Source organism: Mustela erminea, chromosome 6 (assembly GCF_009829155.1).
Source record: "Mustela erminea isolate mMusErm1 chromosome 6, mMusErm1.Pri, whole genome shotgun sequence".
NCBI classification, from domain to species: Eukaryota; Metazoa; Chordata; class Mammalia; order Carnivora; family Mustelidae; genus Mustela; species Mustela erminea.
The window spans coordinates 12,024,754-12,085,701 of NC_045619.1; the positions used below are offsets into that span (position 1 = coordinate 12,024,754).

Consider the following 60,948-nt stretch of genomic DNA (forward strand, 5'->3'; position numbering starts at 1 on the left):
ATCTCCCCACACTGAGACCCACGAGGAAATTCGACTTAAATATTCAGTTGCCGTGGCAACCTTCTCCACTGGTCCTCCCCATGTCATTCTCCAGCGTGGCAAACCGTGGTTGGAACTTTTTGCTTCAACTGGAAACTTATGGTTGCCAAGGCAACCCCCTTAAAGCACCCCAAGGAGGCAGGTGGGCTGCGGGTGGGGGCGGGGACCTGTCTTGGGGGTGGGGGTGGGGTTCAAGATGGCTGCCTGGTGGGCAGAGGAGGGGTCCGGGGCAACGGGGCTGGGGCTGAGGTAAGTTTGGGGTAGAACATGGTAGAGAAGGGGGTTCCAGAAAAAAAGGACAATGGACCTCCACAAAGGCACTCATTCATTCCCTCATAAGTCATTCATTCATTCACTCGCTCACCCACACACTCTACCCCAGGAGCGTCTGTTCTGTTTTCTGGCTCTTTTGTTTCCTGCAGGCTTGGGGGGGTGGAGGGATGGGCAGGACCCTCCCCCCGCCAACACACACACGCATACTCGTGCACTCAGCCCATGTGGAAAAGCAGGAACAGAGAGCACCGGCTTTGGAGTCAGACAGACATGGAGGTCATTCAGATTCCCGACTCCTCTCATTTATCCGGGAGAATGTCAGGCTTGAACCAGCTTTGGAAGGTGCTGGGAGCAGCAAACAACCCAAGCTCCCATAATGACCTGAGACAGGTCCTCTGCCCCTGAGGAGAGTTTGGGCAGCAGTCATGGGCCCAGCTCCGGGCTCCAGGCTGCTCCTCCTGTGGGGGAAGCGCCACTCCCAAGGGGAAGCTGGGGGGACGGTGCAGAAACAGGGGCCAGGCCAGGCTGGGAAGGTCCTCACCTGCTGCCTCCCCTGAGGTCCCTCCAAGAAGAAAGTCCAGGGACGGAAGGAGAAGGAAGCAGGTGACATCCAGGAGGCCTCCCTGCCAGGGCTTCTAGGCACCGTCTCCCCGTATCCCAGCAACCCCATGAGGCTGTTTTCTTTCCCTCTGTTTGGCAGATTAGGAAACTGAGGTTCAGAGAGGTGGAGTGAGGTCACCCCGAGAGTGAGCAGGTTGATCCAGAATTCACCCGTGGGCTGCGTTCCTTCCAAAACCCCTCAGAAAATCCTCACACTGTCCTAGGAGGCGGATTCCATTATCCTGCTCGCTGACGCAGAACGGGGAGCTAAGCGAGGTTGGGCAGCTCACCTGACATCAGAGAGCTCCTCTCTGCCCCCCTCCCCCCTCCACCCAAACGTCCGCACCGGGGGCCAGGGTCTGCGCCCAGCAGTCTCCTGCAGAGTCACCCCTGGAGAGCGGGACGGAGGGAACCAACAGACACCCATTATTTCTGCTCTGCCCTCAATCTCCAACACTGTTATTCGAGGACCTGGGCGTGGCCACGGGTCAGGGTGCAGTATTAGGGGCAGGGGTTAGGGACCCACTGAGGTCCTGTGGCCACGTGGAGTTGGACAATTGCTGGCAGACCAGGCAAGTGGTCTGGGACAGGACAGCTCCGTTTCTTACTCTGTCACTAGCATTGTCAATACCGGACACCCCTTCAAAGTGTGAGGACCGTAGATGGGGGGAAGGGGGAAGGAACAGGTGACCCCGGGAGGTGGGGAGTTATGTCTCCCTGCTTCCAGAGGAGGAAACCAAAGTTCAGAAACCTTTAGGGATGGACCCAAGGCTCACAATGACGGGAGGACCAGCAGATCTGAGCCCCAGACCAGACCTGTGGACCCATGTCCGGGGCTCCTCTGGCTGCCGCGGGGCCCCTTCTGTTTCTGACCCTTCTCCTCTCCCCCTATGCAGCTGGGCAGCCCCAGGCCACAGACCTTCAGCTGCACGTCCCCCCCACCAGTTCTTCATTCTCCCTCCCTCTCCCCGGGAACTTGGTCCCTGACCCCCCCCACCCCCCCTCCAATTCTTCATTCTCCATCCCCTTCCCCCAGGAACTCTGTCCCTGCCCCGCCCACCCAGAACATTCCTCCCCAGATACCTGCTCACACTCTGTGCAGCACTTTGCTTTAACATCCCCTCCACGGAGAGGGCTCCTCTGACCATCTCCGAAACAGGCACCCCCTCTACTTAAAATAATTAGCTGTGAAGCAAGCAGGCGCTGACAAATGAGACAAGACAGCCATGCTGGGGGGTGGGCACCTCGGGGTTCATTGCTCAACTGTCTCTATCTTTTTATATGTTTGAAATTTCCCATAGTCAAGTTTTTTAAAATAATAAATTACATACTTTTTATTTTTTTATAAGAACGTATCACGCCAGGGTTAGAGACAAGGCAGAGCGATAACTCCTTAGTGACAGAGCTCAAGCAGGAGAAGCCCACAGAGCAAAGCCACCACTGGCAAGAGGCTCCCCAAATACTGAATTATAAAATCAACACTCCTGGGGGGCCTGGGGGGCTCAGGGGGTTAAGCGTCCGACTTTTGATTTCAGCTCAGGTCCTGATCTCAGGGGCGTGAGAGTGAGTCCCGCCTCAGGCTCTGCTCCCAGAGTCAGCTGGTCTCCCTGGGCCCCTCCCCCACTCGCACACTCTCGCTCTCTCTCAAATAAATAAATAAATGAAGCCTTTAAAGAGAGAGAAATCAATATTCCTTCTGCCTGTCTCTATCCCATCACCCTGGCTTCTCTTCCTTCCTGGTATTTTTTTTTTTTTAAGATTTTATTTATTTGAGAGAAAGAGAGAACAAGCAGGGAGAGGGGCAGTAGGAGAGGGAGCAGCACAGTCCCCGCCGAGCAGGGAGCCCGATGCTGAACTTGATCCCAGGACCTCGGGATCATGACCTGAGCCGAAGGCAGACGCTTAACTGTCTGAGCCCCTCCAGGTGCCCCCTCCCTTCCTAGTATTTAACTCCACCTGGCATCACACGATGCACCTGTTGGGGACAGGACTGCTGTATTCCGGTGCAGCTCAGGCAGAGGGCCTGAGGGGGGCGCTCAGCGTGGACCAGAGCATGGGGGCCTCAGTGGACAAGCAGGGGAGCCTGGGCCTTGACCAGGGCATGGAGACAGAGAGCACACATGGCCCCTGTCCCACCGGCCTCACCCAGCTCCTGTCTGTTCCAACGACACAGCCACTCGTTTCCACTTCTGAGTTTTTACACTTATTTCCTCTGGCTAGAAAGCTCTTCCCTGGCTCTCCTCCTTGTTCTGGTCTAAGCATGAATGTGGGCTGTGCAGGGAGGCTGACCCTGAGCAACCCTCAGGAACAGATGCTCCGCTCAGGGATTAGCCTCATCAGCATCCCTGTTTCCCAGCTTTGATGCTCCTAGTTGGCCCCCTGCCCCCTGCACGCACACCTTCCATCTGTGGCTTTGCAGGATGTCCCCCTAGAGGCAGGGCATATTTTCCCAGCACACGGACGGACGGTGGACTTGACCACGAGTCGAGCTCGGCCAATGGGATGTGGGCAGAAGTGGGAGCGTCCCAGCTCTGATCCTCCAGAAGCACGACAGCGTTCTCTTTGCACGCTGCCCCCTGCCATCCCCCTGGGACACACACGTCCCCGGAAGGCCAAGGATGAATGGCCTGTTGGGCTGCCCAGCCAGACCCACGGATCCCCAGCCGATCTGCAGACTTGTTGCGCGAGAACCAAGGACTGTTGCGGAAGCCCCGCGTTTGGGCTTGTTAGGTGGCGAAGGGGGACGACGGATGACTGGTCTGCACAACTTAACACGCCCTCACCTATGTCCCTGTGTAGTCGCTGTGGTCTCAGCCCACGCGCACCCACAGGCTCTGTGAGGCCGGGCCCTCCCGGTCTGCTCTAGTGTCAGTACCCAGTACGGGGTGGGGTCCGAGGGCAGGAGAACATCGAATGTGTGCATCAAGCCAGGGAGTGAGTGGTTACAGGGTCTTAAAGGGTCGGAATCAGGGGAGGGGAATCACATGTGGGTGAGGGAGATGGCTGATTGCTGCAGGAGGAAACAGACTCCGTGGCGGGGGCGGGGGGGGGGGTGCGGTTTGCAGGAGATCCAGTGAGGAAGCTTGCGCTGTGGTCCAGAAGGAGATGCCGGTGTCCAGGACTCTGGACAGAACAGAGAAGCCAACAGACTTGGGATGAGTAACCACAAACCTGAGGCCGATTCAGCCCGTCCTGCAGGCCAGGGTCTCCCTACGCCCCACTTCGTTAAATCCTCAAACCGCCCTCTGGGCTGGGCGCTGTGATCATCCCCGTTTTCGAGGAGAATAAATCGAGGCACGGAGAGGCTCCTCATCTTCCCAGGTCATACAGCGAGTGAGCAGCGGCTGCCCATGGAGGCAGCCCAGCCCGGGGGTCCTCCCGCCGACCCCCTCCCCCACACCCTTGCGTTCTAGTCTCACGTTTCAGAGCAACATCAGGGGTCCGGAGAAGGGCAGAGAAGGTCACCCCCCGCAGCTGTCAGAGGAGGGGATGCCCCTCCACTGGCGGATTCCAGGGCAAGTGTTTCTGCTTTGTACCCTTTGATTCAAGCCACTGGGTCAAGCCTCGGATGGCATATTGGGACCCTTTTCACGGGGACTGGAGGGAGGCAGGACCTGTGAACACGGAGAGGGGGGCTCCACCAGACTCTGGACTTTCTCCGCTCCCTCCCCCTTCCTCACCCCACCCCAGGAGGATGAGGTGGAAGCTTCGTCCCAGAGTCAGTGACCCATGTGTGGACCACCTCCACCCTTCCGCCGGGGTTAGAGACAAAGCAGAGCGAGAGCTCCTAGTGACCGAAGTTCAGGCATCGGGGAGGGGCCCGCCGAGCAGAGCCAGGAGGAGGGAGTCTCTGTGCAGGCCCCCAGTACTCCTCGGGGTGGAACCCCCCAGCTGGTGGGAGGAGGTGTGGAAGGGATCCCTCCCATCTGCTTACTCTTTACAGTTTACCGAGCACTTTCCCACACGTCTCCGAGTCTAATCCCCGCGGCAGCCTGGCTGAGTTCCCTGCACACACACACCTGGAAGGACAGACCTGGATGGGACCCCGGGCTGAAGGCCGCCCCATTTGCTCTGCGCGCCGAGGGATGCAGGGGTCGTGTCCAGGCATTGGAGGCAAGGACCGGGCTGACATCACAAGGGTGTGGGGTCTGCCCACGCAGGGGCCTGGGGACTCGCCGGGGGTGGGGGATCCGGGCCCCCACGGAGTTGTCTCTCTCCATGGAGGGAGCCAGAATCCTTAGAAGGAACCTCACATGTGGCAAGGCTCTCAGGAAGAATGTGGCCCCCGGTGATGCTCAGCGAAGTGGGGGGGGCGGGGACTGAGGCCATGCTGTTCCATGGAGCAGCTCAGACTGGGACTGGAGGAGAAGCCAGTCTGGAAAATTCTGTGGGCAGAGCCCACAGAAGCCTCTGGCTCCTGACTTCTTCCTCCTCCCTCAGACCAGCAGCCACTCCTGCCTCAGACCCTCCTCGGCACACACTGCTGTGCCCGGGGGTTCTAGATGTTGCGGGTCCAGCGACGGGAGGAGGGACAAGGTTTCACACACGGCTGGTGGGTGAGACAGAACGACGGTCAGGAGGGAGGGCTCTCCTCCAGCCCCACACGGGACCCCTGGCTTTCTCGGCGGGGAGTCCAGGTTCTAGAATGTTCCAGCCAAGAACGTGCTTCCATGGCCCACCCCCTCTCCTGCAGCAACCAGGACTCCTTTTGCTCCGAGATGCTGCTCCCTGTTAAATTCCGATCCACCCCCAAAGGTGAACACACGGTCCTCGTGCAACAGTGATGCCAGTTTGTCCTTGGTCTTATCTGTTTCCGTGCCTCGGCAGGAACCCCGGGGAATGGCTGCTCTGTGCCAGGCGCTGGGCCGGGTCCCCAGGAGATGAAGACAGGCCCGGACGGGCCTGGCCACACCAGGCGAAGAAGAACCACCTGCAGTGTGGTCACTCCAATTTTCCAAGTAGCAGGAATCTGTTACAAGAATCTGCCGAACTGTGGGCCCCTGGGTGACGCAGCGGTTTGAGCAGCGGATTCCTGGTTTCAGCTCAGGTCATGATCTCAGGGGCGTGAGATCGAGCCCCGCGGCGGGCTCCGCGCTCAGCAGAAGACAACTTAAGATTCTCTCTCTCCCTCTCCCTCCGCCCCGATGCTGTCCCTGCTCTCTCTGTCTCTCTCAAATAAATTAATAAATCTTTAAAAAAAGAAAAAAAATACCTGCCAACCTAGACGGGACCAAATGCACAAAACACATCCAGCTCGTGGTGAAATGCATCAACATCAGTATTCCTTGTCGTCTGGTGGCCCAGGCCTGTGAGACACAGCAGGGTCTCGGCCCTGATCACTCTCTCTTCTTCCCATTTCCCAGCTGAGACGACTGAGGCCGAAGAAGGTCATGCAGCCGGGCGATGGCACAGCTGGGACGCAAACTCCGACCGTGCCGGGCAAGCGTCCGTGTCCTTGCAGCAGCCTGGCCGCTCCCGGCCTGGGCTTCTCGGCCTGGTGCGCAGCCGGAGAGAAGGAGTCCTGGCCTGCTGGGGCGGGTCTGTGTGCAGCGGGAGCGAAGGAGTTAGCACAGAGATGCCCCAGGAAGGGAGAACACGACAGCCTTCTCAGGGCCCCTCCTTTCGGACTCGCCTTGTGTCTCCGTGGCCAGAGGTGGGTGCCCTGGTGGGTCTAGCGGCAAGAGAGTCTGGGAGGTGGGTGCGTCCCCTGGTCCGCCCCCAGCACCCTTGGGTCCTTGCAAGAGGAAGAAGAGGGACCAGCATGGGTGCGCAACTTCGCCGTGTCTGCCTCATTTTTTATGATGAGGATGAGGACCACTTTAATGAGTATCATCATCAGTCTGGCCATTCCCCGCCCGTCGCCCGCACAGCCTCCGGCTCCGACCCCAGGCCGCCAGACACACACAGACCCGCAGGATGGACCTCTGAGGCCCAGCCGCAGCCCCTCAACGCACAGGACGCAGAGGCTTCTCGTCAGCCTGGAGATCGCAGGAGCCACGTGCCCTGTGCCCCGGCAGGACGCTGGTCCGGACGAGCCTCCCCGCCCCGCCCTCCGCCCGCGTGGCCCCAGCAGGGACAGCTATTTTGAGAACAGCTGGCTGGCAGGTGGCTCCTCGTGGCGGAGCCGTTCTCACTTGAGCCAGACAGACCCTGGCTGATGCCCTCTGCTCTCCCCGCCTCCCCGCTTCACCCCGCGGCCTCCTCTCACCCGAGGCCCTCCCCAACCTTCTCCCCTTCGCTCTTCCCTCTCCCTCTCCTTCCCCTCCCCCTCCCTCCGACCCCCCTCCTCCCTCCCTCTTCTTCCCCCCCCCCCTCTCCCTCCCCCCTCCTGTCCCCTCCCCCGCCTTCTCTCTCCTTCCCTCTGTCTCTCCCTCATCTTCTGTCTCCCCTCCCCCTCTCCCTCCCTCTCTGGCCCTCTCCCCTCCCTCCTGTGTCCAGCCAACATCCCCTGGGCCTCCAGCAATGAGCGGGCCACTGATGCGACCTCCCACGGATCCTTCACCACAGGCCTTCTGCCAGCAGATCTGGGATTCAAGCCCCAGTGTGCTGGATCCCCCACCTCCCTGTCTGTGGCCTGGCGCTCTCCCAGGGAGCCTGCGCTGAGCTCCAGGGTCCCCCAGGAGAGAGCTCCCCGTCCAACAGGGTAGCAGCAAGGGCTCTGTCGTCTGGAGGGACAGGGCACCCCCTCTGGCCATCGCTGGGCTGGTGGCTGCGGGACCAGAAGGGAAAGGTCCACTAACGGGGGTGGGGGAGCTGGAGAGGCCTTGACACGTCAGAGAAGGGGTAGAGCTGGGACTTCGTGCTCAGGCAGTGGGGAGCCATGGGGGTTCCTGCACAGGGAGCAGCTTGGTCAGGCTGAGGTTGGATCAGATTGCTGAGGGACTGGGCAGCGGTGGGGAGGCCAGAAGGACATCGGAGCAATGCTAGCTAGTCAAGATGCCTTGTGATCCGCTGGCCGGCCAACCACACGGGGCCTCCGGACACCAGCAAAGGGCCTGGCGTGTAGCTCTGGGTCTGCTTTGGACAGTCCTGGCCACGCCCAGGGGCCCCCTGCCCGCCTCCACACGCTTGCTCCTCCTCTCCAGTGAGCCGGTTCCAGGACACCTCTTCCTGAGAGCCCTCCCTGATGAGCCTCATGCAGCTGTGGTGGCCTCGGGAGCCGCCTTACCCAGCCCCTGCCCTGCTCCCTTCCAACCCTCTTTACCTCTGCTCACCGGGCCCCACTGCCAGGGACCCCACCGTCTGAGTTCATATCTCACTCCCTCCACTTCCTGGCACGTGACTTACCCTCTGCGTACCTCGATGTCCCCATCTGGAATCTGAGGGCTGTGGCATCACCTACTTGGCAGGGTAGTTATAGGAAATGAGCAGATATGCTCAGAGCTCACTTGGCACGGGGGGGCTGTGACGCAGCAGGCGTCACCCGTCAGTGCCGTCCAGGCTCCCAAACCCAGGGCTCAGGGCTGCCAGGCCTCCTCCCTCCTCCCCCAACCCCCTTGCCCCGGGCCAGCCCTGCCCCCAGGGCCACCAGCACACATCCAGCCCCTCACCCACATACACCTCTGACTCTCTGAAGGCAGGGGTCTGTCCTCTGAGCTTTCCTGCCCCCTGACCCAACAGCTCAGTCCCCCACCCCCCCACAGTGAAGGTCCCAGGCCCTCCAGCAAGTGCAGCCCTTTCCCCAGCACATTCCAGGGCAGAGCTCGCTCAGATCCAAGGTCCTTTGTAGGTGCTCACTGGACCCCTGCTTCGTGCTGGGGCCATCCCTCCCTCCAGGGCAGCTCTTGCCTTCCTCGGAGCCTCTGGAAGCAGGAGTCCTGTTGCTGCCACCTGGGACAAGATCAAATTCAAGTGCAGTTGTTTGTATTGAAAAGTCTATACTTCTCTTTTGGATAATTCTTGAACAATGGTTCTTTTTTTTTTTTTAAGTTTTTTTGTGTTTTGTTTTGTTTTGTTTTTTATTCACTGGAGACAGAGACAGAGAGAGAGAGAGAGAGAGAGCGTAAGCAGGGGGAGAGGCAGAGGGAGAGGGAGAAGCAGACTCCCTGCCAAGCAGAGAGCCCGACATGGGGCTCAATCCCAGGACCCTGGGATCATGACCTGAGCCAAAGGCAGAGCATTAACCACCTGAGCCACCCAGGTGGCCCTTGAACGATGGTTCTTGAGTTAGGTTTTTGGGGCCTGGTTTTGTGCCTCCAACTGGACCATAAGGTCGCTGAGGGCAGGATCCATGCTTCCTCCTTAAATGGGGAGGGAGTGGAGAGTCAAGGAAGGTAGGACTAAGGGGGGCGGAGGAGGGGAGAGAGAGGAAAGAGAGGAATGACGGAGGGGAGGGAGAGGGGGAAGGGGGGTGACATGGAGGAAAGGCATAACCTGTGGAGGCTACGTTGACTGGTTTGTCCTGGGCACACAGAGTGCTTAGTACTTGGTGAATGGATAGATGGATGGACAGATGGACAAATGGCTGGACATCAGGCAAGCAACAGTTCCAGGACCAACAGCACGGTCATTTCTGTACACTTGCTCAGCTTCTGACTGAGAGGTCGGGGAGCAGGACAATAGTCTGAGCCTGGGTCCCTCTGCGGAGGGTCTTAAACCTTCCTTCCTTGCCCTCACTCCTGGAGCCAGGAACAGGAAGACAGGAAAGGGAGAAAGAACAAATGGGGAGTTACCACAACTTGCTGTGTGCTTCTCCCTCTGGCTTCAGTTTCCCTAATGACAGAGTGAGGGTATAGCACAAGGTCAACAGTTTCCCACCTGGCTGATACCAGAATTCCCTGGGAAGCTTCTGGAATTGGAGGTTCCCAGGTCCCCAGCCTAGTGAACCAGCATGCACTTCAACAGTCTGCCAGATGATCTCACAATAGGCAATATTTGGGGAGGAGGGACTAAATGGTCTCTGTGGTCCCAGTTGGGACACCCTCTGACCCATGGCCTTTCCTGTAAGCTCCCTCTTTATCTCCCTTTCTGATAGTCACGATCCTTTCAATTACATTGTCAAAAGCAACCCAGAGCAGCAGAAGGGAATTTATTTGCTGACATTCTGAAAATTCAGAAGTGGGGCTGCCTTCAGGCCCAGCTGGATCCAGGAACTCAAACATCCTCAAGTCTCATCACCTCATCTTTCAGAAGTTCTTATTCCCTTGGTGTGTTGGTTTCTTTTCTGGTAGGCTCTGTCTCCATGGGGCGTGGCAATGGCTCCTGGCCATCCCAACCCCATTCATGCCATCCTACATGCCAGTAGAAGGCAAGGGACCCACAGTCTTTGATGTCCATGTATCAAATCTCAGGGAAGACTCTGATTGGCTTTGCCTGAGTCACGTGGCCACCACAAGCCAATCTTTCTGCTAAGGGATGAGCTTTCTGATTAGTCAGTCAGGGTCATGTGACCCATGCAAGTCCCTCAGGACAGGAAACCAGTGTGCCTGCTGGGCTCCCCCATTTCCTAGGCATATGACCCTGGTCAAAGCCCAGCCACAGAGACTTCATGGGAGGGGGCAGGATAGTCCAGCATCCTCCAGGGGTTGACCTGGAGGTCAGAACCGTTGTCCCTCAGCAATCTCCTGTCTGGGGGCCGGGGGCTGTGGCAGCTTCCAGGAAACTTCCAGTGGATCCAAGCTGACCACCTCTATACATACTCAAAAGGAGATGGTCCCAGTGACACCTGGCCCAGTGCCAAGTCTTGGGGTCCCTCCCTTCTGGCTGTGGAATATGCCCACAGTGCTTGCAGAAGGACCCTCTCCAGCGGGCAGAGCTTAGATGGCTAGGTCCCAGAGACCAGAGTCTTCCCTGCACCCCGCAATCCGCAGGCAGTTCCCCAGAACTCCTCTTTTGTTTGTGAAGATTGCGGGAAGGGGGGTACGGTGATGGGACCTGGATAGGCCTGTGCTTCTGTGCCCCTGGGCTGGGAGGGGGACAGGAGAGGGGTCGGGGGCCACAGTCAGGGCTGGCTCTGCGTGAGGGAGAGAAGGGGATCCTGCAGGCGTGGGGGAAAGTAAGCCTTTCCTGGGACAGGGTGGAAGGCCAGGCGCTTCCAGAGGGAACGGGAAGCTCTGGGTTCAGGGTCCGTGTAAACCCTGCCCCACGCCTGCCCTCCCCCATTCCATGCATTCCACTGCCCCCGTAGGAGACTGGGGTTTTGTGGAAACCGAGGAAGGGGCTGGATTCCACACCCGAGCTGGTGTCACCTGAGCTGGTGTCACACGGGGCAGAGGACCCACGTGGGAGGGAGGAGCAGCAGGAGCCTGAGGCCGGAGGACCACCGGGCCCTTCCAGAGCCGAGGCTGGAGGAGGTGGTATCGGGATTTGCAAGGGCAGGGGGCCCAGCCGACATCTGACCCACGTTTGGGGAAGCTGAGCCAAAACACAAGCCCCTCCTCACTCTCCAGGAGGAAGTAGAGGCCGAACTGGAACCCAGACCTCAGGCTTCCGACCAGAGAGGCCGAGTCCGGGCAGGGAGGCCGGCGGATGGCAGAGGGAGCAGGGAGGGCTGAGGGGGAGAGGCCTGGTGGGCTCCCCGTCCCCCTCAGCCTGCCCCCCGGCCCGGTGCCAGGGGACAGGCTCAGGGAACGGGGGCTGGGATACAGCCGCTGCTGCGTGGACCAGGTTCTGATGGAAGCCCAACTCCGCAGGAGTCTGTCACCACGGCAACAGGAATCAAGCTCTCTTGCCTGTCATCTGTCACCAGGTCACCAGGAGGTGCCTCCTGGGGCCAGGCCCAAGGGTAGGCACTTTCCCAACACCCATCCCACGGAGGCCTCCCATGGCCATTGGTCGTAGTCACTCTGCCCACGAGAGCCCTGTGGCCGAGGCAGAGGACCTGCCAGAGTGACGACCCCAGTCTGCGGACTTCAGGTCCCACAGCGGATGGGAATCAGGGGGCCTGAATCTGAAGCCCCATCTCCCCTGGGAGGTCTCCCAGCCTCCTAACCACCTCATCCCTTCTGAGCCTCCATCTCCCCCTCCCCACCTAAAGCACTGGCAGGAGAGGACGGGGTCGTTCTGCGTCCTCCGTGGTGCAGGGCTGGAGGACGCGATCACCCGTGAGCAGGGACTCTGGGACTCCTGTAATGACCCCTGCCCTCTGGGCTTCATTACCGCTCTGTCTCTTGTGGGGTTCGCTAACAGCGCTTCCCCGTGACAGGTGATGTCAGACCCCGTCATGTCCTTCGCTCACCATCTCTCTGGCAACTGCCAGGGGCTTAAGACAAGGACCGACACAGCAGAGCCCAGCGGCACCCTCCCCTGGGACCAATGTCTGGCCCCCTTGGGAGGAGGATGCCGAGTAGTGACCTCCTGGGACTCTGTCCCGAATGCTCTGGAGAAGGTATATCAGTCAGGCTTCAGTGACCGACAACAAAATCTACTCTAAGTCTTAATAAATACATAAAAAGATCTATTTATTTATTTTTTTAAAGTGTACTGAGCAGCGGAGTGTCCAGGAGCAACTTCCAAACTGGGCTGCCCCAGGGCCACGGCTCCTGCCTCCCATCAGAAAGCTGGGGAATCGGGAGGTCACGGCTCAGCAACTGGCTCCAGACCCCGATCCACACGGTGACATGAGTGCTCCGTGCCCGGGCTCTCTTCCCACAAAACCCGGTTCCAAATTCGCGCCTGCGAGAGTGCTCTTCGTGGGGGACTGACGTGGCCCGCGGATCGCCAGCCGCAGGCGAGTCCGGAAACAGAGCGGTTGTGTCCCCAGCTTCCACAGCGTGGGAGACGAGCTACAACGCCGGGTGTGGCCAGTGAGACACCAGCCACGGACAGTCTGACCCTCACTGTCCTCGCCGTCGTCCTGGACGATGCTCCAACGTCCCAGAAGGCCCTACATCAGTTCTGTCACTGGGGGACGTGGAGACCCGTCCCAAATACAACCCCGAGCAGATATGAAGGTCAAGGTGAGAGAACAGTGAGAAAGACCTGTGCGCCTCCGAAAGTGGCCTTAACCAAGAGGAAAAGGAACCCAGAGAGAGTGAAATGCCTCCCCCCAGGTCAGGTCTCAGAATGTGAAAGACTAGGTTGTAAGCCTGGGACTTCCCCCGTGGGTCTGGGGTGGGGGGTTCCAGAGGTGGTGGTGGTGGATTGTATTAAGTTGTCTGTGGCTGGGGGAGCCTGGGGGGGGGTGGGGCTCAGTCGTTAAGCGTCTGCCTTCAGCTCAGGTCACGATCCCAGCGTCCTGGGATCGAGCCCCGCATCAGGCTCCCTGCTTGGCAGGAAACTTGCTTCTCCCTCTCCCACTTCCCCTGCTTGTGTTCCCTCTCTCCCTGTGTCTCTCTCTGTCAAATAAATAAAAAGAATCTTTAAAAAAAATTTTTTTTTTTTTTCTGTGGCTGGAGAGCACACTTTCCCAAAACTCAGTGGCTTCAAACAACAGACATCCGTGATCTCAGTTCCAAGCACGCTCTGGCTCAGGTTCTGTCGTGAGGTTGCCGGTGGGGAGTTGGCCAGAGCTGTGGTCTGATCTAAAGCCTCACCTCGGGGGAGGGGGAGGATTTCCCCTCCCAAGCTCATGGTCATGACGGTTGGTCGGCTGCAGGTCCTGGCTGGCTGTGGGCCAGAGGCCAGCAGCTCACAACACGGCAGCTGGCTTTCGAGCAAGCAAAAGGGAGCAGAGAGAGGGAGCTCCCAGATCAGAGGACAAATCTCAGAAGGGACGTCCCATCACTACTGCTGTAGTCGAGTGACTAGACCCAAGTCTCGAAACCAGCCCACACTCAGAGGTGGGGTCATTTGTGTCCTCTGAGTGGCCGCCCGACACTGGCTCCCACCCCCAGGCTCTGAGAAGAGGGGGCGACTGTCCCCCAGCTCCTATGCACCCAACATACCCAGCCCTGGTCCTGCAGATGGAGAGGTGGCAATGAAGCCGCCCTCAGCCACGGCCCCTTCTCTAGCAAGGTCAGCACCCCCAGAAGGAAGAGAGGATGGAGTGTCACCCTCTCCCCTCTCTCCCTCTGTCCAGCACTTGATTCCCTGGTTTCCCTCCTGACCGGCCGTCTCTGTGCTCCTGCGGCCAGCCGGCCCCCAACCTCCAGCCCCTCCCCATACAGAGCCTAGGAGGCCGGACTGGGCATGAGGTTGAGGCTAGCAGATGGTGGGAGCCAGGGACTAGACAGTGGCCACAAGCCATTCACCTGCCCCCAGGTGCTGGCACTAGGGGCTGGCCCCTTGCCTTCCTCCCCAAGGAAGGTGAAGAAAGATGCTTCCAGACGTGGATCCGCTGCTCTCGGGGGACCCCCTCCACCCCCGCGCCCCATCTCTGCTGTGGAGGAACAGGTTCCTTGTAGGGGGCTGTGAACAGGGCTGTCAAAGCTGCGTCTGGCTCACAGGCTGGGGGCTCACGTAACTGATGGCTGGCGCCCCCACCCCAGGCACACCCCTGACTCCACCTTGAGGCACGAGGCCACCGGCTGCCCCCACACCAGGCCCGTGGAGTCCCTCCTCCTGGCAGGTGCCACAGCACCTGTGTCCTCACACAAGGTCCTTCCTGCTGCCTGGACATTGTTCTCTGGGCCTTTCTGCCCCAAAGCAGGAAGAAACAAGCTTTGTTCTCCATCTTCCTGGTGTCTAGGAAACGTAGTGGATGCCCGGGAAATGCAGTTGAATGAATTTTTTAACAAGTCACTAATGATAATAGAAACACGTCCATAGCACGTACCATGTGCCAAGGACTCGCCCAGGAACTCCACATACTCTAACGCCTCCGACCTCCTCCCAGCCCTACACTGAGGTATGAGAAGGTCTCCGTGACACGGGTGACAGGGAATGGCGTTCCTTCAGAAGGCGCTGACCCAGGACAGCCGACATCTTGGGGTGTGAAGCCTAAGAGGGTATGAGGGCGGTGATAACCGGTTCCTGATCAACCTCCGTCTCTTGATAGTCACACCCGCCCGGGAGGTAGAAAGAGCAGAAATTCTGCCACCATCTCCATTTCCCTGATCTGCCGTAGTCAGGATAGGAGAGACAAGGCCGAGTAACAAACAACCTCCGAATCTCGGGGGCCTTAATGCAGCAAAGGTTTCTTTCGAACTCACGTAACACAATTTGGGGGACAGGGCTCCGCTCCCGGGTGTCCCCACAGAGGAACCCCCAGCTACTGCTGAGGTTGAAAGTTGTTAAGAATCAGGTGACAGCCACGTAAGGTTCCCACCCACAACTGACCCGTGTCACCTGGGCTCCTGTGTCACTGGCCAGTGCATGCCACATGGCCAACTCTAGGGGCAGAGATGTGTTGGCTTTGGCGGGCCCAGAAGGAGGAGGAACTGTGGGTGTTGGGGGGAAATGTGGGGTTTCAGTGAGTCATTTACTGAGTGCTCTGGGCTGAGCACTGAGAAAGAAATAGGAAACGTGGCAGAAACTTGTCCTTCCAGAGCGCACCTTCTCGTGGGGGGAACAGGTGAACAGAACAAGAGCGCAATCCAGTGAGATCAGAGCTCCCCCAGGGGAGAGGGGTGCTCAGAGGACCTCTCGACCCGGCCTCGGAGAGCAGGAAAGGCTTCTGAAAAGGGAGATCTCGGGCTGAGGAAGGCTAGCCCTCAGACCCAGGGCTGGGGGTCCTTGACCTCCCAAGTGGAGAGAGGGGAAGCCTTCACCCTTGGTGGACCCACCAGCCACCACCCAATGCCCACCCCACCAGTGCGAACTTCCACTCTCCCCTTTCCAGGACAAGGGCCCCCAAAGGAGGGCATGCCCAGAGGAAACACAGGCCCCGCCCCCTGCCCTGAAAGGGACACCCTCTTAAGTGCCACCAAACCCCAGTGCAGAGACAGGTGGGCTTGAAGGTGGGGGACCCCACGAGCCAAGAAAGATCTGCAAACTCAGGCAGCCTGCAACAGTGACACCAGCAGGAGCCTGAGGGCGGGGAGCTAGAAGCAGCTGGGTCTCCCAGAATTCTCAAAAATTCTATTATTTGATGAGTCTCAATCTGGGGGAAACCAGAAACTGGTTGCCTCCCAGGAGGGGAAGGAGGAACTGATCCTTTTGTGTCTCAACCTAAGTGCAAGTAATAATAATAATAATAATAAATATATTATTAAAATAGATAAAATATTTGACAAACCAAAATTTGACTCCAGCCTTTTAAGCCTCTTAAGTTTGTAAGATCCTTCTAGCGCTAAGATTCTGCGGTTCTCAGAGGCTGTTGGCAAAGATTTGCGGGTCGGATGTCCCCGAGTTTGGATCCAGGCACTCCCCATTGCTGGTGATAACCCCGCACGCGGTGCCTCAGTTTTCCATCTGTGATCAGAGTCTCTGATGCAGGTGTCCCCCCAGGGTCTGGTATCCGCAAGGCCTCTGTCTAACCCAAGCGACGGGTGAGTATCCAGAGCCTACTGGATTCTCCGGGCTGAGTCTGAGCCAGGGAATTTCCAGATTCCCAGGGTTTGGCCGGGAGGCCCCTGGGAAGCCACCCGCGAAAGCCCACGGGGCGACCACGCAGCCCCAGGCCGCCGAGGGGAGGGAGATGGGGAGGGAGGCGGCGGAGTCCGCTGCCGTGGTCGGCGCTCTGGCGCCCCCTCGCGGACACTCTTCTCATCACACGCCCAGAAGAAGCGGGGCTCGTTTTTATTTTTAAAATCTTCCGACTGCTGGAGGTTATAGAAAAAGAACCAAGGCTCGGGACCAGGTAAGAGGCCCACTGGCTGCTTTGGGCCCCGTTGGTGTGCAGCACCTGGTTAACGTGGGGCAGCTCTTCCCACACCTTAATGACCCCGTCACTAACCACGGGCACACCTGTCCAGAGGGCAAGTGCTCTCTGAATGACACACTCTACCTGCATTATTTCACCTCGCCCTCCCCGTGCTGCTCTGGGCCTGCATGATTATTTAACCCTTTTGAAACCTGGGGAAACAAACGGATGCCAAGGGAGATGCATCTGGGCACACAGCCAGCAAGGGGGAGTTAGTGTTGGAAGTCAGACTCGGGCTCACTCGGTAAGAAGGGTCAGTAACTGCAACTTCCACTTCCCAGTTGTGGGCCCTGTGATGGGTCTGGAGCCGATGGCTTTTCACAGGTGTCCTCCGATTCTGGCCACAAGTTCTCAAGGTGGTTTGTATTCCCCTCCTTTTTAGGGTAACCAACTGTCCTGCTTTTCCCAGGACCGAGGGCGTCCCAGGACACAGGACTGACCGTTAACACCAGAAACGCTCTGCCCTTTTTACAGACCAGGAAACTGAGATTCCGAGGGAGTGACAGATCACACACCTGTCACGCGTGGAGCCTGGAAGTCTGGCTCCAGAATGGGGCAGGTCAGCTGGGGCAGAAATGCAACAGCTGAGCTCCTTGTGGAGTGTCCACAAGGAAGAACAGAGCAAAAGGCAGGAAGCAGAGGGAAGAAATGGTAGAAGAGGAGAAGCCAGGCTCTCTTGGAAATTCAAGAGTGCCTCCTGGTAAGACCACCCTGGGATGGTAACCTGATTCCTCCACTGTGGACTGAGATACTGTCTTTCCCTTAAAATCTCTGAGCCTCCATTTCTCATCTGTAAATTGGGACAGTAGCCTCATCCATTCAAGCAGCATTTACCGAATACCTACCATGGGCCTGGCGTTAAGAGACAGAAGATTAACATAAGAACATCCCTAATTAATGGGTGGCGGCAAGCCCTGAAGAGTAGCCAGGGAGATTCCTGGATGCCTCAGGTCTGGAAGACCAAGCCTGACAATGGAGCTTGATTGCCAACAGAGACAGGGAGCTTACTACCTCACAGGGCACATCTGTTTAGCATGGGCCAATGCGCACAGGTTCCCGTCTATAACTCGTCTATGTACAATTAGTAAGCCTCTTCTCTCTGGAGGGCACCGTCCTCAATGTTTTCTATGTATTAACTTGTTTATTCCTTGCTGTTACTGTCCACATCTGGACAGGATGGGCTGGAACACCCCGCCAGCACAGAAGGAAGCGTTCCAACCAATTTCAGATGTGGACCCCACCCTCCGTGCACCCCTGCTTTATCGGGCCTCCTCAATTCCTGATCTGCTTCCTCAGGGGGAGACTGCACTGGCTCACCAGCCCAGCGCCAGCAGCACCTCCCCGACCCCATGGCTCTCTGGCAGGTGGAGCCTGGCGTGAGCAGCCTTCCTCTTGGTACCTCCACTCCCAGCCCTCCCGCCCCTCCCCACACGGACCCGGGAGGCATTTTCCTTGAGAGCAAGCTGAGGTTCAAGCCTTCTGGGCAGGAGCGGCTCCAAGCCCCTCCAGTGTGAGGTTCTCCTGGGCCCAGGGGCCACACACCCTGCCTATACCTCCAAACAAAGCTGAAAGCCAGGACACAGTCTTCCCCAGAGTGCAGGGACCTGAGAACAGACCCCAGCAAAGGTCCCCGGTGGAGGGACAGGTGTGAACTTCAGACATGACGGCAGGCAGACGCACCACCAGACTCTCAACCCTCTGCCTGATGCATTTGCGCTCACCCCCTCCCAGAAGGCTCATTTGCTGCTGAGAGTCCGAGTCCTTTCCCTGACCCCACCCCACCATTCATTTGCTGTGTGACCTTGCGATGGTACTAAAGCCTCTGTGCTCAGTTTCCTCATCGCTAACATGACGGTAATAAACCACTAGCTCGGTCTTAGGGAAGGAGGAAATCGGAGGCTGTACTCCTGCCTCACACACCGTAGTGCTCAGTAAGGGTGGCCCGTTACCATCCATCTGTCTGTCTGCTGAGCACTGAGTGGGAACTCGACTCAATCTGCCAGTGAACTGGCAGCCCAGGGCAAAGAAAAGTCCTAGAAGGCCCTGGCACCTGCATGAAATCAGTTTCCAGCAAGCCCTTCATCCTGGTCTCTAAGGCCCCCTCCCTGAGTGCCTTGTGCTGTAATAGTTACAGGGGACTTGGCTCACCCTTGAATACAACGCCACTGAGCTCCCTCTGTCGGCAATCTCCTCTTCTCCCATCCCTCTCGAAGGAAGAAGGCTGGGGACCACCCAGGAGGCACCCCCCTGGCCCCATCCCACCGTGTCCCCCCCAGCATCCATAAGAGCGCACTGCCGGCGGAAGGGACCGTCCTCCTTTCCCTCCCCCAACTCACATCCCCTTTGTGGTGGGCGCACTGGTGACCCCCACCTGAGAAGCCTCAACCTCCAGGACCTCTGGACCTCAAAATTTCACTCTGTTTGGAGCAAACCCCGTATGTATGTATAAATATTTTATTTATTTAACAGAGAGATCACAAGTAGGCAGAGAGGCAGGCAGAGAGGGGGAAGCAGGCTCCCCGCTGAGCAGAGAGGCCAATGCTGGGCTCGATCCCAGGACCCTGAGATCATGACCTGAGCCGAACCCACGAAGCCACCCAGGCGCCCCTGGAGCAAGTCCTTTAGGGAAGATTACGTAGAGGATTATGTAGAGGACACCTGCGTGGCTCAGTGTGGGGGGGGGGGGGCGTCCCTGCTCAGCGGGAAGCCTGCTTCTCCCTCTCCCATTCCCCCTGCATATGTTCCCTCTCTCACTGTGTTTCTCTGTCAAATAAATAAATAAAATCTTGAAGGAAGGCAGGCAGGCAGGAAGGGAGGGAGACAAAGAGAGAGAGAAGACGAAAGGGTTTTGTTAGAATGAGGGCTGCTGGGACAGACCCTGATCCAGTATTTTGCTGTCCTTTCAAGGAGCGATCTGGACACACACAGAACAATGATGGTGTGAAGATCCTGGAAGAGAGGCCTGGGGCGGGGAGGGGGGAACCATCCAGAACTGTAAGGACAGGAAGGTCTGCTGCTGAAGCCCCCGAGTCCCGAGTACTTGGCTATGGCAGCCCGAGCAGGGGACGCCCCTCCCCAACCCAAAGGGCCCATGGCAGCCTCATCCAAACCGGCCTGTTGCTGAATTCTGGTAGGTATACCAGTTACTACTCCCAGCCAACTCCAGCTTCCCACTAAAACAGCTCTAATGACTCCGAAGATGGTGGTGGTGGGGGGGGGGTCATAAATTGCCTCTGGTGAAGTATTTGGTTTCCAAATACCTTTGCCCACTGACGCTCTGTGCCAGGGTATTGTAAATGCCCAGTCGAGGTAGCTGGTCCCCTGGTCCTGGGGCCCACCACACCCTGCACACGAGCCTGCGTTCCTGACACAACAGAAACAGGCACCCAGAGTTCCGAGCCCGCTCTGAAATGCCGACACAGCACTTCGGCATGAGCGCTCACTTGGAACACGGTGTACCCAGCACGGGCCCGTGTGCTTTATAAACATTAACCCATGTCCCCCCCTCGCATCCCTCCTGATGAGATGGGCCCTGGGATGCCCATTTTCCAGGGGAGGAAATGAAGCCGCAAAAGTGGAGGGAGCGGCCCCGGGGCCTGAGCTGGGAGAGTGGCCGGCTGGGACCTGAACCCAGGCCATCTGGCTCGGAGGGGATGCTCCTAACTACTGTGTTTGCCTGCCTCGTATTTCTAGTGAAAAGAGCTTATTTTTGAACTGCACATTCCCAAAAGCTGTATTCGAAATCATCATGACCTACCCTTTGGCCTTAACATACTAGTAGCTGGGAGACAAACGTCTACTTCTGCTCATCGAAACTCGAAGCTTCCATTGACATCAGTTGTTGTCAAATAAATCTACAACTTTTATATTCATGCTCAAATATATATGAAAAATAGTTGATACGACACCCCAACGTATAAAAACTTCCTCTTTAATGAGCTGACATTTGGAATGCTTGTCTTCTGCATCTTTTAAACTCAGGGTTTTTTGTGGTTTTGTTTCTTACACACAAGAGAATCGGGTCTGGACAGCTACCTGCAAGCACATCTCAGAGATAACCCGCTTCAAGTGTGGGCCATCTGTTTCCAATGAGTAAAAACCCAGACTGGCATCAGCCTCACAACACCTTCCTTTATAATACTGGCTTTTTAAATACATCGGTTCCAGGGCGCCTGGGTGGCTCAGTGGGTTAAAGCCTCTGCCTTCGGCTCGGGTCATGATCTCAGGGTCCTGGGATTGTGCCCCTCATCAGTCTCACTGCTCAGCAGAGAGCCTGCTTCCTCCTCTCTGTCTGCCTCTCTGCCTACCTGTGATCTCTGTCTGTCAAATAAATAAAATCTTAAAAAATAATAATAATTAATAAATAAAAAAATACACCGGTTCCTTAAGACTTCTGACCTAGGGGCACAAAGGATCAGGCCTGGTGAAGGCGGCCTCCGGTTCCCTCAGGTCTGCCCCCTCCTGTTGGAGCCCCCGGCGCACTGTGGATAGGAACCCAACCCCACACACCTGAAGACAACAAAAACGTGTTAAGTGTCCAAACCAACAGGCAGAAACAAGCCCATCTTATCTCCCCTCATGGAGATGGAGGCGACAGGGGAGCCCCCTTAGCAGGGACAGGAGATTCGAGGGCCACAGAAGCCAGGGGTGGGGTGGGGGGCAGGGGCGCCTGGAGAGGCCTGGAGTCACCTGGGCAGGAAAGGTGAACGGCAAGAAGGCAGAGGGAGACAAGCTCAGCCTTCCTAGAGCGGCTGCGCCCGGGGCTGAAGGGGCTGATGGGACATCTGCCACCTCCACTAAGTCTTGGGCCCTCCTGGGGGGGTTGGGGAGGACTACTGGCACCCCCTTTCCATGGATGAGAAAAGGGAAGCTAGACAGGGAGATGAAGGTGCCTGTCCCAGAGGACCGTGTCCACAGAGCAGTGTGCGGTGGGCTTGGGAGTGAGGGGCTCTCCTGTGAGAGCCAAGCAAGTGCCTCCCCGGGCCTGCCAACAGTACCAGCCACCCGGGGGATGGGGACAGGGCCAGGGCAGTCTTCCTGCTGGCTCAACACGTCCTCCCAGGCCAGATCCGCGTCCACCCAGCAGCCCGCTCAGCCAGAGCACAGCGCCTGCCTGGTGAGGGTGTCGTGCAAGAGGCACAGTGGCCTGGGGGTTCACAGCACAAGCGGGTTTGAATCCGGACCCTGCCTCCACTCGTGGTGACACATGCCTCTCCGAGCCTCAGTTTCCCCATCTGTAAAACGGAGGTGACCGCAGGACCCACACCTGCAACTGCAGGTTCAGTGCCACCCAGCTGACAAATGTGGGATGACAGAGCCACCATTCTGCAGTCTCCGCGGGTGGGGCACGGACCATCACAGGTGACATCCCAGGAGAACACACTCCCAGGACAAAGATCCCTCTCCACGGCCCAGAGACGCTAGCGCCCGCTGGGGGGTTAAAGCTTCCTCTCCCCGCAGCACCCCCGAACAGAGGAACAGAAGGCCGGGCTCTGCAGCGGGCACTGCTGCCACCCGCGTCGGCACCTGCGGGAGATGAAAGGGGCAGAGGGCCCGGAAGCGCCGGCAGCGCTCGAGGGAAGACGGCGACCAAGAGCTGCTCGGAAGTTCTCCAAATTACCGGAGAAGAAAGGGCTTTGAGCATATGAGTGCATCAGAGGAAAACTGATTTAGCTCCTCTCATCTCTCCGTTTCCTGGAACCGGGGAGTCGGAAAGAGCCTGAAGCAGATGGAAACTGCCGCGCACACACTCTTGTGACAACAATGACCGCACTCCTGCGTCCGGGTTTCAGGCTTGCGTTTGGAAGAGGATCACACAGCCGAGGCTGAGGTCACGGCTGGCTTCATTTTTACGTGGTGGTTATTTATAAATACTTCGTCTGCTCATAATTTATTAGAATAGAATTTTTAATACATTTGAATACTCTTGTTTTGCTTGAGGTTCTGTATTTCTAAATGCACCTTAAATATCAAGTGTTTCATTTCACTGACTTTAATTTTATGAATTCTACCCTCATATTGGTGTATCCTATTAGGTAAAATAGGGGCACCTGTGTGGCTCAGTCAGTTAAGCCTCTGCCTTTGGGTTAGGTCATGGTCCCTCGGTCCTGGGATCGAGCCCCATGTGGGCCTCCCTGCTCAGCGGGGAGCCTCCTTCTCCCTCTTGCTGACCCTCCCCCACTAAGCTCTCATTCTCTCAAATGAATAAATAAAATTTTTAAAAAATGAAATAGATCAGAGAAAGAAAAATACCATATAATCTCACTTACATATGGAATTTCTTTAAAAGGAAAGAAAAAGAAAAACCCCTCAACAGACACAGACAACACAAGGATGGCTGCCAGATGTGGGGTGGGGAGTGGGCGAAATGGGAGAAGGGGGTCAAAGGGGCACACTCGTAATGCCCCTTGTGGTGAGTATGGTTCATGGTACCCTACTAAATACTGGAAAGCTGCTAAGAGAAATTTAGAAGTTCCCATCACAAGAGAAAAAAAAAACATGTGGTGACAGATGTTAACAAGACCCAAGGGGGAAAAAAAAAAGGCTAAACAAATGAAGGCATATCCTCAGGCGCAGAGAAGCCTAGTGCCAGAACCAAGGCCACACAGCTGTGGGTGGCCCGCCAGGAGCAAACCAACCAGTCCACAGAATCCCGGAACCTTCATTCTGAGCGACTTCGCTCTAAGGCCTGGGGGGGAACACAGGTCCCCAAATCCCAAATGCCACGGGAGTCTCACCACATGGCCCCGTCCTTCCAGGGCACTCTGCCGCCACTCACCCTGAACACAGCCCTGCAAAGCAGGGGAGTCAGCCCGGGGTGAATGCACACCCCCGTCCCCACCCCGCCCGGCCGCTGCGCCACAGCTGAGGCCGCCCACCATCCCCGCTCTCCGGGGCATTTCCACGCAGGCCTGGTCCGCGGGCATCGTCACTACTGCCAGGTGTGAGAAATGGGCCACAGCGGCCCCACGGACCAGCTCGAGAGAACACAGTCACCTCGCCCAGGAGCCCGAGCAGCCGATGCGGGTGGGAAACCCCGTTGGGGCCGGCCGCAAGGCTGGTCCTGCCCCCACAGCCACTCCGCAGGGACAGCATGATGGGGGCGGCCACAGGCTCCCCGGCGCAGAGCCCACAGCGTGCGCATATACCACAGCTTTATTACTTTCACAATCTTCCAAAGCACCTGTCCTGGCCCTGCCCCAGAAGCAGATGCCCAGAGGCAGGGAGGCAGGAAGGCAGCTGGGTAGGGGGCGTTGCACGCCCGCGGGGCAGAGCGCGGGACAGTCCATGTCGGTGGCGGGGAGACAGGACAGCACCGCTGGGGAGGGGTGCTGCTGGGGGGTGTTGAGGGGCAGCGCTTGGGGCTGGTAGGGGACGCGCAGGAGGCCCGGGGACGTCCACGGGGCGGCGAGGGCTCACTTGAGGCGGTAGAGGACCTTGCGCTGCAGGCGATGCTGGATCTCGCCGCGCCGCAACATGAGTTGCAGGACTTTGTGGATGGCATGCTCCGGGTATTTCTGTGGACAGGAGGCCAGATGCAGGAGCGAGTCTCCCCAGGGGACCCCCAAACACCCCACCGGCTCACCCGCTGGGCCCTCCTACCCTCCCTGCTCCCAGAGAACAGGGCTTTAGAAGAGGCCTTCGCATCCGTCTCCGTGGCTCCTATGAGCTCACACGTCCTCAGCCCCCACAGTTCGCCAGGCACTGCTGTGTACATGAACCCCCGCCCTTCCCGTGCGGCTGATACAGAGAGGACTCCCGTGTTACAGGGGAGAAGCTGAAGCCCAGAGAAACGAAGTCACTTGCTCAAAGTCACACAGCAAGTAAATGGCAGAGCTGGGACTTCATCGGAGTCCACCTGACTCCAGAACCCAAGCTCCTGATGCTCTGAACTTCTCTAAGCCTCAGTCTGCCGGCCTACAGAATGGGCGCGGTCCCACCTACTGCATGAAACTAAAGATTGCAGCAAGATGACGACCGTGAAGAGGAGCGAAAACCAGAAACTGGTGGGCTGTCCCTGTGGTTTTTGAGACCTCAAGTTCTCCATAGCATCTAGAAAGCCCCAGTCCTCTCTCTGTGGCCAAGAGCACTGTCCTCCAGGAGCAGGACAGCTCCCCATCTGGGCTCTGCCCCTGCCCCGTGCCCGTAAAGGCAAGGCAGTGGGGGGCGCCTGGGTGGCTCAGTGGGTTAAGCCTCTGCCTTCAGCTCAGGTCATGATCCCAGGGTCTTGGGATCGACCCGCATCAGGCTCTCTGCTCAGCAGGGAGCCTGCCTCCCCCACTCTCTGCCTGCCTCTCTGCCTACTTGTGATCTCCGTCTGTCAAATAAGTAAATAAAGTCTTTAAAATAAATAAATAAATAAATAAATAAAGTCACTTCAACAATTAAAAAAAAAAGCCAGGCAGTGGGGGAAGGGCTTGATGGGAAGGGCTGGGGGAGCCTGGCTGTGGACACCAGCACCCTGTCCCCAACCCTAATGGGACAGAGAGCTGCATGCTCCCCAGACTGAAGCAGTCCCTAGAGGACAAATGACAGGGACAGGTCCAGGACAAGGACAGCCACCCCATCCCTAACTCCGGCCTGTGTGTTGAGCCGCAGGACACGGCTGCTGGTTAGGTGGGAAGCAGGCACCAGGAGCGAGCAGGAGACACTCCACCCCCCAACCCGAGCCCAGGCCCCAAGCCCCCTGGCAGGCCCACCTGCTTGGTGAAGTCCTGGATGATGCTGTGCTCGGACACCTGGGAGCCGATGGCAAAGCGGCGCTTAAGCTGCTTCTCGACTCGGCTCAGCATCTCCTGGTCCTCCTGGCTGGTGAAGCCCTCCACCCCTGTGGACAGAGGAGGAACGGGTGGGAACGGGGTGCCAGGGATCTCGGTCGGCCCGTGGTGGGACGGACGCCTGGAGAGACAAGGCCCCTGAGCCAAGAAAGATGGCTCAGAAGAAAACGTCAACAAAAAGAAGAAACACCTTGAAGAAGGGAGCAGCATGTGGGGGACTGCGCAGGCCTGAGCAGACAGCTCGTAAGAGCCCTGAAGCCAGGGCGCGAGGCACACCTGTGCAGAGGGCAGAGGGAACAGGCGCAAAGCATGGAGGTAGAAACCCGACTTCATTTGAAACCCACCCAGGGGCTGGCGACGTGGCCAGACTAAGGACCAGGGGTCAGCTCCGACCCCTAGGCCACAGTATGGGTTTGGGTTTGATTCTGGGGGAGCAGCCAGTGGGGGGCTCTGCGGAGACATAGGATCTGACTTTGTGAGAACACTAGTAACATGTGGACCCACTCTGGCTGGTCAGGCAGCAGGGACAAAGTTCCAGAAGAAGCAGATCTCAGAGAGCTGAAGCCACTGGTGACACGGTCGGGGGGGGAGGGGGGACTGGCTCGGAGGCCACATCTGCACGGTGCCCTAAGGAGCCCAGGCAAGCGGGAGGCTCCTGAATTCCAACTACTGCTGCAGGGCGAGTCTCTCCTGCTGACCAAGACCCTACAGATGCCTTGGGTTTCAGCTAAGAAGAGGGCTGGGCATGGTCAGCGAAGTCACTGGGACGGACTTCAAGGCTCCAGGCTGAAAGGGGTCTGTCTGCAAGGCAAACTCCTACACAGCCTACAAGGCCCAACTAAAATTCCACTGTCCCAAATCACACCTGACCTCTGTGCATCAGCATCCCAGAGAACTCTCCGTTACCGAATGTCTCAAGAGACAGAAATCCCCTCCAGGGCAGAGACTGGCTTCACACACACGAGGATGGGGGTTAGCAGGTCCCTCCCACCACCCAAGGTTCCGGCCACACTGGCCCTCGAACCTGCCAAGCCTGCGGTCTCCTTGGAGGCGTGGCACCGAGCCCTCCCTCGACCCAGAGCGTTCTCTACACCGCCGCCCCCCAACAGAACCTAATGTCCTCATTTCACACCACTGCCTGTTGACCACCCCCCCGTCTCGACCCCCTCTCTGATGCGGAGGCATCTTGTCCTCAACACACCTGGCCTGCCAGAATCCCCACCCCCACTTCTGCCTGAACCTGATCTATCTGCCTTTGTTGTCTCTCCCCCCCATTCAGAATGAGAGGCCCACGACAAGGCAGACACTTGGAGATGGGTTTCCTCTTATACCCCAATACCTAGAATGGTGTCTGGCAAATACCACACCCCACAGGGTGAAGGGAGGACTCTATCCCAGGAGAGCCTGGCACACAGTCGGTGCTCCAGAAAAATCTGCTGGAAGGCTGAGCCTGAGGCAGGCAGTGGGACTGACAGCAGTTTGACCCACACTGGCCTGCGGGTCGAGAAATCCGCACTCTAGCTAAACAAATGGCACCACGCACAGGCCTCTGAGTGTCCTTCTCATTTCGAAGTGCCCTGCTGGCTTCTGGAAGGCAGCCGGAAGTCAAAGGAGGGGAAGAGCTTTGGAAGCGCTCGGAGTGCTCGCGAGCTCACAAGCAGGAGCGCTGGTGTTCTCCGGCAATGACAAAACCACAGTCCGTAATAACTGACGGGGTCAAGTCGGTTGTGTTCAAGGGTGTAGAAGAGAAACTGTGCTTCTCTTCTCGAGGAAATGGCTGTGGGCAGAAAAGGGAGGCCGGGGGGGAGGGTGGTTCTGACCGCCAAGAGGAAGCCCAGAGACGCCGGGCAACCGCACAGAAGCAACAAACGTTCCAGGCCTCCAGGATGCTGCCCGGCCCCCCCGGGACCCTCAGCCTGTGCCCCTGCGCCTGCTCACCTGACAGAGTGCCGGACAAGGCAGCGTCCAGCGTGGACACCTGGAAGAGCCGCAGAGCCTCCTCCACGTCGGCCTCCGTGGCAAAGGGCTGCAGCTTCATCTTGCTGAGGGCCTCCGCGATGCGCACGATGGCCTCCAGCTGCCTGCACAGGAGCGACGGGGCGGCCTCAGTTCACTCCCTGCCCCGACCCGCGCCACATCAGGGAGGTGTCTGCCCAGGGCAGGAAGGCCACGGGGGAGACTGCCTGCGGTCCCCATGACCCATCTTCCCTTCCTCCTCGGTAATGGAACCAATTCTGACTCTAGCACATGGCACCCAGCTAAAAGACATTTCCCAGCCTCTCCTGCATTTAGATGTGTCTAGGTGACTAAGGTGTAGCCAAGAAGTTCCAAGGTCAAAGTTTTGTGGTGATTTCAGCAAATGTCCTGAAAAGATAGGCCCTTCTTCTCTTTCCTTGCCTGTCACCTGGAATACAGAGGTGAGGGCTGCAGTTCCAGCAGCCATCTGGGACTAGGAAACAAGCCTGAGCTGCCAATGACCCTGAGAAGCCATCACATCAATCCTGGACCACCTACCCTCAAACATCCTTTGCTTACTCGACTCTATCTGGGCTTTCCATCACATACAGCCAGATTCACTTCTAACTCATCAGCGCTAGAGGCAGGATGCAGCCTACCAGGTAGGTCCCAACCCCCAGTCACTATATTCTGTGTAAACTCACAAGAAGTGAAGAACTATAACAACTGAGGTCCAGACAAGAGAAGCAATTTCCCTGCAGTCACACAATGGGCCAGAGTCTAGGTAGGACCCAGGGCTCATAACTTCCATGACTGGACACTTGCCCTCACCCTCAGGCTTCCCTGCAATGAATGAGGGAAGCCAGACAAAATTCACAAAACAGGGTTTCAGGTTTTCTCAGCCATAAAACAAGCCAAGAAATACATGTAGTCAGGGAGGCCACTGTTTATACTCCCCAAAGTCTTCCCGACCCACAGCCCATCTTATAGGCCTGCACTGGAGTTAGCAAGGGGCCCTGGCCCCAGGCTTGCTGGGCACATCCTGCTTTGTAACCCGGGGCCCGTCCGGCCCAGCTGGGTCCGGGCCGCGCATGGCCGCTCACCGCACGGTGATGGGGATGTTGGAGCGGCGGTCGAGGTCCCTCTCGTGCTGACGGGCTCCACTCCGCATCATGATGTACCGGTTCTTCAGCTTCTCTGCGGCCTCTGCCGACAGCCGGGGGCCACACTTCCTGCAGGATGTGGGGAGCTGCTGTCATAAGGCCAGGAAGCACTCAGGGGGCACCCACCGTGTTCCCCAACCACATGACAGTCACTCCTTCAAGGGAATGCTTAGATCACCTAATCCCACCCTCATCCTGAGGATGGAAAGACCGAGGCCAGAAAGAGAGAGCAACTCTCCAAGGCCACCCAGCACCTGGCATCAAGGTCGGGCAAGACACACCTGGGGCCAAGCCCCTGACGACGGGGCCATAAGGACCTCAAAACCAAGACGAGCACCCAGGACTACTGTGTGCTGCATCACTCAGCACTCCCAAGGAGAGGGTGAGTTCAGGACCCACATGACTACAGCGCCTCACTTCCCATTGGAGGGGCCCTCGAAGAGTCCCCCGCCCTCAGGTTTTACCTCCAACAAGAGCCAACTGAGGGCACCTACAGGTTCTCAGCACCATAGTTAACAGCCCAGCCTCTGGAGCCGGGTCCCTGGGTTCAAATCCTGGCTCTGCTACTGCCCACTTAGGACCCTGGACGAGTCACTTAACCTTTCTTTTCCCCACTTCTCTGCCTCAGGCCCACCTGCAGAATGGGTTAACTATAGCACCTCCAAGGCTTCGACACAGGGCGAAAGCTCATTTACACAGGAAACGCTCAGAGGAACGCCTAGCACAGCACGGGGACTACATGCACAATCACTGTTACAATCTGTGAGAGAAGTCAGACCAGAAGTCACAGCCACCATTTCCTGAGCGGGGCAGGGCTCTGCCGAGCTCTCAACCTCTGTGCAATCCTCACGAAAACCTAGGCCTTTGCCAGTCCAGGAATGCAAGGCTCAGAGGTCCCCTGACTTGCCCTAGGTCACATGGTGGGAGCGGACGTTACCGAGAGCCCACGTCCACAACGTCCACAATGCACTGCCTCCCTGCAAGGGACAGTCCTGGGGGCCTGCAAGACCTTCTAGCTCCTACATCCCTGTTTTAGCCATGGGGAAACTGAGGCCAAGAACCACAGAGTGACCTGTGCAAGGTCAGAAAGGAGCAGAGCTAAAATCCTAAGAAGAGCCTCATCTCAGGTCCCCTGTGTGAGAAGCAGGCCTGGGCTTCAGGGTTCTCTCCCCCAGGAGAGCCAGGCCACCCCAATCCCGCAGGGCCAAAGTCCAGGACTCACGCTCGACAGTAGGCAATGAACTTCTTCAGCTTGGCCAGGTCAACCTCACCTTCCACGGCCTGGGTCTGGGTCAGTGCACTCACGTGCAGAGTGATGACGTGTTTGGCCAGCATCTGGTGGAGCCAAGGGGACACTGGGTCAGCCCCCAGGCCCCCCCGAGCCTGATCCCCACACAGAAGTTGCACAGGCAGGGAGGGAGGAGCAGGCAGGGCCAGAACTCCTGGAAAGGAGGAGGCCCCCCCTTTCCTTGTGAGCGGTGAACTGATTCAACAAAATCCCACAGCTGCCAAGGCCTTATTTGCCCCCGTGAAGAGAGCAGCCGCCTGAGAACAAGCCTCCAGCAAGGGAGGCAGAGCAGAGGGGCAGAAAGGGAGCTCTGGTGACACCGGCCCCTGGATCTGGGTGGGCCTCGGACCTCCAGGCCTGCCCATTACACAAGCCGTTCCGTTCCTTCCAGAGACATCCCGACCAGAGCTGGGGTTCTAAACCTTGCAAAGGCTAACTCGCTTGTGTCACATACAATGGGTTGAGCCCAGGGAGAGAATAATTTCCCCAACTGCACAGCCCAGGCAGGAGGCAGGACTCCAGACCCCTAGACCAGCATTCCATGCAAGCCGCAGATACCGCACCCCAGCCCCAGCTGCCCACTAACAGGCAAGACTCTTGCCAGGCAGGACTTTAAGCCAAGCCCCTTGTTTGCCTTCCCCCAGAGCCGTGGGCCTGGCTCCCGCGGCCCCAGCTGGTTCCGGACGTACCACATCCCTCTCCTCGTTGTGCTCGTCCTTGACAATGAAGATCATGTCAAAGCGGGACAAGATGGTGGGCATAAAGTCGATGTTGTCTTCCCCCTTCGTCTCATCCCAGCGACCGAACACCGAGTTGGCGGCAGCCAGGACAGAGCAGCGGGAGTTGAGGGTGGTGGTGATCCCAGCCTGAGAGGGGGTCGGGGAGCAGACAAGCGAGATGAGAAGCCGGGCACACATCTCTCCCGCACGAACATGCGCGCAGGCCGGCGGCTGCAGCCCGCAGACACAGGGCAAACAGGCAAACGCGCCCGCCCGGGGTGCTCAGGGCAGCCAGAGGCTGGAGCCTGATCGCAGCCCCAGGCAGCACCCTCCGGCATGGCCGGGCCAGGCGGGACGGCAGCCACGCACCTTGGCTATAGAGATGGTCTGCTGCTCCATGGCCTCGTGGATCGCCACTCGGTCGTCTTCCCGCATCTGTGTGGGGCAGAGACGTCTGTGAGGCCCAGGGGCGGGGGCGGGGGAGCGGGGCAGCAGGAAAACTACAGTAGCGACCAGCCCTAAGTCCCGACTCTATGTCTGGTCCACGGCAAGAACCAGGCGGCCTCCCGCCCTGGTGACGATGAGCCGTGTGGGCTTGGCTCTCCTCTCCCCTCTCCACGTGGGGAAACTGAGGCTCAGAGGCTCAACCACTTCCCTCTAGTGAGAGGCCCAGGACCGAATACCGGTCTCCAAGTCAGAGGTGTTTCCTGTGGTCCCAGCCCAGGAGGCCAGGCCTCCAGCCCCACAACCCCAAGGAGCACCCACCTTTCGGCCCCCACCTTGCCGTCAGACCCACCTTGTCAAACTCGTCAATACAGACGACCCCACCGTCGGCCAGGACCATGGCTCCGCCTTCCATGATGAAGTTCCGTGATGAGGGGTCCCTCATCACTGAGGCTGTCAGGCCGGCTGCGCTGCTGCCTTTCCCAGAGGTGTACACCTGGGGCAGGGGGGACATAGGACACGACTCAGCTCCAGCTCCTTGCCCTAACCCCAGTGAGACTGATGTGGCTGCCCCAAGGCACACATCCAAGCTGGCTGTGGAGCCGGGAATAGAACCCGTGCACCTCCCTTTGGGTGGGAAGGCGGCCCAGGGCACCAGCCTGGCCTGGAGGCTCTCCCCGGGGCAGAAGGGTAGGGGGCGTCCACGTCCATGGTCATCTGAGACCCATCACGGCCCTGTGAAGCAGCACTCATGGGACCAGCTCACAGAGGAGCGGACTGTGGCCCCAGGCAGAGGCATGCCACACTCCTGGGGGGCCTGAGGGCTGGGCTGTGGACTCTTGCCTCCAAGAGGAAGCTTGCCCCTCCCTAGTCCCCTGTCGTCTTTGTACAGAGCCGCGTGCCACGAACTTGCCACCGTGGCAAGTCCAGTGTGAGATGGGCTTTGAGTGCAAAACACACACGCTTCCCAGGTCAGTACTTAACGAAAGAGAAGGTAGAGTGCAGTGCGGTATTTTCTATATTAAGCTACAAGCTAAGACTGTAACACTTTAGATAAAATATTAAAATTAATTTCATCCGCTCCCTTTAGATTTTCACCAGGGGTGCCGGGAAGCTGGAAAACACCCCGCGACCCCCAGAGCAGCGCCCGTGGGTCTCTAGCATGCGACTGCAGCACACCGGGCATTCTGATCCCCCAGACCATATTCCCCCACACAGCCCCTCCTGCCAGGTCATCTTCACCCCACTCTGAGCCCCTAGACCCACAGATCACTGCACAGAGGACCCCACCTACCGCACACTTGGGGTCAAATCCCTGCGCGTGCACATACTCACTGTGGGACCCTGGGCAAGATGGAGCTTTCCTGTACCTCAGTTTCCTCCTTTATTAAAAAGGGTCACAGCACCCACTGCACAGCGAGCACAGCATTAGGTCAGTAAGTGTACGCAGCGGGCTGCGAGCAGGGCCTGGGCCCTGATCGTTGCGCGAGGACCAACATCACCATTTAGCAGGTGGATGCACGGAGTCTCAGGGAGAAGATGGAGGAACACACGCAAGGTCCGCAAGCTAGCCACTGGCCAGGCCGAGACCCAAAGCCCACGCTGCCTCTGAGGCTGCAGTCTACCTGCTGCCCCAAACTGCCCCACGCCCGCTGGTCCCCTTCCTCCTCTCAGTGCCATCCTGACCCGCAGCCATGAGGAATGCGGAAGAGGCCCTGGTGAGCCGGTCCACCAAGGACTGGGGCACCAGGTAGCCGGGCCGCAGCCTGTCTTCCTAAGGGGCGGCCGAGCAGAGCGGCGTGTCCCAGGCACTCACCCCAATGGGAGAGCACTTCTCCACGAACTTCAGCAGCTGCGACTTGGCCGTCCCTGGGTCCCCAAGCATCAGCAGGTTAATGTCTCCTCGGCGGGTGAGTCCGTCGGGGAGCCTGGGGGAGGACAGGCAGGTAGGCCAGGCTGGGACTCAGGCTGGGCATGGGGCAGGCTGGCAATCAGCCCCACAACCTGCATCGCGAGCCTGTAAGCCTCGGGGGGGCGGGGGCTCTGGACTGGGACCCTCGGTCACAGCCGTGCCCTCTAGCCTCATCCGTGGTTAACAAGGGAGAGAACTTGGCTCCAGGCCAGGGATGGTCAAGGGTAGGGCACTCAGGGCCCGGCCACACATGATAAGGGTCTGATCAAACTGCCCTGGTGGCTGGAAAGGAAAGGGGGGGGGCGCCCAGCACATGCGACTGGCACTAGGCAGGCAGGATCCTGGCCCCACTGATGGGTTTTCTCTGGAAGTCCCTTTCGCTCTCCATGCCTCCACTGCCTCACCTCCAAAGCGTGCTTGACCAGAGCTTCCTCTGAGGGTGACTGTGAGAACTGGCTAGGTGTCGGACACAAGAAAGCGCTTGCAAGAAGGCCCCATGTAGTGGTAACTGCTGGTAATGTTATCTTCCCTAGCTCTACTACTTCCTAGTTTCAAGAGCACACGTGCTGTCCTGCAAGGGCCAGGTTCTCATCTGCCCTGTTCCATGGAAACTTGGGTTTAGAGAGGTGGTATCTCTTGTCCAAGGCCACACAGGAAAAAGTGGCAGAGACTTCATCTCTGGTCTCCAGTCTCCCAGCTCAGAGCTCTCCCCACTGCACCTGCTGGACCCCCTCCTTCCCCTGCCCAGCCTACCTCTACTTTGGTTAAGGGGATCCCTCTGGGTAGGAGAGCATGGATTAGCCATTAGGTGACAGCAAGCCTGGGAGCTTGGGAAGGGGCCTGGGAGTACCACGCAAGGCTGAGGATCCCGGGAAAATGAGAACATTCAAGTCCTGACCGTCAGCGGCTATCCCCCTATGGCCAAGTCACTCTCCCCTCCCCAGATCTGGCGGGACTGAGCCCCTACCTCTTTCGGGAACCCCCAAACAGCAGGCAGGCGATGGCCTTCTTCATGTCTGTGCCCCCGAAGATGGATGGAGCGATGCTCTTGGAGATGACTTCATAGACATTGGGGAGGGCGGCCAGACGCCGGAACTCCTCCTCTTCCTGGGGGGTCACAGCCCCGGCAAAGCTGCGGCCTGGGTGGGGGAGGGAAGGAGGGTGCATGAGTGCTGTGTGAGGCAGACCCTGGCCAGCTGGTCAGGGGCCCCCACAGGGCAGGGCCTCAGAGCCCAGATGGCATAAGCCTGGGGAGACAGAGCCCAGGTCTCCCTGCCAGGAGTGGGCCTGTGCTCGTGGTCCAGTGAGAGAGGGAAAGGGGGCTGTGAGGAACTAGAGGGCCAGATCGTAGAGACGCTCGGGGACCACTGGCAAGAGAGGGGGGACGGGGAGGCCAGGAGGCCTGACCAAAACCTTGGAGAGAGACAGCAGGGGCTCGGCCCAGGACACAGCACAGCCTGAGCCCCAAAGCCCAAACTCACCGGAGCCATCTGTGTCCACCTGGATGCCCAAGACACGGACGTAGGCGCTCCGGATGCCCACGCCCACCCTGTCCCGGCCCTTGTTGGAGGTCAGGCCAAACTTCTTGATGGAGTAAATGCCCATGATGGTGACCCTGTTTCCAGGGACGACCTTGTCACACAGGTACCTGGGGAGACAGGGAGGAGAGAGAAACAAAGATGAGAGCCTGGTGGGGACCTTCTCACCCACCGTGGCCCTCACGATCCACCTTAGCACTGATACTCCAGATCTCTCCGTCCCTCGGGGCCCCCGCTCCAAGTGCGCATGGCTTGGCTGCCTGCGGGATGGTGCTGAGTACCCCGGTCGTGGAGTTGGCCTGACCCTTCCCTGCCCACAAGAACTCTTTTGTTTTGCCGGCTAGGGCCCCAGGGAGGCTCGGTGCTAGCTCACCCCAGCCTTCAGAAGCCCCATCCCCATCTGCTGCCAGACTCGCCACGGGGGTCCTCTCGGCCAGCTCAGGGGAAGGGGTGTCCAAGGGGTATCCAAGGGTGTCCTTGTCCTCCTTAGGCCCTCCGGCCTCTCTGCAAGGTCCTCCCCCCATTTCTGCATCTTCAGGGCTCCACGAGCTTGGGCACATCCTGCCTCTGGACACCTACATTCTCTTTGCAAAACTAAGACAATGAAACAAGGAGTCTCCAAGTCGCTCCAGTGAAAACCAGTGAGGCACAGAGGGGACACTGGGGCATGCACGTGTCTGCACTCTGCCACTTAGAAGCTGTGTGACCTCAAAGAAGTCACTGCACCTCTCTGAGATTGGAGAAGTAGCAGGGCAGTGATAACATGATCGGACCTGCTCAAGTGTCATGGGATCATGGGAGGAAACAGACCCAAATGTGATTTACGTCCCAGAGTCACACCCCACAAAGGAGCATCACTGTCGCAATCACTGCCCCAAAAGGATTCTATGACAAAAAAAAAAGTGCCTATGCACTTTTTTTTCCCTCTTCTGTTTTTTAGAGAAAGAGAAGAGAGTACCTTAAGCAGGCTCCATGCCCAGTGTGGAGCCCGACAGGGGGCTTGATCTCACAACCCTGAGATCATGACCTGAGCTGATATCAGGAGTCTGCCTCCGAGGTGCCCCTTCCCATACGTCCCCCTCTTAAGCCTGGGTTAGACTACTTGCAAAATAACCTAACAAACACCAAACACTTAATTCCTATTAAGGACCTGTATGAAACATGTGCATTTTCCAATTACCATTTCCAGCAATCTATCTAGAGATTAAAGACTGTCATGAAGCCCATTTTACTGCTAACGAAAGCAAACCTTCACCTGCGCACGTTAACTTGCTCCAGTCGGATCCCTGCAAGTTCCCACCATCACTGACAAAGTTAACAAAACCTAGGGATTCATCCTCAGAAAAACATGCAGCACAGAACATTGGCAGATGTTTTGCACATCCAGAACATCTGGATGCACGGCATCCGGCAGCTCCCGCAGCTTGAGGGTCTGGATGCACATCCAGGTGCAGAACCGTGGTCACAAGTCCAAGCCTTCCTCCCAGGTGGCTGCAAGGGGACCAGACTCTAGCTGGGCACCTCTCCTCCTTCCCAACCACTCCGCAAAATCCAAGGAAAGATGTCATCAGAAGGCGTGGGTGGGGCAGGGGCGCCAGGGGGTTCTGGAACTGCAGAGCGGGGGGCTACGTGCCCTTGCAGATTCCAGGGCCACCGAGGGAACTGAAACGTATGGGAAGCACTGGTGTGTTCAGTGAACAAGTGTTCCACAACAAGCCGTCCTCTTCTCCCACCGTGCCTCAGCCAGGGCCACTGGCTCCCACAGACACCCAGACCCACCCCTACCTCCAACCCTGCCCCGCCCTGCACCCCCTGCTTCACCTGTCGCAGTAGAGCTGCATGTGTCTGGGCATCTCGCCATGAGGCACGGCATCGGGCAGCTCCTGCAGCTTGAGGGTCTGGAAATCCACACACTTGCACTTGTCAGGCATGATAAAATACGGGTCCAGTGGACACTTGGGGCGCCCGGCCTGCTCCCTGTACAGAGAGAAGAAAGGGTCACCAGAGCTCTCTGGAGAACCCAAAGCCCAGAGAGTCCATCCCAGGAGCTGGGGACAAGATCTGGCCAGGAGCAAGTTGAGGCTCTCTGTAATAAGCTGGACAAAGCCCTTAAAAGGAGCGCAGCTCTGTGGGAGACCACGAACCAGATCAGGAAGGGGGAGGTCTGCTGCAGCCCGGGCTCTTCCCTTAACTTATGGGACGCAGACAAGTCACACTCTCAACCCCCACGAGGGTCTCAGTGTCCCCACAAGTAGAGAGACTGAATCAACAACGACCTTACAAAACCCCCACTCAAATCCCAGGATCTCTTGGTGAGGCTCTGGGCACTTAGAGACCATTCTCAGGGTCCAAGCCTCTTTTTACCTCCATGTTAGCAAGTCATGGTTCAATGACTATAGCTGCGTTCCCGCAAAGCACCCACTATGTGCCAGACACTGTTCTACGGGCTGGGGACACGGCAGGGAACCAAAGTCCCTGCTCTTACAGAGCTCATGTTCTTGTCAAGGGAGACTGAAAAAGCCAGCTGGTAAATGGCTGCATGACAGGACGAGAGCGGTGCCCCATGCTGTCGGGTAGGTGGGGAAGAGTGACCGGGTATGTGTGTACCGAATGTAAGATGGAGGACCTGGGATGAACTTCTGGAAAGTGACGTAAGAGAAAGCTGATGGAACTGAGAACAAGGACTGCAGAGGTCAGGAGGAGAATGCTCAGGGCAGAGGAAATAGCACATTCAAAGGCCCTGTGCCAGCACTGTGCTCAACGATCCCAGGAACAGAGGGAGGCTGGGCCTAAAGAGAGGGAGGAGGGCCATGGAGGGCCGTGCAGGCCCGGACAGTGTCTGACTTTGGGTGACATGAAAATGATTAGGTCACCTGCAGGGCAAAGTGTCACCAGCTGTGATGTGGAGAACAGACTGGGGGACGAGGGTGGGCTTGGGAGATCATGGCTCCAGGTGAGACAGGAGAGCATGAAGCAAGGCAGCCATGCCAGGTGGTGAGAAAGAATGTGATTCTCTACGTGCAAGCTCCGGAGCAGAGCCAAAATGACTTCTCTGCTGTCTAGACGGAAATAGGAGGAGACACTCTAGAGACCAAGGACTTGGGCCTGAGCACCTGAAAAATCAGTGCTTCCATCTGGGGTACAGGAGAGGGGTGGCGGAAGGGTAGATCTGGGCGTGGGATGGAGGTCAGGTCTGTGTGGGGGGCCTGCCACCTACACAGGGGCATCGGCCAGCAGCCGGATCTGACCCTGGAGAGTTCAGGGGAGACACACATGTGAGTGTCCTCTGCACGTGGACTGTATTTAAAGTTCAAGACCACACAGGGAACGAGTAGAGAAAAAAAGCAGTACAACTAAGCCCTGCCACATTTAGGTCAGAAAGCTGAGGGGAACCAGCAGAGGCCAAGGAGCAGCCTTAGAGAAGGGGCGGGCCCTTCAGGTCAAGGTGAAGATCGCTTCCTGCAAGGGGCCAGAGAGCAAACGCTGGGCTGTAGAGGCGGAGGCCATCTGCTCTCTGCCTCTACAGTGCACACACAGTAGGTGTCAATTGTCCATGCGTGAGCGCGCCCTCTTCCTGGGCCAGCTGCCCCAGCAAGCCAGTGTGCCTTAGAAGACTCCAGCAGACTCATTCCCCTGCACTGCTTTTTCCTCCCCTTTGTTGGATTCCCCAACAAAGGGTGTCTGAGCAGCCTGGTGGGCACGCAGAGGACACCTGTGTGCGGGGCTGTGCCACTCCCGCGAGGCAGGCCCTGAGCTGCAGGCCAGCACTCCCCCTGCCCATCTCGCCCCCACCAGCCACCCCATCCCCCCTGACCAGGTGCGGGGCCCAGCAAGGCCCACTCACGTGTTGCACTTCCTAGGCAAGGCATAGCCCTCCAGGCCGGGGCGCAAGGCAATGTTGCTGAGCGTGTTGCGGCAGCTCCGGCACTGGATGGAGATGCGGGTGGCCTTGGCGCGGACCCCGGTCGCCGAGATGACAATACCAGGGATCTTCACCAGGTGCGACATCATGTCTGACTGCAACAGAGCCAATGACAGCGTGGTTTGTTCAAGGGAGACAGAGACAGTGGGGATTATGGTAAAAATCTCTTTTTCTGGGGCACCCAGTCAGCTCAGTAGAACATGTGACTCTCGATCTCAGGGTCTCGAGTTCAAGCCCCACAGTGGGCATGAAGCCTACTTAAATAAAGAAAAAAGAAACACATTTCCAGAAAATCTCCTCTTCTAATGCATGCTAAAGTATTTAGGGGTAAAGTGGCCCTTCTGTAATTTATGTAAAATTTAGCAAGGGCCCCAGCGAAGTTCAGTCAGTTAAGCATCTGACTTCAGCTCAGGTCATGATCTTGGGAGTCCTGGGATCAAGCCCCGTGTCAGGCTCCGGCAATCAATAGGGAGAGTCTGCTTCCCCCTCCCTCTGCCCCTTCCCCCTTTCCTGGGCGTGTGCTCGCTCTCTCTCTCAAAAATAAATAAAATCTTTTTAAAAAATTAAAACACAGTGCTTTACCAAAAAAAAAAAAAGAGAGAGAGAGAGAGAGAGAAAGAAAGGGAGGGAAAGAGGAAGGGAAGAAGGAAGGAAGAAAGAGAAACAGCAAATAAGGCAAAAGGTTAACGGCTAAACCCAGCTAAAGATACGTAAGAGTCATTACACTGTTCTATTTCCAAGTATAATTTTCCATAAAACAAAAAAAATAAATAAGTTCCTTCCCTCACTTTCTTCCTGTTCCCAGTGGCTCCTCTAGGACAGGCAGGCTATGGGTTCATGCCGGCGCCCCCTCCAAAGCCTGAGACATGGGGGGCAGAGAAAGAAGGAGGCCAGGCCCCTCTGCGGTACGTGAGGGCAGGCAGGCCCGCCGCCATGACCCGGAGCTGGAGCCACCATAGAACATGTGTTTTGTTTTTTTAGAGCACAAGCTACAAAGCTGCAGGTGTCCTGGCACCAGAATCCCAAGCTGGAAAGGGCAGTGGTTGCCTCAGCCCCTCCAAGCCACCCTGACAAATGGTCCTTCTAGAAAGGGCTCTTCCCCAGTCACGGGGAACCCATCAGCTGAAACAGGCCATTCACTGTGTCCTCCAACGAGTCTGAGGGTAGGAAGCGTGTCCCTGGGGGGAGCTGAGGCTTGGCTCCCTAATCAAACAGCTGCCCCCACAAAACAGACCCAATACCACGTCCCCAGAGAGGCAAGCGCGTGACACTGAGCTGGATTCCAAACATTGTCACAGAGCCCCTCCCCGGTGCTGGGAAGAGAAAAAGCTAACAAGCTCCAGAGCCCACCAGCCCGCTTCTGGAATAGACCTGCCATCGTGCAAGCAAAAGGTAGCTTGACAGGGGCTCCAAAAGAGCTGCAGGATGTGGGGATATAAGCAAAGACCAGAGTATGGTCCTCTGGGTGCAACGCGTGACGAGGAAGCGCCATTAGCTAAATGGGTGACACCCGGGCCCCACTGCAGAGTGCGCCGAGCACCGGCACACGCGTCACTTCCCTAGATTCTGACAACAGCCCTTTGACCACCACTAGCGTCCTGACCATCGGCACTTCCCACTCACCACTCTCGTGCTATTTTATCAGTTCTTTACATGAGAGCCAGAGGGACTGTTTGCAAATGGAATTGGCCCTTTCTGCTTAAACATCTGCTGCTTTCCTACTGTGACTCCTACAGAACCCAAGTTCCTTCCCATGGCTGGAAAGGCCCTGACCCTCTGGCCTCTTCCCTCCTTCCCCCTTCCTTCCCCCAACCCTCAAACTCACTGGAGTCCAGCCACACTGGCTTCATCTTATTCCATGAAGCATGCCATTATCCCCACCTCAGTGCCTTTGCACCTGCTTTCTCCTTGAGCCTGGGATGCTCTTCCCTTGGGCTGTCATGCAGCTGATGATGCATCTCTCAGACTCACTCCAACATCACTTCACCGGAGGCCTATTCCCACCACCACACACCTCCTCGGCCACTGTCATGTGTACCTCGTTCCCTTTTCTTCATGACTATACATGGCTCCTGAAGCCTTCTCAACCTCCCTTACCCGGTTCTCCCACCATAATCTCCACGAAAAGCAAGTCCCATTTGTTATAGTGAGGGTCTAGCCCTGCTCCTGGAGCGAAGCAGCCTTCAGTATTTGTCAATTAAAACAAATAAACACCCTGGGTACCTCTGGGTGGCTCAGCCGGTTGGACGAATAACTTGGTTCCAGCTCAGGCTCAGGTCATGATCAAGCCCCACTCGGAGCTCCGTGCTGAGTGGGGAGTCTAGTGTGCCTGTCTCCCTCCCTTGCTCCTCCCACACTCAGGCTCCCTTGTACTCCCTCTTGAATGAATAAATAAAATCTTTAAGAAAATAAACACCTGTATGACCGACTGGCTTTGCCCACCCCTCCTGCTTCCTATCACTCTTCAGCCACATTGGCTATCCTTCAACATGGCCTTGAATGTACCATGCCCAACTCAACACTCAGGCTTTGCATGGGCTACACTCGGCCTCCCGGGAACGCTCTTTGCGCCGTCTGCCCCCTCAGGTGGTTCTCCACCAAGAAAGCCTTCTCCATCTTTCCCAGAGGGCTACCCACCTGATTTCTTCCACAGCACTTCCGATCAACTACAACCATCATGGGTGATATTCACTGGTTTACTCAAGGTCCCCCCCAAACCCAAACACCTCCTGGAGGGATATAAAGTTCACAAGAACAGGAGCTTCGTGTTTAGTTCAACATTGTTTTTCCATGGCCCAACTCAATGCCTTGCCCATGGAAGGAGCTCACTTGTTCAATGGGTTAATTATAGCAAGGAAGAAATGGGCTCAGAGAGATCGAGCAAGCTGCTCAGGGTCACACAGCTCGCACTCTGGTCTGCCTGTGTCTGAAGCTCCTAAACACCATGCAGCAGCCACTGTCACCCTCCAACCGGTCTCTAAGTGGACCCACCTTGAGACTACGAATGCTGGACGGGCTGGCATCCGACTTGAGCATGACCTGAATGTCCTGGAGCACTTCCTCGCCTGCGGGCCGGGGCCGGGTCACCTCATCAGCCACCTCCTTGGCAGCTTCCTCTAGCTAGAGAAGAGGAAGGTGACAACTCTTGGTCACCAGAGCGGGACCAGCCCTGGGGGACTCAGGGATGGGGTCCCACTCACCAGCTGCAAGTGCTCGGCCGGCTGCTTGTACAAGTAGTCGGCCAGGTCCTCGTCAAAGCTGGCCAGGTCCTCCATCTCCACTTCGACCCAGTACTCCCCCAGATTGTAATGGCGCTTGAGCTCATCCCTGGCATGGGCAGGTGACAGGATGGGGGTGGGGTGCAGAGCAGAGGAAATCAACACTGGCTGAGGTACACATGCACCCACATCCGCCCACACCATCACCAACGGCCACCCCCACCCCGCTTCTCTTTCCTCTTCCCAAACACCCACGGAGGTCCACGTAGCTCTATGCTGTAACTCTGCAGAGGCACCCTACTGCCCAGAAGGGTGTCCTCCAAAAAGCCCTCGTTTTGGAGGGGTGTCCTCCCAAAAGCCCCACGGCAACAGTCCCACGAGATGCTGAGAGAGATCTCCACACTAAAGACAGGGCTGTGTGCACAGGTTGGTTTGGGAAACTCGGTTCTTTCCCTGCAGGACCCTTCGGAGCCTTCTAGTTTCTCTCAGACACTAACAAAGCTCAAACTTGGGAGACCACAGATAGCAGTGACCGTATCTGTCTTATCAACCCCCAGATGGGACTTTGTTTACAGAGCATCCCACGGGACTACTGTCCCCAAACACATTGAGGGACCCCGGACCTATGCTATGCAGAGCCCTCTCCGCAGCCTCATCTCAGATCTTATTCCTTTCGACCTTATGGCCCAGAGCCACAAGAAACAGCCACCCTGAACCGGAAAGCACCTTACTCTAAAAGCCCACCCATTCCTCTCCGCCCATACACTCAACTGCTCCTATCGGCAATGCCGATACTTGGTCGGCAAGGCCACACCCGAAACTCTTTTCTCAGCCGGGGGTCATCTTGGGCTCCTCTGGAAGCCTCCTTCACTCCCCTTTTACATTCCTCCTTTGAGGCAACTGTCACCTTATAATCTATCTCTTGACCTCCATGCCTTGCCCCCACTGACCTTTGAGCTTCTGAACAGCAAGCAGCAGGGAGTCTTTTCATCTTCCTATCTCAATGCCTAGCACAATGCCTGGCACACACATGGTCAATGTCAGCGGGCACATGAATAAATGGGAGGCAGAACCGCTGGCATCCATTTACTGATGACACAGGGAGTCCGTTACTTGGAAGTCAATCAGCTAACCACTGGCCACGCCCAAGCCACAGACACCCACAAATTCACCTTCTCTGCATTTTAAGGTGCCAGGGATAGAGGCTGGGCCTACCAGGATTTGGCGTGATGCCACGGGTTAGACAATGACCAAAAGCAGGTTCAGCGGGTAGCCGGCACCTGAACAGTGCCTGGCGGACGACAGGAGCTGCTCAGCAGAAGCGGCAAGATTGGAACGAACGCCTAAGTGAAATAAATCCGGACGACTGGGGACCTGGGTGGCTCAGTGGGTTAAAGCCTCTGCTTTCCGCTCGGGTCATGGTCCCAGGGTCCTGTGATCGGCCCGCATCGGGCCCTCTGCTCAGCAGGGAGCCTGCTTCCGCCTCTCTCTCCCTGCCTCTCTGCCTACTTGTGATCTCTGGCTGTCAAATAAATAAAATCTTTAAAAAAAAAAAAAAAAAAATTCCGGACGACCACCTTCACCTTTTGCACGCACAGAGAACTTGAGTGTAGGGGGCACCACAAACGCAGACCACAGGAAAACAACAAGAAGGAGGTCAACAGCCAGTCCCAGATAAAGAACCAAAGGCCCCCAACAAGTTCCAGGTGGTTGTAAGGGGCCCACTCAACAGAGGCTCACTCAAAAGTTAACTTCAGGTATAAACTGGACAAAACCCAAGTGTCACACGGGAGCGGCTGGGACCCGGATCCTCCCACCTGGGACAGGCCCCATCACCTCTCTGGGCCCGTGGCCCCATCCCTGCTGTAGGACAGCAGAAGGCTCTGGGTGCGGACGCGTGTTCGCACTGGGTCCGTGCGCTCCACGCCGGCGGGTCTGCACGCCCACCCTCGGCCCGCCCCAGCCCGCACCTGTATTTGAAGGTGAAGCCGGTGCGGTCGGTGCCCACTCGGTACTGCCGCAGGAACTCCTTGAAGCGCCTCTGCAGCTGCGACTTGCGGGCCTGCCCCTCGTCGGCCGCGGTGTCCCCCCCGAAGCTGTCGCTGTAGAAGATGCCGGGGTCGTCGAAGCCCGACATGACTGCGCCTGGCGCGGGCACAAACAGCTGAAGCGGACCGGGGACGGCGGCGCGCGACCCGGGCTCAGGTGCCCGGAGGCTCGGCTCCGAACGCGGGGCTCGGGGTCCCCGGCCCTGCCACAACAGACCCTGCCCACCCTGCCGGGCCCTCAAGTGCGAACACCAGCACACTCCCTGCCCACCACCCCCTCGCAGACCCGCCGGTCTCACCTCCCACTTACCGCACTCCCGGGACCCGGTAGAGAAGAAGCTCCACTCTCTGCCGCCAAGTTTCGCGGGAAAAACCGGGCGCCGCAGCCGCAGCCGCTGCGCCCCGATTGGCTCGCCGGGGTCCCGCGGCCAGTGATTGGATCGCTCTGAGCCCGCGAGCACCGCCTTCCAGGCCGGCCGTCGGAGCGGATTGGCTGCGGGGATCATGACGTCACGTCCCTGGCCTTCTTCCGGGCTCCATTTTGCAGGCCGGACAATTTGGCGCGAAACGTCCGACCCGGGAGGGAGCGGCGGCTCCGCGCGGGGCGGAGGCAAAGATGGCGGAGGGGCGGCCTTCCTTCCTGGGCGGCGAGCGCTTGCGAGGGCTTGTCCTCGAGCCTTTTTACAAGTATTCCGAGAAAATGACCGCCTGCAGAGCCGGGCCCCGTTGCTCCCGGCGGAAGCCCGCTGCCCCATGCGCCGAGCCCTCCGGGTCACACACCCTCCGACCGCTGGGGATGGGTCAGAAATAAGTCCCCACGGGGCTTATTTGTCCCCACTGTCCCCGAAACAGGCCCATCCGTGGGACTCCAGGATGTTTCCTTAGACTCAAAAAGTGATACCTTTTTTCGTTGTTGAAGACTTCTCATTACTTGAGAGTGCTTAAAATTTGCGAAAATTCACGACCAGATACCCAACCCGGCTGGAAAAACGGAAGATTTGGCAAAACTTGGCGTTCTCCAGCAGCAACGAGGGCTGCGTAATCTCTTCCCTTTTTCCTTCCCACCCTCCAGGAGCAACAACTGGAAATAACTTTTTATTCTCTTTGCCACAGTCACGGAAACATACTCATGCGGAGTATGTACTTGTGTATTTTTACAGTGTATTTTTAAAAAAATGAATCTGACACTTAATTTTCTCAGTAATACCTTATGGAGGGTCCCCTGAGGACAGAACAGATTTAACTCGTTCTATTATTTTTTTTTTATTTTTAAATTTTTTTTTAAATACTTTCTACACCCAACTTGGGATTCGAACTCAGGATCCAGAAATTAAGAGTTGCATGTGTCTGGGACGGAGCCATCCAGCCGCCGAACTCGTCCTATCTAACAGCTGCAGATTCTCCCTAGTGGGAATAGAATACAGACGATTTTGCGGTTTTCCTACTAGTACAATCAAGGTGGTTTGTTTCTCTGCCTCTCTCCTCCCTCCTTTCCTATCGTTATCACTACAGAGAATGAACGAGGGCGTCCCTTTCACGGAAAGCTGGAAAGCAGGGCTAGGGTGGAAGAGCTACAGCCATCTGCATGCCTGCTCTTGGCAAACCTCCTCTCATCAACTGTGGCTCCTGGGCCTGGTTGCGCTTTGGAATCTCTCCGGAAACTTTCCACCCACGGGATTCCGGAGTCCTGCCCCAGGTCTCCAGACTCAGAAGGTCTCAGGGTGGGGCCCCAAGATCCACCCCCACCCCACCCCCCCCCCACCCCCCGTGATTCTGATGCCACCATCCACACAATGATATTTAGACACCCCCAGGCCCTCCACCAGGTGTGGGAGGTAGATCTATTACTTCAGTCTTGCTAGTGAACAAAAAGGGACGAGTCACTTGTCTGAGGTTCCAGACTTGGTGACAAAGCCAGGACTGGGCACAACGCTCTCCTGACTCCCAGTCCTTGGATATTAGTGGTGCTAAGATGCTCGGTCTTCTGCTTTCCCAGCCACACCTTCAGGGAGGGGTTTTGACTTGCCGGAATTGGGAAGCTGCACTACTAAGATTTCAGCGGCTTTCATGACTTGGGGGGAGGGGGAACGTGGGGTTTTGGAGGTGCACAGACCTGGTTTAAATCCATCCCGCCCCCCAGAGTGGTAGCACCCCCTCACAGGCTTGCTGCGAGCATTAAATGAGGGGGCACAGGTGAAGCGACTCACACACACAGCACAAAAATCACTTCGCAAAAATCACAAACCCCTGATCAGCCTCATTTCCTGATAGGACCTAATGTGGTACGATGCTGGCATTTTACCTGCATCTCATTTGCTTCTCAGGACAGGCGGGTGAGGTAGGTCTCACTGTTTTCATGTTACAGGTGACAGAACGGAGCCCCAGCAAGGTTAATAACTAACCTCAAAGGCAGAGCTACAAAGCAGAGTGGCAGGGATTGGAACCCAGGGATCTCACAGGAGTCCCAAAGATTCGCTGGAGCAACTGCGTCCATTTTATCCCCAAATCGGCTCATCTCAGCCCAGCAGGGCAATGCCATCCTCAGTAAAGCTGAGTCTTGCATCACACAAGGTTCAACATGAAGATTCGCACACCAACTTCCTAATGCTCACCACTCCCATTTTCAGAACAGAGACCAACCTCCGAAACCGGCCCCCCTCTGCTCCCTCCCTCACCCCTCCTCCCCAGGAATATTCAAGAGACAAGCGGGGGGGAAAAGTTCAGCTCCCCAAGGGTAACAGAGCCCAAGAAAAACACTTCAGGTTACTATCAGGCACTGGAGTTTATTATTTCACACAAAAGTTAGAGGCCAAGGCCACAGTGTTGTTAAACACCTCCCTCCCCCCCACCCCACCCACAAATCCACCCCCACTCTGCTATAAAAACAGAACATAACAAAACACCAGAGCTCAGGTGCAGCCAAGAACAAAGAGTGGCTCCAACAAAAACAAGACAGACACAAGACACAACATCTTTGCACATTTATATAAAAACTCGCCACGGCCCGCAGAGAAAGAGGTCATGGCATGTCAAGGAGACCGTGAACTCGGGACCCTTGGCGGTTCGAGACAGCTGCCACTTCTGGCCATGTCTTCGGGGCTCTGCTGCAGGAACTGGGGGTGCTGAGGGCCCAGGAGGGATGCCTCATCCCACTTTGGAAGTTCATGTCTGTGAGCTGGATGTGCTTTGGGTTGAGGAAGATGCCACAGACTCCCTTCCCAAAGACAGGGATGCAAGGACAGGGCAGAGGGCACCGACAACCCCTCGTGCCTAAGGTAAGGAAGCCAGCCAAGAGAGAGTTCCTCTACAGAATGTCCTCCATTGGACAGAGTTCACAGTGTACAGGGCCAGCGCCCTTGCATTCACATGACATAAAGCCCCATAGCCACCGTCGCCACCAGAAAGCTGAGCGTAAGGACCCATCGGAGGAGCGGTGCCTGGGAGAGAACGTTGAGCCGGAGCTTCCCTCTGGGAGGCTCCGTGGGAGTCGAGTCTGCAAGAGAGAAGGGGGCAATGTCACCAACAGGTGGATAGAGGTGGGAGATGAGGGGGTCCCAGAAAAACACAGCAAAAGGGCCTCAGCAGTCCCTAGTACTGTTCCTGCTCAATGCCAGGATTCTGCTAATGCAGACAGGGTGCCCTCTGGCCACTGCTTGGATCCCTCCAAAGACAGGGAGCTTACTACTTCTCGAAGCTGTCCACATTTCCATCTTCAGCCAGCCCACACTGTGAGAACACACCCTCCAGGGGCCTCGACGGGACCGCACTTTGAGAACTGCTGCATGAGGGCAAAGACCCCTCCTCCTACTAGGTAGCCCAGCCCCTCCCATTGGACCTGGCCTCATTCCCACGTTCCCAGGCACAGTTCCGCCAACAGAGGGTTCCACGTGGTCCTGGCTCAGGTGGGGAAGCCCCAGGGCAGGTTGGGGACGGTGGCTCCAGGAGCAAAGGAAAAAGACCCAGGGGTTCCTTGTCCTCCCAGTGTCCCATGGCATAGTAACAGCTAGGACAGCTCCCGACTCTTGATCTCAGCTCAGTTCACGACCTCAGGGTCATGAGATCAAGCCCCACATTGGGCTTCACACACACAAAAAAAGAGGCTCTGCCCAGGACTCCTGACAGTCCTTTCTGTGCATGTCTGTATTTCTAAGCCAATGAACTAGAACTTGTCGACTGCCCTTGATTTTAGAGATGGGAAAGACTGAGGTGTGGAGAGGCTGCACAGCTGGCCCTGAGCCATACCAGAAGGACGGCCCCAGGCCCCTGTGCCCATGCCCTGCTTCTCATTTAAAACACTCAGAAGACAGAACAGCCAAGAGGTACTGGAGACAGACCACCGGGCCCCAGGCTCTCCTCCCACAGAGCCCATCCCAGTGGGTCCGGGGGCCTCACCTTGTGCCCTGCTGCCTGCCCGCCGGCGCAGCCCCGGGGCCTGTGAGGGGCTCTGGTCCTCGGCGTCCCGGCTCAGCAGCTCCTGCAGCTCCTCAAACAGCTGAGAGACAGAAGACACACAAGCCCAACCCGGTGAGAGATGGCGGTAGGCCCCAGCCAGTGGTGGTATTTTAAGCTGTCCTCAGAAATCTTGATGACTTCACGAAATCGTGAAGAAAAATACTAAGCAGTCCCATTCCTGTCACCCAGCTTTAGAGGAAAAATGTCACAGGTGCATCCGTGTCGCCTGCCCGCTCCTCCCCATGTGCTTGCAGATAACCAGCTTCCTGCCATGGGGACATCCTGGTCATGCCCTTCCCCTGTGTCCTGGCCACACCTGCGCCACCTGGGACCCCCTCTCCCCGCAGTGCCAACCTGGCCACATAACCACGCACCCACGACGTCAATATTGTCAGCAAGTGCGGTCACAGGGGGCTACAATGGTACCCCATCACATGCCCAGAGAACACAAACTAACAGAACAGGGCTGGCCCTGTGCCAGCTCCTGCCATGATCAGTATGAACTTGACCCTCCCAACAGCCCTAGGAGGCGGGTACTGTTCTATCCCCATTTTATAGATGGGGCGACTGAGGTAATAAAGACCACCCAGCTGGTCAGTGGCAGACCTGGAGGCCCAGCTTCACCACGACCCCCGCCCCGGGCTGCCAGACCCTCACCTGGATGTTGAGGAGGAACGCCGTCTTGGCCTCCTCGAGGACTCTCTGCCTGACCTTGGGGGTCATCTCCAGAGAGTTCATGCGGGAGCGGTAGAGTTGCTTGAACTTGGTGGCGCTGGCGATGTTGGGGAAAGTGAAGAAGTCCACGCCCTCGCCGGAGCTGGGCAGGTCCAGGGCCTTCTGAGCGATCTTCTTGAGGACCTGGCCCCCTGACAGGTCGCCGAGGTAGCGGGTGTAGGCGTGGGCCACCAGCAGCTCTGGCTCCTTGCGCCCCACTTCCTGGAGTCGCTGCACATAGCGCCGGGTGGCCTGCGTGTAGGGGATGGCCTCCTGCCAGTGGGTTCCGTACCAAAAGGCCATGTCCCGCTCCAGGGCGGCCTTGCGGTGCAGCTCTTCTGGGAAGTAAAGCGGGGCGAAGACCGGGTTGTCCTTGTTGCGCTCGATCTCCTCCTCCAGGGCCACGTAGACATGGTAGAGAGAGGCCATCACCAGCTGAAATGGTCACACGAGCGGGTCGGGCTGCTGGCCTCGAGTAAAAACCCCATCCAGCCCCTCTGCGGCGGTCTTGGCGAGACCCTCGTGACACCCCCACCCACCCAGGCAGGGCCCCCACCTTCTGCTTGCCCCCAGCCCCATACCCCCCTGCACCGCAGAGGGCAGGTCAGGGGAAAACTCGACCATGCGCTTGACACACCTGAAACCCTGGTATTCCACGGATGAACACGCAGCCTAACTCAGCCCTTATAAAACCCCACAGAGGACTTATCATCCCCACTTTACAGAAAAGAAGCTAAGCCTGGAGAGGGTAGGAGACGGTGAGCCCTCACGGCTAGCAAGAAATGAAACTGGAGTCGGGCCCAGGCGTTGCCAGGAGCCAATGCGGCCCTGGAGCAAGGGAAGACCTGAAAGAACACATTCACGGGAGCTTCCCAGCGCCTCTGGACTTGGACCTCAGGGTGACTGTCTGTGGGGCCGAGTCTCCTTCCCAGAGACCCACTCTGAACTCCACCACCTCCAGAGGCTGGTCTGGGGGGGACCAGCCCGGCACAGCTTGACTTGGGGACCCTCCCATCACACATTAACCCTCGATCTGGAGTTTGAAAGAGGACAAAGTTTAAGATGCTCTGGTTGAGGTTTCCAAGTTCTTTCTGAGCCACAGACCTTCTCAGTGAGGGCAGAAAGCCAGGAAGCCTGATACAAAACCGCCCGGGTCATCAAGTGAGCTGACCTGGTTTGAACCTGGGCTCAGCCGGGCCCAGGCTGCGGGCCCTGGGGTAAGCCACTCGCCCTCTCTGGGTAATTGAAGGTCTGAGCAACTGTGTCCAGACCAGCCTCGGTCCCCTCCCCTGCCAAAGAGGACAACGATGTCCTCCAGGGGGCTGCTGGGAGAGTCAAGCAGGGTGACCCAGGTCAAATACAAGGCACAGGCTGGCACCTGGCCCTCAGTTCGCAGGCTGTGGTGATAAACGCCACCTCCTTCAGCATCATCTGGGTGAGCACTGGGCTCTCTCCCGGATCTCCATGCTCACTTCGAACTTAGAGGCTTAGAGGTAAGATCCAAAGTCCCAGTGGCTGGGGGTAGGATACCCCGGGAGCCACCTCCCCGGCTCCTGCTGCCCCCCAGTCCCAGTCCAACCACTGGGTGCATACCATCTTTTTGAGAAAGGAAGGAGGAGCACAGGGAGAGGGAGCTGAGACCAGATGCAGCAGTGGCAGGAGGCAGCCAAGGGCCTGACCCCCTAGAACAGCACAGCACCTGCCGCCAAAGCGTCTCTCCGGTTGGAAGTGCGGGGAGCGTGCAGACCACAAAAGAAAGGGGTATCAGCAGTCGGGGGATAGGGCTTCCCACCTCAGCAACCCCATTCAACCTGAACAAGCCTGTCCTCACACTGATGTCTGAGCACCCGACCCCGGCTTGATTGTTCGAGTGCTTGCCCGCTGTTTGCATGAATTCCTGAGCTGTGCGGGCAAACAGCAAAAATCCGTGCCTAGCAGAGAGTGGGTGCCTAAGAAGACCCCGCTGTCATAAGCTGCCCACAGGCTGCCTGGTGAGGAGGTGGCTGTGCGTAAGCTGCCCACAGGCTGCCTGGTGAGGAGGTGGCTGTGCTCGGGCTCGAACCCATGCCACCCCCTGCCTCAGGTCAGGAGCACAGGCTCTGAAGGAACACCGACCTCGGTTTGAATTCAGCCTTTCCCATTTACCTACTGGCTGTGTGACCTCCCGCTAGCTGCTTCACCTCTCTGGGCCTGCTCTTCCCTGCCTTCCTTCCCCCAGACCTGGGGCACAGATTAGCAACGGAGTGTGTAAAATGCCCAGCACAGAACAGGTGCTCAGTGGACGGCTCTAGAGCCCCAGCAAACCCTGCCCCCCACAACAGCACGTAGCAGGCTGTGAATTTGCTGTGTGACCTTGAGCAGACCACCTTCCCTCTTTAAGCCTCAATGTCATCTGCAAAATGATTCCCCTGGACATGCCCCTCTGGTCCCTCAGCGTCCCTGGTCCCAATCCCTGCTCAAACCACTGGCCTGAGTGCCTGGGACACACACCCATTACGTCCTCCAGCAGGGCTTGTCCTACCAGGCCACATACCTTAAAACCTTTTCGGGTCACCAGGCCTTTCTGGAAGTTCTTCATGAACTCGGCATTCTCTGCCTGGACGTGCACTTCCTTGGTGGCTTCCTTCAGGGCCTCTGACAAATCCTGGGGCATGCTGCAGAGGGGAGGCGGGGAGGGTGAACAAGGGTGGCTCTGAGCAGGGTTCCTCCGAATGCTGGAGCTCCTGGGGACACCATCTGTGTATCCGCAGGTCTTCGAGCACTATCAGGCTTCTCTGAAGAAGTCAGTCCAGCCTGCCACCTAATACAGGGGCAACGTTCCTGACTGCCTTGGGATGCAGCCCCAACAATGTGCTCCAAGTCACACAACCAACTGGGAAATCCTGGCACCAGTCACTATGGGGGAGGGGGGTGGTGTTTGCAAGGCCCAGTGAGAAGCAGCCCCAGCATTTTGAACATTCATATTTTAGGTCATAATTGCTTCGACTGGCTTTAGACCCAAGATTTAATTCATTTATTCTGTTGATATTTCAGACACAAATCTCTTATAATGTTACGCTCATCATGAAAGTGCTTGGGTTAAAAAAAAATCTGCAAAACTCTATTTTACTCGAAGAAAAAGTCCCTTTCTGGGAGTATTTCTGCTCTATGTCTGCATCCACCTCCCACAGAACAGTTATTTCTCCTTTCTCTCTTTTTCTCCCTCACCCTTTCCAGAAACATCGCCCTGTTCTGTACATGCTGGTCAGACTCCCGGGAGGAGGGAAGGAACCACACTTGGAGGTGAACAGACTGTGGTTCAGATCCTAGCTTGGACACCTGCTAACCAGAGGGCCTTGGGCTTCCCGCCTCCCTGAACAGGGCAGTCCTCATCTGTAAAATGGGGACAGGACAGCCACTGTGGTGTCTCCTTCAGGGGCTGGACCCCTAGTAAGAGGAGGACGTGGCCACCAGGGGGCTCTGGTAAGAGAACCAGCCACTGTCACCCAGGCACCACAGCCCCACAGATTCTAGATTAAGCAGAAAGCACCTCCAAAGACATTTAAAAGTCTAAATAAATAAATAATAGAATAAAATAAAATAAAATAAAAACCACAGGGACACTCCCATCTGGTCACCCAACCTGTGGCAGCCAGACGTGTAAATAACCTTTCTCCCTCTAACGACCCCACCGGTTGAGACCGAAACCCGGCTCCTTAGTTCAAAGCCCAAGGGGACTCAGGGAAGAGGCTCCCGGCACTGTCTCCGGGAGGGGCTGGAGCCGAGAGCTAGGCGGCGCCGCAGGGGCTGCGCACCCGGGAGAAGCCGGTGCCCCGCGCCCCGCGCCCCGCGCCCCGCGCTTGCCTGTCGGGCTGCGGGCGCTCCATCCTGCCGGCGTTCGGTGTCTCTGGGGCTGGCTCCGACGTATCCCGGACGCGCAAGAGGACGTGCGAGAGTGACTGTGCCGAGCGGGGCCGCGCCGTCCATTTATCCCAGCCGCGGGTCACGTGGCGGCGGCCAGCAGCTGATCCCCACATTGGGCCCGACGTTGCAACACCCGCGCCGCGCCCGCCCCAGGCCAGCGGGGGTGGAGGGGGAGCGGTCATATGACCCAAGGAAAACAAAGCAATTTAAAACAGGACGCTTAAAAAAAAAAAAAAGAAAAAAGAAAAAACTTCTGGAAATCTGAGCAGCCCTGTGATTTCGTCCCTTACAGAGGCCCCCATGCCGGGATGGGACCTGCGCACCCTGGGATTCTGAAAGGTCCAGAAAGCTAGGAGGCTAGTGGGCGACAGCCGGGACTTAGCAGCCCCAGACCCTGCCTGCTCTCCTCCCGGTGCTGGGAGCCTACTCTCCCCAGATGTCACCTCTCTCCAGGGTACCCTGCCGGGACAGCCTGCCTCCTCATTCTCACCCTATATGTACATTTAGGACTTTTTTTTTTTTTAATTTATTTTTATTTTTTAGCACCAAGTGTTAGAGACTGTGCTGTGTTTATGGTTCCTCTCTACATTTGTTCTGTGGGGTAGATCACTACCGTTTTACAGACGGGGAAACTGAGGCAGGAGGCAAGGGAGTGGTGTTCCCCAGGCCACACATAAAGCAGGAAACCAGGACTCAGACCTGGGAGTGAGTCGAAGTCTGCCCTCCTCCGCCAAGCTGTCTTTGCACTTGGTGCACACGCAACCTGAGAGCCATGCCCGTCACACATTCTACTTCCCTGCTAGCATGCCTAGGGCGCTCTTCCAGAACTTGTCACAGCTGACTCCTCTCTTCACAGAGCCGGCCGCGTCTGAGCTACTGCTGAGCTAGGTCTGCAGGAGATCCGTCATTTAGGACTCAGGGAGAGCAGGTCACTGGATGAGCCCAGGTGAGAAAACTGGGTGTTTCCTAAAGTCCCACCCCAATGCCACCATTCTGGATTCTAAACTAAAAAACAAAAACACAAACAAAAGAAATTATAAAAAGGTGACTTTGGCTTGGGACAGGGATGCTGCTTGGAAATGGAAGTAGCAAGTGCCCCACATCTGAAAAAAATGCTAGTAAAGTTTGAGCATGCTCTGTCAAGCACGGGGGCTGTGGTGGCTGCGTCCTGCCGTGCCTTCCATCTGCGCATGTCTAGGAAGTCCTGATGCTTGGAGACAGTCTTCAAGAAGTGGGCAGTGGGTGCATCTAATCCGAGGTCAGAGCTCTGGCCCGTGAGCCACCCTCTTGCAGGGGCACTTACCTGAGTTTTGGTCACCAAGTCAATGTGGCGATCAGGAGGTTTCTGGGCCTTCCAGATAGAGGGGCTATGTCTAGTTTAGTCTGCAGACCATAGAACCAGCTCGGCTTCTGTGAACTGTCGATACCGTACTAACAGCTCGTGTTCACTGAGCACTGACTGCGCATCAGCTACTACTTAAACACTCACATACATTAGCTAGTTTGATCCACACAATTCCCCCCATCAGGCTGGTATTATTATCCCCATTTTACAAATGAGGAAACCAAGGCAGAGGAGTTAAAATCAAGGTCTGAACCCAGGCAGTCTGAGACCAGGATTTCAAAATTTCAAGAGGAGGTGTCCTCTCCCGGAGATGGCAGTTACCAGTGGGCATCTGGGTGGCTCAGTGGGTTAAACGCCTGCCTGTGACTCAGGTCATGATCCCAGGATTCTGGTATCCAGCCGGAGGAGGTCTGGCTCCCTGCTCAGTGGGGAGCCTATTTCTCCTTCTCCCTCTCCCTTTGCAGCTCACCTACTTGTGTGAGTCGAGTTCATGCTCTCTCTCTCTCTCTCTCTCAAATAAATCTTTTTTTTTTTTTAAGTGTTGCCAACAATTTTCTAGAAATGAGAGCTATTAGAAACCAGTGGCCTCCTTAGAATGTGAGTTTCCTGGAGGGCAGGGACTTTGCTTTGTTCTGTAAATCCCAGAGCCTGGAACAATGCCTGGCAGGCAGCAGACGGGTACCTTCTGCACTGACTGACTGGAAAGAATGAAGAGATAAACCACAAGATCTTTCTGGTAAACGTGGTCATATTGCTAGGCTGCCCCGAAAGAGCTGGAATTGAGTTACAAACTGCAATCTTAACCCAATTTTATGGAGTGCGCAGAGCCTTTACGTGCAGGATTTCATTTAATCATGACATCGTCCTTCTGGGTTATTGTCAGTGGCATCTCCATTGTGTCCACATAGACACTAAGGCACAGAGAGGTTAATAACTTTCCCAAGTCACACAGCTAGTGACAGCAGAGCTGGGATTCCAACAACGGCACTTTGGAGCCAGAACGCATGCTCCTGACCCCCCACCCCACCCCACCCCACGCCGTGTCACAGAGGGGGTCCATCTGTGCCCCAGGAATTTGGGGGATAAGAGTGTCAAGGTCTGAAAACTTCCCTTAGGCACATCCAGAGCCTGTCAATTCAGGAATCCCAGAAAGTAATGCTGCTGTGATCGAATTCCTTCTTATTTAACATGGGGGAGCAGAGGCCCCAAGTGGGGACCAATTTGCCCAGGCTGCACCCGTAGGACAACACAGAACCTTCAGTGACCACAGGTTCCTGGCTCCCAGCCCAGGCTTGCTTCTCATTCTAACTGCTTCTCTAAGAGCCCCAGACTTGGCCAAAATAGACCCCACACACTGACAACCCTGGGACAGAGGAGGCCGGGGCAGAGCTGATCTGGCTCTTTCCTCTGTCTCAGCGTTGAGCTTGTGGTCCTTCTCGGAGCTGATTCAGCTTCCTGACTTCCCCTTCCCTGTCCTCAGGAAATGGGAATGGTCCAAATGGTATGCTTTGTCCTCTGGCAGTAAGTAAGCTGAATAACGCATGCGCCCCACCCCCCTCCCTCGCAGGACCCAGCCAAGGATGTCTGCATCCAGATCCCTAGCACCTTTGAATATGTTGCATTACATGGTGAAAGGGGTTCTGCAGGGACACCTGTGTGGCTCTGTCGTTAGGCATCTGGCTTTGGCTCAGGTCATGATCCCAGGGTCCCGGGTTCGAGCCCACATCGGGCTCCCTGCTCAGCAGGAAGCCTGCTTTTCCCTCTCCCACTCCTGCTTGTGTTCCCTCTCTCGCTGTGTGTGTGTCTCTCTCTGTCAATTAAATACATAAGTAAATAAATAAATAACATCTTTTTAAAAATTTAAAAAATAAACAAAAAAGAAAGGGGTTCTGCAGGCTCTTGAGATGGAGAGATTTTCTGGGATTATCCTCGTGGGCCTCATGGAATCACGGAAATCCGTCCTTCTAAGAGGGAGGCTGCAGGGTGACAGATACAGAATGGGACATGACAAGAGAAACAGGACAGGACTCCGAGGCTGGAAGATGCTAGTGTTGACTGGAGTAGGGGAGCCCAGGAGCCAAGGAGAGCCGACGGCCTCAAGAAATGGGAAAAGGTGAGGAAATGGGTTCTGCCCTGGAACTCAAGAGGAAGCACAGCCCCGCTGACCTATTTCAGGCCTTCCAGACTCCAGATCGCCAGAGATGAAACGTGTATCATTGGAAGCCACTGTGTTTGTGAGAATTTTTACACCAGCACCAGGAAGGGAGAATGGCCCCCCTCAAGGGCATGGATGGATAGAGCAACACTGGGGGTTCCCCTTCCACAGCTCCCTTCTGTCTTCTCCCAGCATGACGCGTGGAATTCTACCATTAAAGCTTCATTTTCTCGGAGAACCCACCCCCTCTTCTCCAGGCCTTCCTCTCAGGGGTCAAAGGCCACTTGGAGTGGCTAGAATGGGCCCATTTCGTATGCATGCTAGAGATACAAAGCTGGAGAGGCTGGAAGCCACCCCCCCCATCCCACCCCCGGCCCCGACAGAGCCTGTGAGTTCAAGATCCTAGAGGGAGAAGTTTGGGACCCAGGGAAAATTATCCGGAACGGAGGCAGGGGCACGGAAGACTAATGTGGGTAGAAACTGGACAGACGTCCGGAGCTCTGCCGTCAGCCCCAAGCATTCTTCCAAGCGCAGTCTCATTTCATCCTCACCAAACCCAGGAGATGGGAGTTCCTCTGTGGTGGGCAGGATCACAGCCCCCCTCCTATCTGCCACCTCCACCCCTGCCCAGAGATGCCCGTACCCTAATACCTGGAACCTGGGACTAAGTTATGTGACTGGTTTGATAGGCTCATTGCCCTTGGCATGTGTCATGAAAGTGACAAACTTCAAAGCCGGTGAGATCCTTCTAGATTCTCTGGATGGGCCCCATCTATTCATAGGAGTCCCACGGGTTGAGAGCTTTCCCTGCCTAGGGGTAGAAGAGGCAGGGCAGCGATGTCTGATGATGGGTCTGGATGGTTAGAAGGACTCTGATTGCAGTGTTCGATCAGGGTCAGGTCAGGGCAGACTCACAGGCTGGGAGGTGTGGGAGGAAAGCTGTTCTGGGCAGTAGGGGAGAGGCAGGACCTAGGCCTGCAGGTGGGACAAACCAGGCAGCAGAGAGAGGGAGGGGCAGCGGCAGAGCTGGGGGCAGTGGGGACAGAGCATCCCCCTCCTTGCCCACCTGCGGCTGTTGCTAGGAGCTCCTGTGAGTAGGCAAGGCCACAGGATTTGGAGCGGGAAGTGACAGGTCTCACTCGGCATCATCGCTGTGAATCCTGAGGGATGGACTGACCTGGAGAAGGCCGGGGCGGAAGGCTGCCCTTCACCATAATCCAGGGCTCAGACTGAGAAGTAGCCCAGGACCTCTGTATGCTAAGGGCTGAGCCATCAAGAATGCCAGAAGTGGCATGTAAGGATGCAGAGGAGTCCCGGGAACTTGGAATTGCCAGTTTACCGCAATGGGGGACTCTCAGCAGCACAGTCTGGGACTGTGATGCCTGGGACGGGGCTTTGCAAAAAACCTGCAAAGACTAGAGAGAAACTGGAGGCTTCTGCTCTTTTCTGGAAGCTTCACTTCTTCCTGCCTGCTGTGCCAGCTGCGCTTTCACCGACTGCTCGGGTCTGCTCAGAGAGACGCTGAGGAAGTAGCTGGTGACTCAGCAAAATCCGCTGGCCCTTTGTCTCTGCGAGCCCCCCTCCCAACCGTGACTCAGCATAAACGCAGCTGCTCCAGGGCAATGTGGAAATCTCGACTCAGCACTCCGGAGGAACCGCCTTGTTTCGGAAGGAGGGCGGGCCCGGCCCTCTCCCAAGGCTCTAATGGTGAAAAACAGAGGGGAGGCCCCCGCTGAGACTGGGAGACACGAGGGTCTGGCCTGGGCTGGATGGTGTGCAGGGAGAAGCAGGAGACCCACCTAGATATCCTCAGGCAGAGGAAATCCCAGGTTAACAAGGTGACACAGGGTCAAGAGGAGATGCCCTTGACCCCGCAGAGGTATGAGGCTGTGGGGAGCCCAGTGGGGCCGTCCAGGTTTTCTCTGCAAGGCAGACAAGCCCAAACTATCAAAACATCTTCAGACGGGACTGCAAAACACAGCCGCCTTCTGGGTTACCAGTGCCCCTATATGCGAGGCTGAAACCCCACGACACACTGGGAGAAAATGCCACACGTGTCACAGACAAGAGACCAAACGTTCCTAAATTAAAGAAAGACAGGACAGGCCCCGAATGGAGTCAGTTGCGCTAAGCCCCGTGTCGGCAATCCAAGGCTAAGGTCTGACCTAGTTTCAGTTTCTGCCTCTTCCAGGAATGTTACCTTTGCCTAATAGGTCTGGAGTCCCTCTGGGAGGAGCAGTGAGGTGACCAGCCAGGTAGACCCTTGCCACCCTGACGATAAAGGAAGGTGACTTTGCCTGAAACAATCCAGGCCTCGTTTCACTGCCTTTCCCTCGTTCTGCCTATAAAACCCCTCAGGGCACGTTTATGTTTGCTAGCTGGGATGCTGCCCGACCCCCAAGTCACTGAATAAAGCCAATTGGATCTTGAAATGTACTCAGGTGAATTTTGTTTTTTAACAGGCATAAAAGATCTCCCCAAAGCAGTAGGACAAATAGTCACCAGGAAATGCTAACATTTCATTCACAGTGCCTATCATCAGCCTCCTGAGAGGCCTCGGGAGCCAATGGCAGGTTCCAACCTGCCCACGGAACACCTTTCTGCTCGTTATCTCCTTCACTCCTCTGGCCCTGGATTTTGCAGATAAGGCGACGGTGACCACATCACCTATCTCTGGTCAACACCCTTCAGTAGCTCCCACCGCCCTTGGGATAACATACAAGTTCCTTCACCTGGCACACCTGGCCCTCCGCCCTCGGCCCTGGCCACCTGTCCAGCAGGAGGGCCTCACCCCACCTCTTCCCTCACACCTTGCATTGCCACTCTCAGAAATACCCCCTCCTGACCAACCAGGCACACATCCCTCTGGCCCTTGGCTCAGGGTGGTCCCTCCCTCCTCGAACACACAACCCCTTCCCGCGCTCCTTTGCCAAGCCATTCACTTTTCAAGACCCAGCCCGGAACAGATTACAGACCTCAGTGAAAGAGGGAAGTCTATACGAATACAGAATGTATCATAAAGGAAGATCTCAGGGACCTTAGATTTGGCAGATTTCTCAAACATGACACCAAAAAGCACAAAATGTAAAAGAAAAAATATTAATCAGTGGGACCTTATCAAAATGGACTTTTGCTCTTTCCAACGACACTGTTATAAAACAGAAGAGGCAAGCTAGAGATTAGGAGAAAGGATTTGCAAACATATATCCAACGAAGGACGTGTCTCATGTCTCGTGTCTCTAGAATACGTAAAAAACGTATGATTCGATATTAAGAAGGCAAATAAGGGGTGCCTGGGTGGCTCCATGGGTTAAGCCTCTGCTTTCAGCTCAGGTCATGATCTCGGGGTCCTGGAATTGAGTCCCGCATCGGGATCTCTGCTCAGCGGGGAGCCTGCTTCCCTCTGTCTCTTGCCTGTTGCTCTGCCTACTTGTGATCTCTCTTTAGGTCAAATAAATAAATAAAATCTTAAAAAAAAAAAAAAAAGAAGGCAAATGATTTTTTAAAAATTTTTAAAAGATTTTATTTATTTGACAGAGAGAGAGATCACAAGTAGGCAGAGAGGCAGGCAGAGAGGGAGAGGGAAGCAGGCTCCCCCCTGAGCAGAGAGCCGATGCGGGACTCCATTCCAGGACGCTGAGATCATGACCTGAGCCAAAGGCAGAGGCTTTAACTCACTGAACCACCCAGGCGCCCCAATAAGTTAATTTTTAAAATGGGCTAAAAAGTTTGAAGGGACAATTCATCAAAGGAAATATATGAGTGCTAAGTGCATGGCAAGGTGTTCAAGTTTATCTAGCATAGGGGAAATTTAAATTATGATGAGATAGCACTACACACCTATTTGAATGACTGAAAATAAAAAGCAGGACTCCCCCCACCTTGCTGCAAGTATAAAGCAACCAGAACTTTTACTTTCGGCTGGGGGGTAGGGTGGGTACCTTAAAATGATACCATAGGGGTCAGAATATACCACTTTGCATAAGGGTTATTTTGAGCTAAAGAGAAACAGCGAATGCCAAAAAAGCACTATCTGCCTTCTGCCTTATTTGCCTAAAAGCAGGCTTAGACTCATAATTAGCCGAGAAGAATCCAGACTCTTAACAGCTTAGAGATGGCACCCAGAGGAATCAAAACAATAAGGCTTTGTGTATTAACCCTTCTGTTCCCTAAATTTCCCCCAAGTATTCACCCACACCTGCTGCTTGCTGCGCCGAGAAACCTCAAGCGTTTTCCTTTGTCTGCTCGCTTCTCTGCAAAGGTACTGGAAGGTTGACCTTGAACCACACGGGCTGGAACTGTGCAGGTCCACATATACGGGGATTTTTTTCCATGATAAACACGGTACAGTACTGTAGATGTATTTTCTCTTCCTTATGGTTTTCTTTCTTTTTCTTTTTTAAAAAGATTTTATTTATTTATTTGACAGAGACAGAGAGGGACAGAGAGAGAGGAAACACAAGCAGGGGGAGTGTGAGAGGGAGAAGCAGGCTTCCCACCGAGCAGGGAGCCCAATGTGGGGATTGATCCCAGAACCCTGGGATCATGACCCAAACCGAAGGCAGACACTCAACCAACTGAGCCACCCAGGCGTCCTGAGAGTTAGCAATTTCTTAAGAAACCAAAGGGACACCTGCTGTACAACCCAGCCATTCCACCCCTAGGTATTTATCCATAAGAAATAAAAGCGTATTTCCGCACAAAGACTTGTACACCCATGTTCACGGTGGCTTTATTGCTAGTAGTCCCAAACTGGAAACAACCCGTATGTCCATCAGCAGATGAGTGGAGAAACAGTCA

At 56.6% G+C, this 60,948-nt stretch overlaps 2 protein-coding genes across 3 annotated transcripts; both read right to left on the reverse strand.

Moving 5' to 3' along the window:
- Window positions 1–23,731: 23,731 nt before the first annotated feature.
- MCM5 (minichromosome maintenance complex component 5) lies at window positions 23,732–43,991 on the reverse strand. Of its 2 annotated transcripts, none has more exons than XM_032346452.1 (17): window positions 43,890–43,991; window positions 43,502–43,676; window positions 41,514–41,640; window positions 41,305–41,433; window positions 38,236–38,408; window positions 36,213–36,368; window positions 34,335–34,501; window positions 33,821–33,992; window positions 32,758–32,869; window positions 31,294–31,437; window positions 30,867–30,932; window positions 30,468–30,644; window positions 29,713–29,825; window positions 28,431–28,559; window positions 27,310–27,452; window positions 25,294–25,421; window positions 23,732–24,111 (listed from the first exon to the last, which is right to left on the reverse strand). In XM_032346452.1, the coding sequence occupies exons 2-17, from the start codon at window positions 43,666–43,668 to the stop codon at window positions 24,010–24,012; spliced, it is 2,205 nt and encodes a 734-aa protein (XP_032202343.1). In that variant the 5' UTR covers window positions 43,669–43,676; window positions 43,890–43,991; the 3' UTR covers window positions 23,732–24,009. The 2 variants fall into 2 exon arrangements, with proteins under 2 accessions (XP_032202343.1, XP_032202342.1); XM_032346451.1 differs by having other exon boundaries at window positions 43,879–43,982.
- A 2,351-nt stretch (window positions 43,992–46,342) lies between these two features.
- On the reverse strand, window positions 46,343–52,749 carry HMOX1 (heme oxygenase 1). Its single transcript, XM_032346453.1, has 5 exons — window positions 52,589–52,749; window positions 51,279–51,399; window positions 48,689–49,180; window positions 47,972–48,071; window positions 46,343–47,072 (listed from the first exon to the last, which is right to left on the reverse strand). Exons 1-5 carry the CDS (start codon window positions 52,609–52,611, stop codon window positions 46,942–46,944), a joined length of 867 nt encoding a protein of 288 aa, XP_032202344.1. The 5' UTR covers window positions 52,612–52,749; the 3' UTR covers window positions 46,343–46,941.
- Between the last annotated feature and the right edge of the window lie 8,199 nt (window positions 52,750–60,948).

Bases quoted from the DNA above. Each gene is read 5' to 3' on its own strand.
- MCM5 (XM_032346452.1), bottom strand. From the start codon at position 43,668: ATGTCGGGCTTCGACGACCCCGGCATCTTCTACAGCGACAGCTTCGGG. The intron at 32,870-33,820 runs GTAGGGGCTCAG...GTCCTCCCCCAG, and splicing joins TTTGGGGGTTCCCGAAAGAG to GCTCCCCGACGGACTCACCC. The intron at 27,453-28,430 runs GTGAGCGGCCAT...GCTCCTGTGCAG, and splicing joins AACATCCCCATCACCGTGCG to GCAGCTGGAGGCCATCGTGC.
- HMOX1 (XM_032346453.1), bottom strand. From the start codon at position 52,611: ATGGAGCGCCCGCAGCCCGACAG. The intron at 49,181-51,278 runs GTATGTGGCCTG...TGACCATTTCAG, and splicing joins TGACCCGAAAAGGTTTTAAG to CTGGTGATGGCCTCTCTCTA. The intron at 48,072-48,688 runs GTGAGGGTCTGG...TCTGTCTCTCAG, and splicing joins CGTTCCTCCTCAACATCCAG to CTGTTTGAGGAGCTGCAGGA.